The following is a 67,652-nucleotide window of genomic DNA, read 5'->3' on the forward strand; positions in this document are numbered from 1 at the left end:
CTTGCGCTCCTGAGTTCGGCTGGAATGATATCCTGTCGTAACCCGTGATTTCGCACAGGTCCTTTTCTAACTGTTCAAACATTTCCAAGTAACCTGCTGCTTGCTCTAATGGCACAAATGGGTGTATATGAGCGATCTCAGGCATCGAGCATGGCTGTGGAAAAAGGGCCAATTTGAGCCGTATGTCTCTACGTGTTCTTGTATTAGTTTCTCGATATTGTAGTAGGACACGAAACGTGACGTGTCGTTGAAAACATATGATAGCTTTTCTATGCTTAAATATAGTATCATCATAATGCACGTACACACAAAAATACGTCGTGTCAATATTAGCCGTTCCGAGAATGGAAATTTCCACAAATCCACAAAGTAACTTCTTCTCACGCAGGCAAAAGAACGGTGGACGGATTAATAGGTAATTGTTCACGTATGTATAAAGTTGCTTCAGCTAATACAACAATACCATCATTTCGGTAGTGGAGTTGAGTTTCATGGTGCACGATCCGAGCGGTATCATCGAATGTACCAGGGAAATATCTTTATTCTCCAGTTGTTTCATATACCGAACAATTTGGGTCTCCGAGTGATGGCTGCAAGGCAAAATAATAGAGTATAGAGCTTACCATACGTGTCCTCAGTAGTAAAAATAGCGCAGTATTAAGCTTATTTAAAAGGTAACATACCGATTAAATACAGGATGCGTAAGGTAGGTGCTTTCTCTCCTGTAGGTAGTAGCAATGGGATCAGTTTTTCCCTCGAGTTCGGCAGCAAGTTCATCCTAAAACGTAAGATAATGTATCATAAATTGTTCAAGTCACTTGCAGAACATACTATATTTAGTAACAATAACGTTTGCGTTAATGGAGGATAGGCTTCTAATCTTATTAGATGGTAGACAATGATTATCATAAAAAAGAAAAGAGCATAACATTTCGATTGTTCCATAATGGGCCAATCCTGTTTAGTTCGCTCTAGAAAATGTCCTTCGTTTGGAAGAAAACGTCTATATATTAGTCCTAGGCAAGTAAAGTTGTACTGAAATACAAATGAGAGAATATAAATTTAAAGCTAAATTAATATTAGTTAACTTACAACAGTAGTGGAACACGTGAAAATGTCAAGAAGGTCCTGAATGTCGTTCGTTTTTGTAGTTTCATCAATAGAGATGCCAACATCCCCGTCATCAAAATACCTCAGATTGATCAGCAGCTTCTCAGCTCTCTTTCGAATCTCACTCGACTCGCAGCTGGGTCCAATTTTGATCGTGTCGAAGAAACGTTCATGCCTGATCGTGTGTCCTGCCTTTCGTATTCCAGCTGCCAGAACGACGGTTAACAAATGAATTCTGCCAACACAAAATAAACGGCACAGAATGGTTTTTACTAACAAATCATAATGAGTTTGGCAATCGGCTGAATCAAATTCATATGGCAGAAAAAGTAGTGGGCGATCGCGTGTACGTCTGTAACTGTTTTTACATGTAAAAATCCTAACACCTGCTAGAAAGGTTCAATATACTAAACCTGTATACTGCGAGCCACAACACCTGCAGCTGCAACTGCTTGGCCTAACTTTATGGGACTGTTGTCGAACGCAAGTATATAGGGTCATATAATGCATGTCATCTTATATGCATTGTCTTAACATCCTTGAATAATAGGCAATAAATTTACCTTTTTTTTGAGTAGTATTTGCTTTAAGTGTCCTGATTCTTTGACTGATCCTGGGCTCATCTTTCTAATATATAAATATTACTATGACAATCGTCTATTTATAGCGGTAACGGTAAGTGATACATCGGTTTATCGGCTTCCAACAAATTCTAATTTAACCTTGCCAAAATTAGGTAGGTATATATACTTCATAAGCATTGGAAACTCAATTTTTAAGTAGACTTTTTATTCTAAGTAAACATTTATATATATATATATATATATATATATATATATATACATTTCATAGGGTAAAATGATACCTCTACTTCTCTGCGCACCTGATATTTAGTATTGGTATGTTATATGCTGTTGTCACTGCTACGGTAGGAACACAAATTTGCGACAGAAACAAACCTGCTAGCGATGTCCTTGAGCCCGTGTGGTCCATGGTAGACGGCGTACATGGCCGACATATTGGCGAGGAGTGCTTGTGCTGTGCAGATATTCGAGGTAGCTTTATCACGGCGAATGTGCTGTTCCCGTGTCTGTAGGGCCAAACGGTAAGCAGCATTGCCCGCTGCATCCCTGTGTACACATTTTCAATGCCCGATAGGTGTGCATGTAGCTACGACGTTGTATGCTTTCAATCTAATATCGTACGCTTGTATGCCGAGTATATTATTGGAAATTACAGTTATGATTGCATCATTTGATTGTGAATTACGTTGACTTTAAGCGAAACTATACAGCTCACCCACTTTGTAACTCCGACGACTCTGCCGGGCATCAGTCTCGTGAAGTTAGTCTTGGTAGCGAAATAGCCAGCATGAGGCCCTCCATAGTTAAGGGGGACACCGAAGCGTTGACTTGTTCCGACAGCAATGTCAACTCCTAATTCTCCTGGTGGGCGCAGAATCGTCAGAGCGAGAAGATCCGCTGCACACACGGCCAATGCCTGCAGTAGTACAATTAACAATCGGAAGTCAGCCATCATTCACGATTGTTAATAGACAGAAGGCGTTAGTGACTATGCAAAACACGAATATAACCATTTAAACATCAAGTTTATTGTTTATGTTTATAATGGAATATTCCAAATGTTAGTTAGTATACGTAAAGTGTTATCATTTAAGAGCCTGAATTTGTCCATTCGAAATTGACTGCATATCTTGCTAAAATCGACAACTTGTGTGGATATAACATCATCTCGATAAGGGAAAGCTTTAAAAGCTATAGGAAGTGACATAATGCCGTATTCAGATTTGACTAAACGTTTATCATGGAGTGACACCATAACATTAGGATTGTGGAATTCGTGTCATGAACGCGTAGCCTTCATTATCGAAAACGCTTACATCTAAGTACATGGGTCCTATATAAATTGAAGGCCATTTATAATAATATAAACGAAATCATAAATAAAATACCAACTTCCCTTTCATACTTTTTTAAATTCCTTTATAATAGCTCCTAAAACTCTTTAAATAAAGCTTTAGAAATGGATACAGTTGTATAGAAAACCTATCGAGCTTCTGTGTGTATGTTATTGCTGATTCTTCTATAAATTTTCATAGGAGAACCTAGTTAGAGATTCAGTTCCCTTGACCGAAAGAGGGAAGCCACCCTATTTTACTACAAGGAAACAAATCTCACAGACGCGCAGTTAGTTATACAGAGAACAATTAGCCAAATAGGGGCATTTATGGCAGTAGGGCCTCATTGTTTGGCCCTTCATTATATCCTTATCAGGCAGACGTTAGAAGGAAATTTCAAGGACACGAAAATCTGATCAAAGTTCAAATAGAAATACTAACCCCACCATTGTGACACTTTTCAATAAGATCGCGACAGTCATCAACGGCTCCTTCCGTGTCTGGATATTGGAATAGTGTTCCACAGCTATCCTTTTTCGAAAAATCAATGGTGTTTAGGTCGGTAACAACCACGTCAATGCCCAATGCACTGTAAATAAACATTTTGGATTTGTATTTGGTCAGATATGTGGTGTTTATACGATTCTGATTGCCCCAAATGTGGCAACATTTGAATTGAATTACAACGCACATCAGCAGATGTTTCCTCTTTTTTCCTTCTTTCAACAACTTATCTTATAGTTCGCATTGTTTTGCTAATTTCTGTTTTTAATATAATGTGTAAATGATATTTATTTCGTTCGTTCAGGTATAGCAAATACTTCTATCAAATATCACAACCTTAAAGGATATGTATCAAGTCATTTATGCGCTTACTCTATCAGTATCCTTATCTAGTCAAGGACATATGTTTAACATGTACGATCAATATGTTAAAAGGATTGTAGATGCTAAATGTCATATCTGCTAGAACCCGGCTAGTGACCGTACGACCTTAAAGGGTCTAAATATTTTGAGTTTTACGTATGGTAGCGCCGTTAGGTATTCTATCAGGCGGTTGTCTCCCAGCACGAAACAGACCGTGTTCAGGCTCACGATGCGTTCCTCAAATACAATAGGCAGCTCACTATGCCATCGTGGGGATCTAATTTCAGAGCTTAATTTCAGATTCACAATTTAAATCGAGATAATCACGTAGCACCAAAAAACTACCCTTATTCATACAGTTTCCCCGTGTATACAGCGCATATAGTTCCACGAAGACGGCTACTCGCGTCGCGGCTACCCACATTCTGTTTAATTATTATATTAATAGTAGTAACTTTAGCTGTCGTAGATTTTTGATAATAAGTAATACTTCTGAAGAGTTTCCTACAATTCAATAGGGTTTTTCTGAAGATAAAACCACAATCAGTTTAGCTAAACAAGAAATCCACAACAGACTCTAAAGTGCTAGATCTCAGCCTGTAGCACTGCGTTGTAAGAACATTACTTTTAGGTAAACGCACGCACCTGGCACGGGTCTTTACAACCCCAATAGTCTGTGGGTGAACTTTATGCGAAACATAAAATATTCTCTTCTTTCGGCTTCGAAACGCGAGGCTCATAGCTTCTGCTGCCGCAGTGCCCTCGTCGAGGAGGGATGCATTTGCGATGTCCATTGCAGTTAGGTCTTTAACCATTGTTTGGAAGTTGAGCAACGATTCTAAACGGCCTTGCGCAATTTCGGCCTGGTACGGCGTATACTGTGTGGTCCTATAATGAGCGTGTATCACACTTGCTTAGTATGAAATCAGCAGTCGCTTGCAGTCTAGCTTATACATGCGCCGTAGCAATTAACCATAGAACTCAATAAACGTTACAAATCACAGGCAAACAGATCGGTACCGTAATTAGAGGTGCCTACTTCTTTTCGACAGTATAATGCTTATATTCTGTATAAATAAATCTAGAAAAAAAAGACATGGTCAAGGATTTACAAGCACCTAAATGTTTTTAATTAAGCTAAATGTTGGGTCCGCCGTTTTGATGCTAGGTCTGTCTCAAATTGGCTAGCTACGTTTTGACTAGATGCACTCAATCGAATTTTGCGAAAAAAACAAAAACACTATAATTTTGTTTACCATCCCGGATTTTCGAAGATATTTCTCATGATTGTGTGCGGAACAATACAGTTGGAATAACCCATGCCAATGTACGATCTCCAAATTGAATTCTTCTTAGCGATCTCCGTCGCTCGTGCAATCAGTTCGTGCTCAGCTGCACAATCGTACATAAGGTAAATGCATCCATTAGCATAAATCGGTGCACAATAAACAACTACACTTACAAATTGAAGGCCGTTAGATTATTATTCAGATGGAGTGACACACAGATGCATTTATGAAGTGTTAGGTAACGCACCTCATGCTGTTCGTAGTATCGACTAGTGATGAGCTTGACTGATTAATTAGCTATCAAGTATATTCGATTCATTCTATTATATTTATGATCATAGTCGTAGTCGTTGGCTTTATTGATTAACTCACTGAGCGGAGCTTCCAGTCGAAGGTCGCGACCAAGACGGATGTTCCGTGGGACTGTTTTCGAGATCAACTCGTCGATAGTCTGTAAACATAGAGTATAAGTAGCTTTTACGAATACCGTAATGCCTGGAGCGCCTAAGAAGATATGATCGACAAGTAGAGTAACTATTCGAGTCAAAAATGTCGCTTTCGTTAAGGCGCCTAAAGTATTAACCTGCGTCGAAATAATTACAGGGGGAGTCGGTGGAGCATTGTTAGTAAATAGTCATTTGAAAAATGACGGTCAGAAGCTCCTTTTTGTCATCCGGTGACGCAACTTGAAGCCTCGCAAACAGCAAACGATAAGAACGGATAAGATACAGTCCGCTGAGGCTTGACCGTGGATAAGATACAGGACGATACTCACTGTTGAAGAATCATATCTAGACGCTAATAGAGGGTATAAAGTCGACTTTCACTTAACAAAGCCTAGCTACAATGTCAAGCTTTCTTCCGAAAATATAGGGAAACATTTAATGTGTATGATTCTTGTCTTCAGTGGCCCGGTATAAAGAAGGTATAAGGAAAGATGAATACATTTCTCATCGTACATAATAAAGGGCGCGTATATGTCGTACTGATGAAAATAGGGCTGGTTAAACACAATTATTTGTAACACTATAGTGAAGAAACGGAAATATTTCGTTTCTGTTAGCCCGGTCTTTCGCCTCAAATTGTATAATGATAAGTTTTGCGATCCGTGTTCGATAAGCGGCGAAAATTGTACATTTATATCGCGCGCAGTTAGAGGAACAATATATGGGCACATCTGTGAAGAAGTCTGGCAAAGCACATCTCTCGCCCCTGTACATATTTACCACGTTTCGGACGTGTGGAAATTCTACTTGGGGGTGCAGCAGGATAGAACAGGTATTCTACCGAGAATAAAAGCGTTGTATTAACTCGCACCTTCTATTTTCCTCTGAAATTTTCTTTTGCTCAATGGTGGCACTAAATGTCTTATGACATACATTACACCGCCACACAGCTTGTGCGAATGAAAAATAGGTTTTGTGCTTTGTGCTTGGCACTTATGCCCTTAGACGTTACGTCAGACGGTCGGCTTCTGGGATGAAACTGTGGTGGTCTTACTTGAACATATTAAATAATATAAGCGCTCTCTTGAGATGGGAAAAACACCTTGAGTCCAAGATAGTCGAGCATATCATTTTGGTCCTTCACTCGTGGGCCTACATGTCTCGAGCAGAAGTCTTCACGCTTTTCCAACATTGATTTAATACTTGCACTTCTGCTCTGTTGCCTGTGAAGCAAATCAGACAAATACTTAAACTACGTTAATAGGAAACGTAAATTTACATAATACAACGGCCGTACGTTGATGGCGAGCCTAGCTAGGCTGCATGGTTTAAGCACTATCGCAAAAAGACGCTGCAGCACTATCTGTTATGTTTAAGGTTTTACGGCAAATTTATATTGATTCAGTGTACAAAATTCTACAGTAATTCGAGCAAATACTACCAAACTAGCAAAGCCCTCCTTGTCTCACACTCATACATATCTGAACTTTGTCATTGCCTCGGTAATCTATATACTATCGGATCTAAAGACGGAATAATGATTTCGTTCACATAAATAGCAGTACATAACAAAAGTTTATATAAGTCTATCTATTATGTCTACTTTGCATAGCTGGAATAGAAGGTGCTACTTCTTTTCTTGGCTGCATTGCTGTGATTGCTACGGAACGAATGATCACACACCTACCTCTTAATGAGGGTCCGGCTTACAAGAGCACCTGATCGATAAATCCTCATGTTTGCAATTTCGTTGTCTTCGGGGGAATTAAAAAATTGGTCGAACCCACAACTTCCACAAGCATTGACTACAATACAGAGGCAACAGTGTCCTATAGCTTGGATAAATTGGTATTAGTAGTATCACAGTTGACACCCGTTGAGACTCTTGGCGTTATCTGTCTCTGCCTCGCTCGCTAACTCTCCGTATCCAGTGTGGGTTCGTGATAAGATGATTGCAAAGACCGTGCATCACCGTTCGCTGCAAGCAAGTTGACTAGCATCGCCGTCGTAGATTATTTTTAGATAAAATTCCTGATAGCATCTCATAGAGGAGGCCAATGGAGTAAGATCTCGACGATGACATCTGCTAGTCCCCCTCGACATGCGTTAGCGTCAAGGAAGGACATCTCGTAGGCGTTCTGTTGCCATCGGTGCCAACAGCAACAGCGCTCATCGTTCTCTACGTAACCTAGTCCGAAATGTAACCGTGTTTAGCATTCGATTTAATAAACGGATGTCACAAGCAATAACAACTATAGAGTTACGTTGAGCGTAATCTCACTGTGAATTTTTATACTACTTGCACGTCAAGTTCAGCTTAGAGGGATGGGCGTTCCCGATGAAAATAAAGGCATTTTTCAAAGAAACCTTACGTTGAACAATTGCTAAACAACCTAAACAATTGTCGAAACAGCTCAGGATATTTGTACCGGGTTTGGTGGGAAGCCGATCCTCGATAGCACTGCTCAAAGGTGATTTGTAAAGCTAAAACACATCATTATAACGATAATTGTTCAATGGCATTTTAAAAATGGTGAATTCGCCCCTGATCGGCCACGCGAGGTCGATGGGCGCCCCCTCAAGGCACTCTTCGAGGAAGACCGCTAATAAACAACTCGTGGATTGGGCGAGAATATGAATTGTAATCATGTGACTATAGCAAGCATACTGAACCTGTAAGATTCATAAAAAATTGAGAATTTGAGTATTTCATAACACTAAATGAAAGGCAAAGAAATCAGCATCTCATTGCTTTCCAACGTCTTGCCCAGCACCGAGCAAAACCCAGCCACATGATGGGTTTTCCACACAATTGTTGCGCGCGCTGGCAGACTAAGCGATGTATCTATACCAATATGAGGCAAAGGAAGGAATAGATGGTTCCGAGATAGCCTTAAGCCAAGGATTCAGTCGTATTCCCATCTGAAAAAGGTGGAGACTAGCTTTTTTACGGATCTTATACATCAGGAAATGCTGAAAAAGAACAACACGGCCAACAGGACGAATCTATATATGCCTGCTGTGTCAACTGAACGAGATTATTTGACCGAAAGGACCGGATAGACAAAACAAAGGCGTTTTTCTCCACAAAATGTTAGGCCGCACATGGCAAGAAGCTGAAAAACCGTCCCGTTGAACCTTAAATAGGATCACGTTTTACATTCGTAATATTATCTAGTCCCGCGCAGACATATTAGCACTTTTTTAAATAGAATTTGTCACTCTACATTTGACAATGCACAGGGTATTAATAACTAAGTGAACGAATTATTCAGCATCAGACACGAACTTTTGTGACGAAAACGAATTAATAAATCGGCCAAGATATGGAACAATGCTGCCTTTGCTGACCTACTACTACCGAAGCCTGGTTTTTGAGATACCTTAAATTTTTATAGTTTCAAAGTAATATCTATCATAATTAACGTACTCAAACCTGCCTACATTATGGCTGTAGCACCTTTGCAGCTTCAGTATATTAGAAATCAAACATTTATGTTCTGTCGCTGCTACATAGGTGTACTGTCCATATATAACAGTACAGATTACGTTGTTATTTAACAGATTCTCGTAGTTATCAACAGCCTTTCCAGTTCGGTGTTCGCTGGAAGCGTGGATCGTCAAAAACACAAATATTGTTTACATTTTCAGGCCTGTTTTTGGGGAGAGTGTTAGTAAATTGTATAAATGACTGCATAGTAGGTTCACTCAATAGTATGTGCACGTGTGTAATAATCTGTAGACAGTCTGTCTATCTGTTGTTACAATCACTCAACCGCTGGCCAGATCGTCACCGACATTTACTAGAGAACCCGATAATAATTCGTTAACAGGACGCCGACCAGGAGGGGTCTCGAAAACTTGCACATCTGCACGAAGATGCACTAGGTGATACGCAAACTTACGCGTATGATCGTCGTTGAGATCGAAGTCCGTACTCGCTACAAGCGGCCTATTGTAAAACAAAAAATTATCGTCATAAAACGTCGGAGCGTTGTCATCATCGTTTCTCTGGATGGCTCTGTCGTGGCCGATAAAGCCGGACGTGCCATGTCCTGCCCCACCAAAGATTTCCTCTCTATCCGCTCGTTTCTGTCCTAGGATTGCGTCTCACCACACGCCACGAAATCACATCACTACCTATTGCTTTCTACCTGTCAGGACAGCAAGGCAGCTAGCTGACCGCTACTATTGTCACGAAGTGGCCTTTCATACTAGCGGAGACAGGAGAGCCATTGTTGGATGCAGTAGGCTGTATCGAATAGAGCAGAATCTCTGATCAAAATCAGTCCTTGCGTCGTCTCGAATTAATTAGAAATTGTAGACGGCATGGCTCGCATAAGATGAATGGTTGCAAATCATCTCACCTATCTGGCGCGTGCTTTCCATATATAAGCTGTGCAGTTTCTGTTGGGGGCATCCGCTCTCCATATGTAAACAAGACGGCTTTTACATTCAAAGATTATTTGCCCATTAGCAAAATTAGCAGCAGTGAGTGACTGAATGTGTGTACATATTAATGAAAACGCATCGGGTCATGTAAAGATCCTCATGGAACAGTCACGAACAATTACACCAGTTGTAATGGGGCACTTTGGGATGTCGCCATTTAGTCATCCGCCATCGAGGCAAGAATAATCGCATTATTAATGACGCTAGCCCATGTAGATTATAGATGTATTTATCTCTAGGAAACTATCTTGAAAAATTAAGTCACGCATATATTATTAGGTACGTATGATTGATGGAGTCTCAATATGATTTAACAGGATTGTTTATAACCGGCGAAGATCAGTAAGAAAAAATAGCTTTAGCGATTCCTTTTAGGAGGATGAAAAAAAACTTAAAATATATAACGGTGTAGGCAAATAGGATTCGTCCGGTTCCTAAAAGTAATTGGCCTCGTCTGTTGGAGGCAGGTATGTACCAACGAATAATATTCCTTCTGGAATTACTTGTCCTTGGTTGCTAGTATCGAACAATGTGTTGATACTTTTCAGTAGTAACTTACATTTGATAGTTCACTGGCAGAAGCTTTCAAACGTTAGGCGAAACTCTATCGTATAATGCCTGCGGTATAGGGAAAATGCTAAACATGTTTGTTATAAGAATAGCTTACTTTTGATACAGCCAGAGCTTCTTAACTCGACTGCTTCGCAGCCTGTATGATGATCGGGCTAATTTCGAAAATGAGTAATATACATAAGGTCAAATTGATAATTGGAATGCTTCTAAATTCACGTTGTTTTATGCAGGTTCTGTCACACAGAGAACAGGATAAGCTATTCCGCATATTAAAACGTGCGTTTTCGTATGGCACACCCTAATGCCGACAGTATTTTTGCCCTAAAAAGTCATAGTGATTATAATATGTCATAACGTTGAGCTAAACTCTACGTAACACCCACTATTCCAGTTAGCGTGTACGCTGTACGTGCGTGACAGATATCAATTGGCTTTTGTTGATGTTGCTGGTCCGACTGACCGCCTGGACATCCACGGACATCTCAGAGTAGAACGGACTAGAACAATCCATGCTATAGAACTGCGCCTATTGCGGCTGATTGCCGCCAAAAAATACTAGGCTGTCCTTACTGATGGCGCGCTCTTCAATTTGTGCGATTGCTGATAGCGGGATAGGACAAGCAATGTCCTACCAGTTCCCCTAACAACCTGCATTCTCTGAACATAACCCAACATTCTGCAATTGCCCATTAAACGATGCTAGCGGAATTGCTCGAGTGGGGAGAGAGAAACCGGGATGCCTCCCCATGGGATGCGCAGCGGGTTGAGGCGGATAGCCGTTCAGGCCAAAGTGTCGGGAGTACGATAAACATCGGCGTGTTGCGAATTATCTGTTTTATTAATTACCTTTATCAAGGCTTATCGGGAATGGCTGCGAGAGACCAGCCATGATTGACCCAGCGGTTGCTGGGTCGGATGCCTAAGCAAGCGTGTGGCCATGATAAAGTATGTCGTCTTTTATAACACAGTGTACGTCGTAAAATCAGCAGCAGGACTAACACGAAAGGGCACCGCGCCACGAAGCTACACTATTATACCAGTTTGTGTGCCTTTTGTACTTATATGTATATTATATTATACAGATATGAACATATCGGCGGCTACCAACGAACAGATCGGGTCGCCGAGTCCAACTTTATCAACTGGACGATATTGTCGCTTGTTATATAAAAGTATGAGCGTGTACACGTGTATAGGTAATTAATTCGTGCCATTCTGTAGCAGTCTGGATATCCAAAGTAATTACGTAACGAAATCTTCGATTTTTAAAATGTTACCTTCGCTAACTGTCGCCATTTTTTATGGTGCATTTGGTAAGCATTTGAAAGTGATCGATACCAATAACTTATTTATGGCAATGCGTCATAGTCAAATGCTACTTTTAATGCTCAAATAGTTCGGATCACAAGCGTAAGATTATATGAGTTTCGAATAACTGATAAGTAATAACTTATGAATACCTATCCTGTATACAGCATCAAAAACGTTCGAAAGCTACGAAGAAAGAACTTAGTGTTATAGAATATCATAAAGAAAGTCTTACAGAACAACATTGTATTCCTAACTAGCTGTTTCGGGTGTTGCGTCTATTGCAAGCGCTCAGCGTTGAATCAAACAACATCGTATCCGTGTACTGCCCAGCCGACCTATAACGTTATTGATCGCACAGTGTTTCTTTGCTTTTAGCTAATCGCTATAGCATACGCCAACAAACGAAGGGATCGTTGTATCAAACAGATTTAATCTACATTACTATACATAACCTGTTGAGGCTAAACAGTTTCAACATGGCCTTGCGCGTTCGCGAACAATGCTGTCCGAAGTGGTCTGCTAAATGTATTGCACATGTAGTGGCGGTGACAAATTCAATCTGTTCGTCGCTCCTCTTTTACGCGTCCCGCCTGAACCCAGTTCCGGTACTAATATGCTCACTCAGCCTATAACATCTAGCCATTTCATCACCGCTCTTCGCTTGTTTTTGCTGGAGGAAACAAGGTCCAAGAGAATTAATGTCGAGTAGTTGAGCACTGTCGCCATCGACAGAAAAAGCAGCAATAGCAAATATTACTGAAGTCCATCTCAATTGTCATTCTCGTCATTATCCGAAATCTCCGTTTCTACATGGCAAGCAGTAGCGGCTTTGTAAATCAGCTCAGGGTACCGCCCACAATGGGCCTGACTGGGTGGCCTGAGTGCTCGTTCTGCGTGCCTCGACTCAGAGTGTGTTAGCGGCACCGTAGCTGGCAGCCTCCTCGGGCTCTGATGCGCGATTGGGCGACTCGCAGAGGGCCTACAGGGAGAGTAGTATATGTGGAGGAGCTAACGACGAAGCTCGCGCAAAGGGGTCCGAACCCAGCCGGTGAGGGTTAGCGGTAGAATCTAGAGACGAACAAACAGAGTGGGGATGAAGAGACGCAAGTGAACGAGACGGACTGAATGAGACTTTCGTTGTTTCCTGCGGGCGTCGTCACTGCGTGGGAATCTCAGGGGCCGTTTTGGCACCTTTGAGAGTGGGTGGTGGCGGGGAAAGGGGAAAGATGAAAGGGCACTAGAGAGGGGCGCTTAATTGACACGCGGTAATTTGGTTAGCAGCGTTCGCTTGCAAGTGGCTGGATAGGTAGCTGATGTGTTAGTTGGATGTTCGGGGAGTGTCCTAGTGTGCATGTAGGTCCTTACGCGTCCTTCTTTTTCGCCGAGTTAACAACCATCCGCGACGGGCTCGTACTGTGACATAGTCCCGTTGTTAACGGTTGCCTTTTACCTGCGTTTGCACATCGTTCGAGCAGTAACGCAATAATAACGCCAACAGAAGCAATGGCCTCGAAGCCCGTGCTTCTGTTGGCGCAGTGATGTTGTTAGCGAATTCTATTTATTGCGCTCCTTAATACGAAGGATGAAGCAACTAATTTAGCCATCATAAATTCACTTCCAGCTCTTGAGGGATTCTCTTCGTAACGTGCATATGTACGTTGCATGAATGAGTACGTCGGCTCACGTGATAACAAAAATTTAAAAGTCTCCGTCAATCCGCAGTGTGTAAATAATTTATTACCCCGATGGCCTCAGAACGACCTGTTCAGCTACTACGTGTTCAGGCAACACAGTCACAAAAGTGACCTCCTAATTCTACGGTATCGACCCTGTTCTCGGAACTACTTTTACCAAAAAAAACAAACGCCTTTCCTGGCACTGTGAAATTTGAAAAAAAAAAAAACGATGCTATACGTCATCCTTCGATTCATTTTAATTCATGAACTGCTAATGTATCGGTCTTTCTTGTAACCGCCAAATACTATATACTATATCAGGCCTATGGTTTCATTTATCTTATCGATCACAGCATGTATTTTAATTAGAATAATTTTTTCAACTTGACCGTCCCAGTCAGTGTTTTAGGTAACTTCATATTAGGTTGCACTTATTCGCCCACACGGGCCAAGGCAGTAACAACAGTAGTGGAAATAACAGCCCAGCTACCTATCCCACAGTATAATAGAATTACTTTGTACGTGAAACAATTTCCTCTTGATGGAACGTCACCTGCGCACGGTATTATAATTTAATAATAATAAACGCAATAATTACATTCTAGTAGCATTCGCGACTGCTGGCAAGCCAAGTCACGCCTTTCGCGCGACGCGTGTCTGAAGATACTTGTAGTACTGAGGTGTGTGTATATATATGGTAGAACGGCACAGACACACATGAGGGATGACTGATGGTGTGAACGCGCCGTAGGCGCTCTATGTCACGCTGAAAAATGGATTCAATTTTATTGTTTGACCTTCATGCTCTACAAGCGCTAAAAAATGTTTAATGGCAAACTTTCCTGTAGCATAGAGAACGAGCGAGAGTACTAAGGATTGGATAGAGTGCTTCTGTGGCCGCGCACACCTCCACGACTCCGTGAATCATCAGCACCTAGAATTAGCACCGAGTGTGGCTACTCAGAAGATTACAAGTTCTCTAACGCTTAATACTGATTGGTATTATTTTTTGGCACGAACAGCGATCTGTCAATTTAATTGAGCGTACATTCAGATTACACATAAATAACTTGGATAAAGTTGAACCATCGAAAATTATTTCTGAATCAATTTACGAGTCGGAAATTATTATCCATCTTCGAATCTGCTAATAAGGATTTGTCCTTTAAGGCACGCTGTATCTTTTTTTGTGCATGATGGTATAGCTTAAAACTGTAGATTACAAGAAGCTTTCTGGCCTCTAATAGAGCACCAGCGGACATGTACTTGCTTCTAAACTCCTACTAAATGGGCTAAGGATTATATGCTAATCAGGATCTTGCTTCCAAGCTAGTATATGTTAGGATAAAAACAAGGAGTCTTCATTCGCTGCGGTAGTTAGCGGAAAGACCAGTTTTATGCGTGTAAAAGTGATATATAAGCGTATATATAAAACTAGCGGTATCCCTATTTAATTTCACTAAGATTGTATAATGATCTGCGCAATATGATTCTGTTACGTGTGTACGAGCGTGCACAAAAGGAGGGAAAAGTGTTTTGGTTAGTCTGTTAGGAAGTCCTTGTTACGTATCTGTTAAAGTAAGAGAGGATATGTAACCATATGAAACGCATTTAACTGACGACCGTTCAAGTATTTGATCGAGCCAACACCTCGACTATATCCTGCGGAAAAGTATTTACCCAATGAAAAAAAATAACCCTTATATCGAAAATATAGCTTACATTTTATCAACTGTGAGCCGTTTCGGCAAAAGTCACTATTTTGCCCCTCAATAATAAAAATAAGGAGAATCCAATGAAAGCCAATCTTACGTTTATTTTGTACAGCTGAAAAACAAATAATTCTCTTCAATCTAAAACGTTATGAAAGCGCTCAACGATTGTCAAGTAAACAGTAACCAGCCATAAAAGGTCTGACAATTCGAGTAATTTTTAAATATAAATTCTATAATAGAACTGCCGAGATTGAAACAATTCGGCGTACAAACCTTATCTTTGGTAAAAGACTTACTATAAGAAGCATGAAAAATTTTTAACTCGAAAGTAAATCCCGTAACGAACTCTTCAGAGCTGAATAGAAGGTTACTAATTGAAGGTTTGTCGCCGTAACACCGTAACGGGTAAGGTGTTTGAGTATAGTAAACTTTGAATAACGCGGTAACAATAATAATTAGTAACAACTAAAGTATCGAAGATAAAACACTGCATCATTTTGGACAGGGATAAAAGCGAACACGTAGAGATACTGGCCTCTCTTCGTTCTGACGCCATAAAAATGTCCTGTTATAGAATTGAGTTATGATTTGTGTCTAAAATTGATTTATACGAGAACTGCAGGCGATCGCACTGATGGGTGGATGCAAGTAAACTGGCGAGATTTCTCCCTCCCCCGCCCCCCGCCCCCCGCCCCGCACAAAGAAAACGTACAGCTTCAATAGTTTATGGCGTAAATTTGGTTGATTCAATAAAGGTTTTATCCTCTACAACTTGATAAGTTCTGATTCATGAAATATGGATAAAGAAATTATGAATTATATGTTTTGACAGTCAAAGGAGAAGCTGTGGACTAAACGGCCAAGGATTGGGCTAAACCACTTTACCCCCCGGCTACGCTTGACCTCACATCACCAATATGACCATTGCAAACGCGCAGGAAGTACAGTTCGATGCTTTGTTATCCACCATAGTCACTGGACGTTCTTCTCAAAGTCAAGCATTTTTCACAATCTCGAAACGCTGTAAATTTTAACATGTCGAAGTTGCTTTTCAATATTATAGGCTATTGTACTTCTACAGCAATATAATTGTTACCTAAATGGCAAAGGGTCATAAATAGAAATAAAAATGGCGCATACTACAAATAAAAATAGTTTCTTTTAATAACGCATCGTAGTTAAATTCTGACTGAAAACAAATTATGCATGTAAAAACTACGAGTTGACCACCTCGCATTTCATACTAACCGACACCTAATATATATATATATATGACGTGTTTTTTATTATTACATTCTCTGTTAGCTTATTATACGTTTGTTTATCTGTAATCATCAAACTGTTATAATTACAACCGCTATGTACTGTAGTGACCGCCAGGTGGCGCCACCGTTAACCATTGTACACCCGTAACACTAGCGCACTCAACGATCTGAAAGGTCTGCAACCTATGTAAGCTTCTCCTTTCCGCTGCTTTCGCAACGGGAGTCCATCACCCCTCTCTGCCTACCCTATTACCGCCCAAAATGGTCGATACAAGCAATTTGCGCTCAGCAGGGAACCTGTACGCTGTATGTACGACATACTATACGGCAATGTCGGAGGCAATCGGCCCCGTTGCATAGTCGACTTTGTACGAGTTACAATGTTAATTTTGTGCGCAATACATCTTATCCTCTATCACGGGGAATGTATGGGGTAATCACTAAGGCCACGTTGGGTAACCGGATGGATGGCTGGCTGCCTGCCCGCCCGCCCGCCTGCCTGCCTGCCTGCCTGCCTGACTGACTGGTAACATTACTTAGGTCGGGTACGCTCCGAAGCGATGCCAATAGTGGTCCATAATGGGAGGAGTGTGAGTTAGAGAAGGTCGTGAGCTTCGTTTGTCGTCTCCCTTTCTTCAGTTTATCCACCCGCCGGTGAAAATTGCCGCTCTGAAGCCAATGCGCAACAATAGCTGCTTGTTGTTCGCTCCCTTCCCGCAGTGGTGGCGTTTACAAAAAAATGCGAGATGTCTGAACTATAAGAGAAAACGAAGTGAATGCACATTGTACCTAGTGATAATATTTGTCTTCAACAATGTTCGGTGTTGATCGTCTGAGATAAATTGATAGTCGTGAAGATAGTGCCGGTGATGGCGATCGCGATGACTACAAGCCAATCCCCGACTGGAGTAGAACGGAGAAAAAAGATTGTAGTAGCTTATGGACTAACAGTCTGAAAGTCAGCTAGGTCATTGAATTGAATAGAGGACATATGGGAACGGTCCTAGCCATTTCTTCGCTTCAGTAAATTATGCATAGGAATTATATTTATAGGTACAACACATCGAGCGTTTCATTTGATATATTTATTTCGAATACGAAAGTACGCACATACTCGGGCGGTTTCTTTCGAGAAAAAAAACACAGCACCCAAATATAGCTCTACGTATTGCCGGCAAGTTTATCTTTGGGATTTTTAAATGCGAAAACACTTGCGCGACATTGTCTTTTCGGTTGATTGCTTGATGATTTTGGTGACGTGGTTTGATAACTTTATTAGTAAATTTTAAAAATCTTTGGCCTGTTTGTCATCATAATTGGTCCATTTAGTCCATAAGATGATCCAGCGGGTCGCATAAGAGAAGAGTACCGAAATATATATGTGTGCATTTTTTTTTTTTAATTAAAAAGACCTGTTTATATTTTGTTACCAAATATAGTAGATGTCGTTTTATGTCCGATATTGCCGTTAGGCACTCTATCGGATTATCCTTTGATCACTAGGAGCGAAATTAGCTATGATTATGAGTAACTCAATGTTTGTGATGAAGACATCTTGCAGGCTATATTCCTAGATAGAATCAAACGTCGCCTATAGCTGCTTTTAATGGAACGGTTCCGAGCTACTAAAAACAAATGATCCTAGGTTGTTACCTAAGCTTGTTTTCGCCTCGTATATAAGTCATAAAATGTCACGATTGCCATATATGATGTCTCATTGATTTCATGGAACGTGTACACTAAATTTTCGTTCCTTTTTGTGGGTTTTTGCTTATACTTACTTGCTTGATTAAATTACTTGCTCTACAAAATGAGCTTAGTAGATGCCGCCGGTAGAACCCGTGTGTCTTTTTTGTTTTTTCAATAGTTTAATAATACTTAAGTATGATCATTGTGCAAAGCGAAAACAGGATACGTGAGAAATGCAAAAAAAAAAAAGACAAAACAAAAAAAAGTAAATAGGTGCAAGCGTGCAAGGAATACATACTGAGGACACGGTACAAATTATTGAGCTTCGAGCTTGCGGCATTAGAACATATGATCCGTGCGAATAAAAATAATCCAGCTTAGAAAAACTATGGAAAAAATCAGTAGTTTACCGCTTTATGGTTGCAATAAGTTTTTAAATTGGATTTTGTATTTCGAACAACGCCTGCAATTCGCACAAAGTCTGGGGTTAAGGGTAATGTAGACGAAAGTATCATGTGGTCTCATCGTAAAATACGAATCACTAAAATTGAATTTAATGTTTATTGCTTGATAATCTACCATAGCTATTTCTAGGGGTGGCAAGTAAGCGGATGTAGTATAGAGAATACAGAAGCCGTAGCTCACTGGCAGGGAGGCAACGACGTCGTATCGTGCTCTATTGACACTGCTTGGAATACGGCTGCTATTTTTCGTATATTACCAATATAAAATATGTGAAGTAGCTGTCTAGGACATATTTTTCAGACGTATTGTCCTATTGCCGACACGTCGGAGGTGTCCAAGCTGGGTGTTCGCTGTCCAACCAGGTTTTGGTACGAAGCAGACGGTGTTTGTGTAGACACCGTCTTTATAAGCACCGTCTATAAACACTGCCTTTACACATATCGTTAAACTACACGTATATTATAGTTCGATGTTGATGACCCAAATCCTTTTTTATCAACAGGGAGTGGGAGACGTGGTCGTATACTTAGTCAAAATTATTTCAACTTCAATGGTGGTGTTCGGTTCGATATCTATCTGAGGACTATCTCCGGCATTGATCAGAGTCAATGAACATTATCCACAATGCGAAACCACTGGAATACACAATTTATAGACATCACATAGAGTCTTATATCATAATATTATTCGGTTTGCTCTACCTATAAATTAAGCAAAAATAGCTTCGAAATATGAGGTGCTCTGGGTTTGAAGTCAGTCATCGATGCACTTCGTTATTGTGAAAGCCAGCAAAATCGTTTCATGCATTGAGTAACGTAGTTTCGGGCGTAAAATCAGATAATTTTTTTTTCGTTTTTTCGGATATCCAAAACGAGACTTCAAGCTGCTTTTTTTCGCCGTTCTGAGCTTTGCACTTTCAATCATCTATTCAAGCACGTATATTTCGTTCAGCGTTAACAAATGCGTTCTGAGGTAGTTGACACCCTAATAGTACAAAAGCGTAGCTACAGGCTAGAAGTTAGCCAAAATAGCGTCACGCTTCCCACATATCGTAATCTTTTAGTTGTTACATTACTCTACACATTTTTTAAAGGTAATAGGTTATCACTAGTAACTTCTGTCAAGATAAGTAACATCGTCCGCGATATTTTATGGTACCCAACCGAGGGGTTCCTGTCCAGCTGCCGCTGTAGCAGCTGTTACGTACGTTAACGAAACAGGGCGCCAACACCTGAACCGAATGATTAGTCCCTAATCAAGTAATTGTCCGTCCCCATAACGGAGGCGACACTCGCAGAAGCAGAACGCACATGTTTAAACAAAGTTACGTCTCGTGTCACATTCAACAATAAGTTTCACTCCCGCACCCGGCAACCTCTTCTCTAAATGCAGAGGCTCAACGGGGAGAAAGACAGGCAGATCACCACTATGCTCGGAATCGGAGCTAGTGTTCCTCGGCAGTTTCGTACATTTTCGGTGCCTCATGCAAGAGATAATTAGAATCGTGAGCAGGTTATGAATGAGCTGTAAGCGCATCGTTTAGATTAAACAAACAGATCGTTGTCTGCCAAGCAGAAAATGAACTCATATCTATTTGTCTGGCAACCCCTTTCTCCTTAGATCCTTCTGCCGACACTACTGTGTATGTGCTACGGTACCACGGTGTACTATACGTAGTCTGCGCAGGCTACTATTGCTGGCCATGGGAGTGGCTGGTTCACTGTTTTCCAAAAGTACACCCCATCTTACCCCCTTTCTCTCCCTATCTCGCACCTGGATCGAAATGCGAAAAATACACCGAACCGGCCTTCAGGTAACACCGTTTCGGCCGTGCTGATGTGAACTCATTTTTTGCCCTCTTTGTCGTTAACCTCGCTTTCTAGCCGTGCGTTTCTCACTCGAAGCAGCTATCCACGGGACCACTATCACGTAATTCCACTACAGCTACTTCGGTGTTTTATTTATCGTTTTTATGAGTGCTATTATAATTACTATTGCTATTGTTTCGTCGTTTCATAAAATGAATGGCATGAATTATTTATTCATGACACGTAGATTTTACGATTTCTCTATTAAAATCATCCTGCAGGCGGGAAGTACACGAGGTAAAGCCGTTAAGTCCAGTCTCCGGCCGGTGTGTCTGCCACTCAACAGAGATGCCGCACTGGCTGTGGCACGGGCTGTGGGCGCTTGCATAGACTACTTCGCCTCATATAAAACAGCGACTAGGTGGGCGTAATTGCGGCTACCTACAGAGTGCAGCGTGCCGGTGAGTACAGCGTTACAAAATACGGGTGAACAAAACGAAGAATGAAGAGGTAAGTGAGAACTGATAGAGAAGCTGCACACATGCCTAATAATAACCCAGTACGGGGTTGGCTATTCGCGTTGACCCGAGGACAACACACGATCAACCTTTTGCTTGTCATGATGACTCCGACGAAAACGGGCGTTTAGGTGCTGCTTCAATTATGTATTGGGTATTAATAACTGAGACGAACGAAACGAACTCGTCCTGTAATGGATGAAGGTCGAAGGAAAAAACGTCACACATGTATATGTTGTTTTGCTATGGAATTTGTCCGTGTGTCGCTGCCTGATTTTCTTTGCCAACATGCGTATATATACGTACCCATGCTGTGTTGTAAGGACTCGCTGTTGTATATATTATGTAGTCATTTATGAGGGTATATTAAAGATAACCTTTGAGTTGAATTACCTCTCTTCGACACTTTGAGCATTGTGGCTGATTACGCACGAAACTGCAAACATTCTCATTAGGAAAAGGCTATCAAGGGGAGCTACTAGACTTAACGCACCGAGAGCCAAATCGGTTTTTAATTTCTAGCGAAACATCTCGAAAGGTTGGCGGTGCGGTGATTAAAAATTGAGCATAGTAGATAGAAATCATAAAACAAAAAAAGCTGCTTGATTCATGTTTTCAGCGACAATTTTCTACCATCATCCGTCCATTTTAGCTCTGATAAATCAAGACGCAGAAGTGATCTTGTCGAAGCTCGTGACTGGAATAAAGTACGAGGACTTTTCGGGCAATTTGCTATTTTCTTAGGTCTTACAGCCTACATATTAGTTCCTTATTCTAAAAGTATAATCTGATAGTGCATGCTCTCCTAATAGACATTAGAGATAATGAAACTTTTTTGAAAAATCAATTTTGCCCTAGTCTGTTCACTTCAGCCGGTGTCAACATAATCGTCTGTCGTAAAAAAAAAAGCTTAAATTTGTCGGCATTTTGCATTAGTTTGAAAAGTTGTACTTATTCAAAGCCGTTCTTTAATTCTGTTAGAGATAAATTTCTCTTTCACAGCGGCGGTTTGTGTGCTCGAATGAAGTTCGCTTCGGGCTCAAAATTTATGGAAAGTCTAACTCTTCACAACACTCGGCCTTGAGGAGATACTAAGTAACGCGGATACCACTAAGGGCGGATTATATTAAGCACCTTCATAATATACATAAAGGAAAACGTTATCCGAAAAGGCTTCTTATGTGCTAGTTGCTTTAAGACAGTGAAAAACCTAGCGGTTGAATCTGTATCTAGGCCATTAAGTCTGCCTGAAGAGTTCTCTGATAGCCAGAGTAAGCGGCACATAGAAAATTTTATATGCAGTCATGTACGTCGACCCATACTAACTGCGATCGTACGTCGCCGTCGTCAAATAAGTTAGACGCTAACCCGACGAGCCATCTGAATTGCTTTGTAGATGGTAAAGTTTCATAAAATCAACGCCCGTTTCACTAAGGTCACCTGTCAGCCTATATCGGGTAACAAATATTTAGTTTATTGTTTTTACCCTGATATTACTGTATCAAGCTCTTTCAGTTATTGAACAGGTAGTTTGTTTAACACAAAACACGGCAGGTCATTAGACACGAGATATGTGTTGCAAAATCGATTATCTGGTACATGCTGTAGCTGAATTCAGGTAGCGTCAGGTCACTTGATATATTTCTACACTTGACGACGTTTAATGTGCCATCAGTTCAGCACAAGGGGCCTGCAGCTTTTAATTGAGGCATATATATGAGCCTATACGTGTATATATATATATATCCTATCCTGTTTTCTTGGCCTCAGATTGCCTTCCGAAAGGACGCACCCGGTTTCGGTTATTGTGTTCTATTAGGTGTTGGCTAGCTACAGGTAAGTAGTGTCATACACTTTGATAGTTAACAGGCTGGTATATAGTGCACCGCAATACGCGACTATGCTACAACTTATGAGAATAGAGTAAGAATGATACGCTCAATAAAATGATGATAGTGATTCGAGAAAGATCCTTGTTATGACCTTTTGCCCATCACGATATATATATATATACAGACAGGATAGGAGAACTGTTCATGTTCCAACAATTATTTACAAGTAACACGTTAGTAGAAAGACCACGGAAATGGTTTTTGTCTCAGAATGAATGAAATTGTTGATAATGATAGACAATTATAGAAACATTACTAGTATAAATTCAGTGTCCGTACGTCCTGTTTAGACTTTTAGTTTTATATTCGATGTTGTTTCCGATACAGATGCGCAACAGCAGTCTGTAAGGCTTACCGACCCAGGATTTTGAGAGCAACTGTTATCTGGCCAGCTAAGTTGCGATCTATAGGTTGGGTAGTTCATGACTACGTGAGTGACTATCATAGGGTCAAGGATGGGGATCAAATAATAAAATCAACATTAATCCGGTCGTTACATTTGTGATGTCTTTCTAGTAGGCACTGAATAGGCTTCCGGCACGCCCAGATATTATACTGCGCCTTTGTGTACATGGCCAGAAATGGTTATTTCTATGGCATCGCCAAAGGACCCACTGTTATAGACCACGGTCACGATAATAATACTGATAATGATTATTACCATTAGCATATATTTACTTGAATGAATGCGTGTCTATGTAACGCAATAGAACAATATAGTTGGTTTACAGGTTGAAAATTTACGGGCTCATACATAATCCAGTGCGTATTTTACGACGCAAGACGCGACCCCTTTATTTTCACACACAATGAGATAACAGATTCTGAATGTCAGCTTACGTTTACCTAGGGTTTCGTTAACAGTGTCATACATCAATAGGACGATCAGCGTTAAACAGCCATGAGTATATAGCCTGTTCAGTTCTTGCATGTAACTATTGTGCTATCAGTAACTTGCAAGAAGATTTCCGTATGGTAATTAGTGAATACAACGGCATGAATCTCACGAGTGCGTCTGCATTTGCTGAGAAGATTCTCCTCGTACGTGTCGCTTCGAACGTTATTTTCTAAATACTGTTTGCGTTAGCCGACCAACAGTAGCCAATTCAAATATGTCTGTTAATACAAGTAACAAGAGAGTCGAAGAATTATTTCGAATCGCAAACAGGCCGCGTTTCATTACAGATAGAGTCTACCCAATTTGTTTCCATTGAATGGTACGTAAGCTCTGAAATTCAAATTACCAGGTGAGCGGTTCCTTCTTCTATGACTTTCGCTATTCCTTCCCTCGTTTCGGCAATCGAATTTGAAAGCAGGCAGCGCTTTATAATAGACCAGGTACCTTGAACCTATCTGATAGTTTCCTCGAGGTATCGTGTACTTTCTACAGAATCTTATTTTCATGTACGCCGTTAGAAGCATACATCAGTGGACTTAAAGTGAAAGCTTCTGACAATTCATGTATCGTCGTTTGAACGTATTTACCTGACTGTAACATTCGTTGCGAGTTGTTATGCGACATTGTTATAACGGCAATCGTGCGGTTTGTCGGCCGTCGAAAACCAACGAGATGATAAAATATTGCACTACCACTCGACGGATAGGATGCCACCCGCCTATTTGTCCGCCATACTCTTCGCACAATCCAAGTTCTAGCTTCGTCTTGAAATAACGTTCCTCGTAATTGTTTTGTTTGCTTCCACGTATCCGTGACGCAACCTTGCCATATAAATATAGTTACCTTTCATGAGTTCTCTGCTCTATGATTGATATTGTAGTAAGGAAAAAAAAATGCATAGAATTGGACTTTGGCGAAGATCAAATCAAGCTGCTAAAAATATGTATTTTTAGCAATACAATTTGTGGAAGCTTTGCATAACAATTAGTTAATAGTTATTCATTCATCAACAATTACCGTTCCATTGACTTGTCCTCATCTGACAAATCGGCTTTTAGTCCACCTTCTAAGCGTGATGCTTTGCGATGTTCGAAATGCCAAGCTACTACTCGTCTGATAGGTCGAGTTTAAATCCGTAAATAATTGAAAATCTTTGAGGGTGGACTGTTCAGAGCCCAGAAAAATGAATCAACCGGGCTGTAATTGTGCGGTGCAGATCGTGCAATCTTCATCGCAGTTTCCTCCTATATACCTGCGGCCGTTTGGCGTAATAGATGTTTTACTTTCTATCGCCTGCATTTTCCCCATCTTTATACTAGCAATTGTTTCGTAAACTTCCTTCAGTGTACCAAATGTCTAGTTATATTGTGACATTACTAATACATTTTTATACGCGGCCAGTAAAAGGTAGGATACGGTAGTCTTAAAAAAACCAAACGAATATTAACGTAGCTTCGAATATGAAGCCATTTTTTCCTTAAAGCTTTTCTCCGTGCACCTTTACGTTTAGATGATCGTTATCTTCATGTTGAGGTCGGATCTTGTTTACATACATTGCTCTTAATTGCAATGACAAGTTAAAGCATTATAGACCGTAAGTGAACAGCCTGCTGAGTATTTGCTAGCGACAATCTTCTGAAAACACCTCCGTCACTTGAACTGTTTGCTTACTGCTGAAATATGTCCTAGATGATGATCGAAAATTTTATCTTCAACTTTCAGGAGGCTGAGTTTCTTTTCGATGCCGCCATATTTTCGAAAAATCCATAAAGTCGCAAATGGGGCCAACTGTTACCACACTAACACTAATGCTGGAAGCTTCATTATTGTAGCATAGGAAAAAGGCAATAGGGAGGCGGGAAGAATTTATGAGGTTGTCAAGCGCAGGCCTTTGCATCCTTGTCCGAGTTTTGTCAGGTCGCATTCGACGGGCCTTCACTTCCCATTCGCGCGAACTTGTTTCGTTCGGGGTTTTCATTTCCAAGTACAAAGCCACCGAAAACTCGCATGTTCTTTACTTGCTGCGCACGAAGGAATATACTTATTCTACAAGGATGCACAGGCGACGCGTACGTGTAGCGAGTCGTGCAGTTGTAGGTAAGGTTCAATTCATTTCCCAATGAGATGGACATCTTTCGGTCATTTAATCAGCCATTGTATAATACATGCCGAATGTGCTTCAGGTTTAAAAACTATGTCTGATGATGGAATTGAAGCCCTTGTATGTGACGATGATATGGTTTACCCCTAGGTTTAGCTAGGTTACTTTATGGGGCCTCTCTCTTTGCTTCGGCCTTTTGCTAAAAAACATGGGGGCACAATTTGATCGTAGACATGAAAGATTATAGGTTAAGAGTTGGTATACTTAATGCAACGTAACCTTCGTACAAAGTCCATATGAAATATCGTTCGTTTTAATTTAAGCTGCATATTTAGCTAACTTATAATTTATAAATTTTACAAAAAAATACATAGCGGACTTTCAAAGATCCTGGGGACAATTAGAAATAATGACATGGTATATTCAAGTCAACATTTTAACTTTCGCCATTGCAAAATGGGATATTACGAAATAGTTCCATGAAAATGGAAAATATACCGAGTAATAAAAACCAAATGGTTTGAGGAGATACGTTTGGACTGAAATACTGGCACAATTTCGAATCTCAACTGATTACGATAGGGACCCACTTTTTGATGGCACAAAGCTACGATTTATGGGAAAATGCTTCGATAGAACAATTTGTTGATAGCTTTTAACAAAGATAGATTGCCCGTAAGGTAACACTGCATCGTATTGCATCGAAAAACTCGAGTAGTTTGAATATATGTTCTCTCAAAAACACGATCAAAGTTGATTGTTTGAGTCAAAATAAACGATGATTACCAGTTATTGCCCAAATCACACTGTTATTAGTCTTGTTTGTTAAGGCTCACCTTCGGGGTTTTTACATGTTTACGATCTCAATTTCGGATCGTAAAGGCATTATCAAGCCTCGACGCGCTTGACACGAAGTCAATTTTAATTATCGCTAATATCATAAAGCCCGATATAACAAAGAAATCACAAACATTGCTTACTTTGTAAACTTTCGACCGAAAGTATTAGCTAAAGCTTTAGTGAAATGAAGATTTTTTGTTTGGCAAGAACGTAACCGTCGGAAATAAAAACGTCATGTAGAAATAATACATACATATTACCTCTGCTGAGCATGTTTCTCAGGTAGAACGAGTTAATTATGAATCGAAGTACTTGGGTATCATGCGCCTTGTAAATATACAGTTTTTTTTTACTTTGCGACAAACGGGAAACTTCCATGACACTAAAAGGGTTTTCCGGATTGTCAAGAATATAAAAGGGGAAATGGCAATCGAGAACAGTACGGCATGAAAAAGGCAAGCTGATTTTTTAGCAGAAAATCCACTCAGGCTAAGTTGGATTTATTCAGAAAGGGATTTTCTAAGGCATCGACCTTATACAGCTTCACGTCTCTCGAGTAAAAAACACTCGTTCATCAATTGGATGTTCCAGACAGGTTGTCGTTGGAGCGGCTCCAAAATTGGAGCTTAGATCCGGATCAGCCTTGCGCAATTGGCCTAGAGGAAATGCAGGAAATTCAAGACGTGTTCTCATATTGGTTTGGGAGTAGTCGAGATGGGGCGAATTTGATTTGCGAAGGATGCACGCAATTGTTATTGGTGATCAGTCGTTTACAGTTTACCGAAGGAAAAATGGCCACGCCAACGACGCTCAGTCGAACAGTGGCGCCAGGCCAAAGAACCAACAGCAGCGGAACAGAGATATGAAACAAGAAACGAGTGTTTACTCAGGATTCGTAATGTTACGTTTACCTGCTGCAGAGTGTCGAGCTCTACATGCACCCAATGACCTCTTGACCTAATATCAGTTAATTCAATGTACTATAATTTCGATTTACTACCGTGGTCATATAATCAAGTTTACCATCCGGCACAGAGGGAACATTACACAAGCAGAATATACGACACCTATAGGAGAGAAAATAATGTCTTAGCGATCCGATATATAAAATATTGTTCACCTGAAAGGACATATGTAAACATACCAGTTAAGCTATCTGGTGTTTTTTTTCATTATTATTAAAAATACAGCATCTTAAATTTCATATAGATACAATATATTGTAAATTTATTGTGTTGCTATTATAAACGATGGCACAACTTTAAGCAAGTATCCAGGCGTCCATCGATGTCCCAACAGAAGCAGCGTAGTGGTACCTCAACAATGATACTGTTACTATACGAGTGATAATACCGCGATACGACGTGCTGTTTGCCCAGTGGTGCACAACACCCTCGACGCTCGTCGTATCGCATGCAGATTGCGCGACCTCGCTCATCCCCATATCTCTGCGAGGGTCACAGATCCGAAGGACCGGCGTCCGTTCGTCCACGACAGACTTACATACAAATCACACATTATTGCTGTTATTATTACTGCTGTTAAAAAAAGCTCGACCTCGTTGTTTCTACACTCTCAAAGTTGGTCAGGCCCTCTGCGATGCAGTTGAACGGCATTATAGCTCGCGATCCAGGTGGACCGTATTTCAACTTGCTCGTGCAACTCTCAGTTGTCCTTATCATGTGGCTTATCAAAGATATCGTGTGGGCGAGTACGCGGCAATGGAGGCACGGAGTGAAACTCATCTAAACAGAGGTCGTGATAATAAAAACGAATTAAATTAATTGAAGCGGTGCAGATGGTGATAAGAAAAGCGAGATAGAGATGATTGGAGAAAGGAGTATAGTAGCAATATAAGATACACCCCAGAACCTTGTGGGTTATTACCGGACTGGCTTTTTATGTATGCTGGACTATGTTTTGATTGCTGGGAGTTCAAGGGCCATATATTGCTGTTCGTGTTATCAGTGGCTTCCCATATAGACGTACGTTTAATATGATTCTACCATGGTTTCCAACTTGATTTGCGGAACATCACCTTTCTGTCGCTCGAGCTGTCATCGTCCTCCAGATACCTAAGCTAAGCCAAGAATATCATCAATGGTTTCCTTTATCTTCTGCCCACCTAGCAATCGCTATTAGGCAAATTGAAACATAACAATACCAGCCGGTCGAGGTAAACCATGTGCGCTGACCAGTGTGTAATTGGCCAGGAAAGCCTAAGAGCCCTGATTGTGACTTTGTGCTGAACTCTTTAGGCGAGTAAGCTTTCCCTATAAGAAAATCTATGGATGGTCATAACGGTTGTGCTCGGTTTATCCGAAAATTATCGACATAGATTATCGCTGGACCATTGTTGATAGTAAGCCAGTAATTATTGATAGCCGATAGTAGTGACGTGTCGAGAGTCGCTAATCCGGCTACGTACATTTAAGGAATGTAAACACGGAACTCGTATTTAGCGAACACGCGATACGTTCGTGTACGGACAGCGTCAACGTACACACAGATATCGAATTCAGTGAGAAGAAATTCGTTCAAATGGCTATTTGGATACAGAGCTCACGCATCCTTTCTGTAGCAGTTCGAACAACACGATTAACCTTTTTGCATTTAACAATAAAACCCGGGCCAATACAAACGATGATTGTTTTGTATTACGTTTACGAACATAGAGATTAGGTTTTCTCTACTTTTTTTTTAGTTGTCTTCACAGATATTGTTTTACTTTTGTCGCTTATTTATATTAAGTCGCCAGTTTATATATATAAACGCATTTGACAAAGTAAGCAGCCAAATTTGTTAGAGAGATACTTCTCTAAATCTAGGGAAGATGGGGACACTAGAATACATATTAATGTCAAGTAGCATTTCAGATTTAGCAGGAAAGGGGGTCACGATGTCTAGCTGGTGAAGATCACTGTGGACATTTCCACTACCTCACCAGTCACAGTGCTCACAAGGGTCATCTTCACCGATCGATCTAGTAAGCGGGATGAAGTTAGGGTAGGCCTAATACTACTAGAAAAGCCGTTGGGCGAAACATTTAACTGCAAAAGTTCAACGACACAATGTTTGCTGCAATTGATAGGCCGTGTCGTGCCTTATTGAAGATCAGACAACCGGCAGCGTGATAATCTTCAATAGCTCCGGATTCGCCCTGGAAGCCTTATCTATAGTCAACCCTTATCAGCAGCAACGATTGTCTTGTTCAATCAATTCGAAGGTGCTCAAAACTTATAAACTTTAAAGTTAACTTTTATTCACTGTCCTCACATACCATTATTTGCAAAAATGTGATGACCGATAAAACGTGCGTGAGATAAATATAAACAATGCCAAGACGGCAGCTGGAAAACTTCAGCAATTTACATAGGATGGAAACTACGAGAAAAACTTCCATTAAAAACAAGCATGCATGGAGCTCGCAATCTGCTTTTACAGGCTTCCGCGCTTTAGAAAGAAAAAAGCTATAGATCTCCATCGTCTACGAAACGCCAAGGACATCACTGGAAACACGTCAGTAGCAATGTATTGTCATAATAGCATAAAACGTATATACAAATTAATATTTAACAGTGATATTTTTGCTGAGAATATTGTTAGTGGTGTAATGCTTTATGTAGTACTAACTTACTTTACAAAAACATAAGCACCACGAATTTTTACTCATTAAAGCCCCACTGCCGCCAAGTAAATAAACGTTTGGGTGGGAACTGAAAGACCCTTGATACACGTCAGTTTCATCATCCTTAGGCAAATAACGACACGAAAAGAAATTTCAGTAGTTCTTTAATAATATCTCGTCTTTTATAGCTCGTTTACTGTATTTATTTGTTGCGTATTTATCAGTATTTCATTAGAATTCAGGATACACATACTTTCATGGCTCGATCATCCTCATATATGTCCAGTGTCATATTTACCTACTGATTTGGTGCATTCCCAATATTACGGGTCAGCCGTTCTCGTATCCCCTTAATCTCTCGTATTTCCAGCCTTTATGGATGATTGTTGCAGGCCATTTTTTTCGCAGAAGGTGCGGATATCGTTTTTTGCCTTACAGATTTTCTGCTGCCAGCCACCCCCTTCCCCGAAACAATTGGCCCCACCTAGCATTTGGACCACGTAGAAATTATGACGATGTCTTCTACGACTGCCCCAGCTATTCGACCTGCGGTGTTGTATCAGCTGGCCCGGGCTCCTCGCCACTTATCGAGTGTAGTGTTGCGGACGGCAGCTTTTTTGGCCCCTTTTTTCTTGTATCTCGTCCCTCTCTCTTCTATCTCTGCACATTTGAAACTGCTCTAAGCGTTGGAGCAGCTTGTATCACTCTTCTCCACTGATATTTCCGGAGCTCATGCATATTGCTTTGACCTTGAGCGGCCGCTTTTCAGAGTAGTCGGTCATGTAGCACGATGGAATCAGCAGCTCTGCTTAGCGCTTCTCTTGCGCCTGCATCAGGATTATATGTTGTTGACCTGATCCTTGCTAAGTTATTAACTGCTTTTCGAATTTAGGTGAGCTGTTTTTGTGAATGAACCATCTATAATGACCTCCGAGTATTTTTAGTTCCTCTTGTGGGGGACTGTGTGACCATTAATGTGGCATTTTTCCTGCCGTTTGGCAACCTTAATTTTGTTTTCTCGAGAGTTAAGCGGAATCAACGTTCCGTTATTGAGGTTTTGATTATGTCTGTAATACTGTTTGGAGTTCGAACCTGTTTTCGAATGATGGTTGATTCCAGATCATCCGGCATGGTCGTTTCGTTGCAGCGCTTTTTATTTAATGTATGATCGTATTTTATGTTCCTAGGGAACACCGACAGAACCGCTACGGTCATTTGGCAAGTTAATTGCCTCGTGCATTACAAATTCTATTTTATATATACACATTTCTCTTCTTGAACTCCAAGGCTGATGAAATTTTTTTATAAAACTCTCCTGTTTATTTGTTTATTTTTCGTCTTTATTGTCATCTACTATGTTTTCTTGGGTATAGTTTTACCGTGGCTTTGTCTCTTGTATTCAATAGACAAACTGGCCTTTTTTTTTTGTGTTTAAGAAGACAAATTGGCAGTCTTCCACGACATTAGATAGATTTCCGGTTACCACATTTTGTCTATTATCCCTTAAAGTGAGTTAAAGTTATATCGTATCAGTCTTCTTTTGTCTGTTGTTCGTGTTATATGGTGTGCATAAGTTATGAATACGTTGTAGCGGCGGGTATATGATGTTCAACATAATGGTTATGGTAAGCGTGTAAAAATACGACGTGTGCTTTTGGCCTCCGACATGAAACCTACAATCTTTTTTTAAATAAATAAATCGTTTTTCAAAAATAACTTATGAATATGTATATTTTTAGGTTCGAACCCTAGAATAAACCCGTTTTTTTGGATGTTAGAGATCAAAAGTAACAACAGCACAGCTCCGGATGTGGAGCTCGAAATATATTAGCTACTCATTCTCTTATTGCATATATTCGACAAATTTTCTTCCAATACCTTCAATATTCACGTTCATCAGAGAAACAGTGTATGCATTTCTGGTACTTTGAAACATAGAAGATAATTACCCTATAATTTTCTATTGTCAGTTAATTTTTCGGCTTTATTCTAATTTCTAGAATAGCCCTGCAGGTTAATTTTACTTTTATACGGCACTTCGAATAAGCTTTTACCATTTATTAAAGCTACTGTCGGCCGATTGGGCATCAGTTTGAGACAACTGTTGATAATGACAACAACCACCTGGTTTTTCCCAAGTTCCATTACACAGCAAAAGTCAGTAGTACATTGGTAGAAGGAGTCGATGGAAGCGCTGCTACCGCCAGAGCCCTATTATAGCATTATCATCAACTCGAACCCCCTTCATACCCAAGCGCGCTACCTCCCTCCCTCGTTACCTCGCAGCCGCCGCGCCTCGAGCTGGTTTACTAGCAGCAGTTGCGGCGTCCACGACCGGCTTCAGTTCTGACTCAACTGGGTCTTCTCACTTCAACTAGCCCCGCCCAAGACGGACCCTTTCCCTCTTTCTCCCTTTTTAACCCATCACCCCTCTCTCTGTGTCGAATGTAAACGCTTTCTTTCCGTCTCTCTCCTCTTCTCTCATTCTATCCCAAAGGCGCGGCGGCGAATGCGCCCGTAAGGTAGGCCCGAAACGGGCCTTGAAGCAGTTTTGCCATGAACGGCCGCTTGCGTCCTGTTGGTGACTGAGCCTAAACCGCTACCACCGTCATTGGCACCCGTCGCTGCCACCGAGCTGGGTGCCCTATAGCGCTATGGCATGCGATATAAACGACAGCGACTAGCACTGGGAGGCTAAACGAATAGGCTCCGCCCCCTCCCCCCAAACACTCTCCCAACCCCCCTCCCGTTGGCGCGCAGCTAGCCCCACCGAAACCGCGAGAACGCTCATGCCGCCGGCGCGCGGGTTGTCGTGCGTGCGCGAACGAACGCAATTGAAAATAAAACCATGAACAAGTCAACGTGTCCTTCCTCACCGCGTTATTGTCTTGTCCATCCACTCAAACGGTGGCTAGTTCACGCTGCCACGATTAGTACCGTTTGTGATTAGAAAGAACAGCAAAGGTCCCGTCCTCAATCGTGTTGTGCCTCATAGACATTGCTGACGATGCACTCCTGATACATGAACAGCGTGACAGTGACAGCGTGGCGCAAGTGAGATTTCGTGGTGGTGCACTTGCTTCGTTACGTGCGTGCGTGCGTGCGTGCGTGTCTGCGATTGTGACCGTAAGTGAAAGCCGGTTTACGAGCAGAAAAATAGAACGACAACTGTGTTGCTTTTCTTCGTTGTCATCCCCTGCACAAGGGCGTCATCAGGTGGTCGTCCTCATGGTAGTAATGTGCTGCAGTTGGGCCTGAAGGAGTTCACAAACACCAACATGCGGTCCTTAACTCAACCCAGTTATTATTACAACTGATGGTGATAGAAATTGGTGCTTACTTTTATCGGGAGTCAGAAGGCGTTCGAGGAAGACGTGTTTGCATGTGGTAAAATCGATGGTCAAGAAGCAACTGAGGGAGTGCTGTTTCAAGAGCACACAATAGAAGTGGCCTTACCTTTTTTCCCAGTTTCAAACCATAACTAGAAAAAAGGAAAAGGAAAAACGTTTAGCATTTCCTTCTTTCTCGCTTCTGGTCCATTGAATCTCAACTATTGCGCTCACTATGTCCAAATATGAGCACTTTTAAAGAGCAACTACGGTCAGAAGAAATAGCTGTTCATCCTTTTCAATCCCTAAAAAATCGGTTGTTTATGTTTTTGTAGGTTCGACTAGAAAAGTTGTGTCTAGCTACGTTAAAAATCTGCGTCAAACGATTGTTCAGACAAAGTTACGACAGACAACGCATGCAACCGTGCAAAATGGCACTTAGTGAGGAGAAACACCAAAGTTTAACGTACTCAATTGACGCAATTCTCGGTCTCAGTAGACGACAACAGCAAACACTGCAGCAAAAGCATCAACAAAAGCTTCAACCGTACGAAAATCAAGACGGTACTGGTGATATGCAACATTCAAGCATGCATCTACGTGCCGCGGGTATCGATCAATGTTCGTATTATTTCTTCACACCATAAAGTTGTATTTAGATATATAGATTGATAGACAGAGATCTATTCTATATAAATCTTCACTTAGTTAAATGAAGCTAGTTTGTAATTAATTATGATCCCCCATTCCGCTTGTTTATAGCTACTAGAAGATGAGCATTCTATGACAGTGTGGACAGCTCTAGCAGGCTTCAGCAAAAAATACTTTAAGCACTTTTTCAGACACTATCACTGGAATATTAGAATCGCTTGCCTCAGTTATAACGTATACGATATTGTAGCTTATTGCATATACTGACGAAGACAATCTATTTGCGGTAGACCTCCTCAAATACTCTTTTGCGCAATACCTCCCTACCTTCTATAAACTGCCCTCAAAACGAAGATGGACTAATTACTTATTCTGCAGAATTGTACTGTCATGCCCATAGGGGATTTTCCCGCTGAGTACCGCGTACAGTTATAACGATTTATGGTGCTCGAGAATTTTCGAAATACTCTAGTGGCAACACGTTTGGTTACTGAACCAGAGGACAGACACATGCTGGCCTAACTTCGAAATCGGACGAAAATACTGGGAACTAGCTTCCTGAGATAATGTCTAACACAAAGAACTTTCGGAATGTATTCATTATGCTCGAAAAGTTTTAATTGGGCCATTTTTTAAACACCATTTTCGGACAATTATATTCTTACTGTTTTAGCAGTTCGATTGATGATTATAGTTGCACGTATACCATAGACCACGTGTACTGCGTGTATTGTAATTTTAAGCAAAATTTCTCCCAAACAGATACATTATTATGAATAAAACAATTCGAATTGATAAACTCAGATCGAGTAAATGCTTCGCTTATTTTGAAGTTTAAATTAAAAACTTCTCTTTTATCTTTAAGCAACACTGCGCAAATATAGCTAAAAATCAATTCATATATAAAATAAAAGTATTAAAGCCATTTATTTACAGGAAACGACGTTGTGTTATTGTCTGGCGTGCAATGGTCGATTAGCTATGCTCTAAGCTTATGATTTCCTTTACGGCTCAATAACATCATACTGATAAATGCCTGAGTCTTTTTGCTATTAGTGAGAGAAAAGCGAGCTTCGTTATTGGGAAAATGGAGGAAAGTGAGTCGACGTCAAACTGTATTCAATTATAGAAAAGTATGGGTTTATAACTGGATGATTGATTATAGATGTATGCAAGGAGCAGGCATAATTTGACAAGATTACTGAACCTGAAGATCATGTACGCGATATTAAACGTGGACTCGATGAGCCTTACGACAGTTATTGAATTTATTCGATAATTTAGCTCTACGAAGCTATTAATTAAGAATGTAGAAAAATAATGAGCGGGCAACCTTAAAAAAGCTAACGTAAATCAAGAGCAGATGAGTCACGGGACTGTTTCTCTGTTTGACTGCCTTACTAGTTCTAACTAATTATCAGCTAGCAGCTGTACAGTTTTGGATGTTAGACAAGCGTCGGTCTACCATTTTAATTCATTTATTGAATATTAGGCCCTTTCGTGTATTTTAATAGCTCGTTTACCACAACTGATGTCTCTTTTCGCTGTCAGCAGCAAGGCCCTAATGGCCTTTGTTCCGAGAAGTTGCAGCCTAATTTTTTTATGCTTAATTTGACGTAATAGCTAAAAGTATTTAGGCTGGTATATACAAAGTGCATCTTGTTAGGAAATGCTATCCATACACACCCTAACAAAAGGGTCTGGTGAGACCATCTGATATCGTGTATAGAATTAGCGGGAGCTTATGAGATAAGTCCAGTTTATCTACATACTTCGATTATGTACTCCTAGATCAGAAAAAAACTTATTCGTGTAAAAATTAAGAATTCACGTAATAAAGGAAGACAAATTGCTATTCATAATCTATAATATTCATTGATTACAAATTACACTCGTAGACTCTTCGTATTTTCTTAGCGTTTGCGGCTCGTGTTATCTAATTTGATGATCTTAATTTATTTTCGCCTTGTCCAAGGCTGGAGAGGGACTTTTGTCGGTAATCCTTGCTTGCCCTAGCCGAGTCTAGCTCGTTGCTGTAGTGACAATAATAATTTATAGAAACAAAGTAGTTCTCCACCTTGACAGACGAACGACCTCTTCGATTTCCCGAACCAGAATAAATCAGCAAAGGTAATACCAAAACTTAAAAAAATTAATACATTTAGCACTACGATGTAGGAGGCGAATTTAAATAGCGGTAGCTATAAACCCTCATCCCTTCATATACATCCCTTCATCTATATCACAGTCATACCAATACAATTATGCTGTGCTTACAACTGTGCTTATCATATCTGTTGCTTATAAACCCCATAGATACACGCTGATTCATAATTCGATTAGCTCAATTTATCTGTGCTACATTTACATCACCTAGGTTTTCACTGTTGATAACCTTCTAATCCACTTTAATTGGTTACCTGTCTATTTCGGAAATACTCGACCAGCGATAATGTTGTATTTGACATTATAGTCGCCAAATTTCCCGACAATCGTTAGGTAGGCTGATCGTGTTCATATTGCCATCCGGCATATCTCGGCCAGTGCCATACAGCGAGCGCGATACAAAGAATGATATCACTCGTCGTTATCTCCTCTTCGGGTAGTTATTTTTCTCGATCAAATGCCTAATGCCTCTCCTGCAAATATCGACAACTGATTAGCATCTTCACGACGATTTGGACAAGAACTCCGCAATCTAAGATACAGCCTGCCATCTATATAGTCTGCTCGGAACGCATAAGGATATATATCAGCGATGACGGGTGCCTGTACGCTGGCGCACGAAGAGCCCGAAAGAGAACCGCATGCCAGCTATGGCTCGACGCGGGGGAAGAGCAAATCGGCAAGCGAAATCGGTGGATTCATAGAGAGTGACGGGGGTAGAGCGGGGGTAGAGCAAAGAAACAGAGCAAGAGACTCTGCAACTTTGGCCGCGCCGGTCGTCGATGCATTGAACGCCTGCTCTAGATCGTTGGACGTTTAAAAGAAACAGCGCAAAGTACGCTCTGAAGCAGTAGCTAACACCAGTTGGTGAGAGTCTCACGTTCCCGTCGCCGCCAGCCGGAGGTCCGCAGAATTGGATGGACTTCGGTATCCTACAAGTAGCAGCAGTACGATTATACGACGCTGGATACACACAGCAACCCAATTACCCCGGTGTCAGATTGCTGTGTATATCGCTGGTCGTGTCGCCAGCTCCCGCCTTCGGGCTATTGTTAATCCAGTCGCACCATTACTAATAATGGTAATGGTAGTATTTAGTAGTTCGAGTTGGGGTAGATTGGGGGGAACAGGCGTATTTGAATGCATTCATCGTCGTGATGTAGGAAGAAATGAAGGACGATGTTTGTGGTTCGTCGCGACTCTGTCTCCCACTTCTAGTTCTGCCATCGTGTGCCGCAGGCCATCATGTGCCGGACAGTGAATTTTGCACACTGACAATCAACGAACGACGCAAACGGTAGCGGAGAGTTCAGCTAGAGGGACATTGCTCGAGTCATTCAGAAGAAGACGAAGAGAAGCGTTTTAGGCCACTGACTAGGCATCGCCTTGAAATTAGAGTTCGCTCGAGATTTTCTTTGTCGTTTTCTCGTGCTTTCCCTGATGCCCACCAACGCAGTGCCACTTTTATCAACGAGCGTAGAGACGCATTGTACCAACTATCGCTACCGTAATTGCAACTTCTGTTTACGGTCGGATTTAACAGTGAGCGTGAGTTCGTATCTCATTGGCTAACTGGATCCTCTGCTGGCATTTCTCGATGCTTTCAGCTACTACGAACACGCATTAGGGCCCATTGGCTGGTAAAGGTTCGACGGGACAGTGAGACGGCTGACAACTCAAAACACTGAATGGAAAATTGAATGTCAACATAGCATTTTAAACCTGAACGGTTAATGATTATTTGTTAAAATTCTAGCAAAATGATGCCATATTGTTTAGGGAAATGAAAAGCTGATAGTACGTTCGGTCTTTCAAGCTGGTAACGATTGATTCATGTTGGTCGGAAGGGTGGGAAAAATAAGGTACAATTTAGATTTACGGTTTACGCTGCGTCTAGCAAAGCACTTGGAAATAGCTGGTGCTGGAAAACGAAAAAAAATTCTCCTCACCGAGAGGCTAGACGCATCAGTGCTCCGTACGCAATAACAGAATCCTTTTTTTATTTTTTACTACCTAAACAAACATTCGAGATATTTGCTTTGGTAATTAATGTATTTGGACGAACTAACAAAAACATTATTCCAAATCGCTCTCTCTTCAGCCTTCTGTTTCGATGGAACTCGATCATCTCTTACATTTTTGGATTATGTTAAAGACATCATAGATTTTCGAAGAAAGCAACACGCGCGGTTTGTATGCAAGCGATAATTGCACAACATTACAGCTTAGGTTTAGATTTAACGTAATGCGTGAGATAACGAAGAAGTAGGTGTTACCGTTACGTTCCATTGCGACTACAAGGCATCAGTCCAAGGTGTGATCATGGTGTGTTTCGGACGTGTTATGGCCTTCGGGGCAACATTTTTAAATAGGCAATAGGTTAGAATGCTCTTGACAGGACCCCTAATAAGCTGAACGGGTTTTCAGTTGTATCTTCTCGGAGATACCTAGAGAACATGCTGTTCGTAGGTAATGTATGGAGGATGAAGTAGACGGCGATGGCAATTAGGTTACACCGAACAAATAAGAGCTCCGCGTAGAGGACACGTAAAATAAACGTGACAGAAGAGGATCAAAAGCGAGTTTATCACTGATATCTCACGATAGAATAAGGAGGAGTATTAAATAGATAGCAGAAGACATTCACCTAAAATTGCAACAAGGTTTATTGTATCTAGATATTATCCTATGGGGAAAAATGGTATCCCCATTGTGTTTAGCAGGTCATTATTTTCTCTCAAGTCGCCAACGGCCTGTATAACAACGAGATATCTACTTGAGCTCGGCAAAATTTAACTTCATCAGGCTAGTTAATTATGTAAAATATCTGTAAAAACTTAGCTATGTGTTGTTAACATTTAAACAGATATTTAGTAAGGTAATTTGGATCGTCTGAAACCGCTGATACGCTCTGATTATGGAATATACGCTGTCGAACGTTTGCCATTGGCGAACGTTACGAAGATGCAAGAGTGAGTTTCTGCATGCTGGCAATGCTACTGGACAGCGGTGTTCATCGAAGAGATACGTCATTTACGTTGTCTAGCTTATATATTGTTGAGGACGAAACACTTTTCAGAAGTGCTATTTTTTTTTCCGAGCTTCGATTGAGACATGTTGATCGCTTGTAGCAGACTAACATTGTTGTCCTGGTCGTCAGTAGAGACAAACTGATACAGCCAAAACATTCAAAGCCAACACAACTAGAAGATTAGACTGCTATAGTGGACAGGTCGACTCGTACCAGAAGGTAGTGTTCACTAAACCGTCCTTACCTGTTTAGGCCAAAGACAGGTACCCATTGAGCCGACGAGTGGTCGTTCCCTCAATCAACGTTTTCGTCAGGTAGCCTCTAAGGCCACGTGGACTGGTTCCAATTTACGTCAATGTCGTCACAGCCTAGCTGCGATCTCGAGCTAAAATTTTGTTGAACTAGCTAAAGCGGTAGAGCAGTAGACTCGTTCCAAACAACGCTTACTCACCATCAGGGCATTTGGAAAGTCTGTACCTTAATGATCTGCTATATGATCGGCACTTTTAATCTGATGCCGATTCATCTAATATGTATGGGTTTTTGTCACCTAATAAATTGCAATAAAATGCACTAATACACCATGTGTTGCTAACGATACGGATCATAAAGGAGTCCTGTCAAGTAAATCTAGATTAGATTTGTATAAATTTAGCTTTTACATATTTCAACATAGCCAATAGCCTTAATCAGTTTATTATAACCGAACGTTTTGGTAGAAAATTTCGGAGTTAGATACTAACTATATATGTATAATTAAGCTAATCACTCAGAGCTACGTACACAGTGTTATTTTAATAATATTTTACCTACATTCGCTGCTACATGAGGGCGTTTGATTCGCAAATCGTCATGGATGGCGGTCTTCCACCATGCCGACTATCTCACAATTTTCACTCGACGATCCGGTTGTCTACATCCCCCCATTTCATTCTCCGTTGATGGGGTCGTAGAAGAGTCGTGACGTTGATTTGTTGTCAACTTGCCGCTTGTCAACATGTCGTCGACATTTGGTAACGAGCAGTACATGAGCGTTCTCTGCCAGGCCATGACCCTTGCTGTCAGCATTTTCTAACATCTGTCTGTCTAGTCCCGCAGAGCCGCGGAGACCTGCTGACCACCCTATGAGTGTGGGGGAGCGGATTTGGTCTGCAGCAGCACAAGCACCGCTATGTCTGACGACTTTACCTATGAGAGAACGACCTGTAAAAGACAGCGCTGTGTTCGAAATTATATTAGAACACTGTATAATACATTTGGGGCATTGAGAAAGTAGCAATAACAAAAGTATCCTTTTGTACTTTAGAATAAAGTATGAGGTCATTGTTACCGCTCTGTTTTGCAAGACGAACCCTGTCAAGGCCAAAACTGAATTCGATGAAGATGATCAAATCACGTATAATGAAGCATTCTAAAAAAAAAACCTGAACCTACTTCAACAATCATCAATCATCAAGTAATGGATGTTAGTCGATGTGGCGTAACGACAGTGAGCAGCTAAGCGGCTGAAGTAATTAGTAATAGTGAATCGTCAAAGGGCGAGAACGAGAGCAAACGGTATAATATATTTGTTCAAACTGAGAACATTTTGAGGTTTTCGCTTATTTACTATGACACACTTCAATGTTACTTTATCCCCCAAAACAAAATGTCGGCGAAGAGGTTGTATGCCGAAAGCAACCGGCCACCAAACATTGACCTCAATACATATTTAAAAACAGGAAAACTATTCCAAGCTATTCAGAGTAAAAAAGAAAACATTTTTTAAGTAAAGTTTAAGCAGATGCTTTTAAAGCTAGAAATCTCGGCTGATATGAGCAACAATGGATCGGCGTTGATGTCATTTAAAAATTAAGACCGAAAGCTAGCAGTAGCAAATAAGCAAAAATTGGTAGACTGAGAATCTGCCAAATTCGCCAGATTTTACAATTCTGTCACGATTAAAGCACAGATATTGCTCAGGCTCATAAAAAAAAAAACGTGTTCTGTTTGTGGTTTGGAAGAAATGGCCTGAAGATGGTTCCGTTGTTTCCGTTCTAGAAATTTTGACGCGACAGATTCTCCTCGCAATGGTCGAGCAGTTACAGAAGAAGTTAACGAATTTCTTTCTAAAGTTGAACCAGACCAATAAGTAGTATCGTCAAAAAGCTAAGCGCTTACCAAACAATCTCAGACTACTTGACAAAATGCTCGATATTTAAGCGCTACATGAATTGCATAGTTTAAGCGTACTTTCGTGGGTCACATACGACGAGAATGTGCCAACGGGGAGAAAATTGAGCCATAATTTGTGCCAAAGTCCAGACTGACGCCGACTGGGGTGACGCTGTTTGTTTTTTTTTGCAATGAAAAAACGCAAAAATAATCCGCCGCATCTTTTCATCCAAAAACTACAGAAGTTTTACAGTGCTAGGGATAGGACGTTATCAGAAAAATTGCAGGAGGCTGTTTAGTAACATTGTTTCACACTATGTAAAAAAAATGTGCTGCCATTTCGAGCTGAAAACGATCGATACCGTTCCGACAACCCAATATTAGTAAAATACAATGAAATATTTGTACTAGTACCCTGCGTCTGTCTCTGCTTACGGTACCCCAGAGGGGCGACATGGGCTGGCAGGGTGTTTGGGCCCAAGGCGAATCAGTCGCGTAGTCAATACCTAGCTCTTACCAGTCACGTGTCCATCTCCTGGCTGCTGATTATTAAATAGAGTCTTTTTCCAGCTAGCAAATCTTGTTGGGGGTTCATTCATTGCTAATGTCGATCATCGTACCACAGGCTTCTTTGCCACAAACAGCAGAACACACTTTGAATTCTAGCGAAATTTCATTACTATATATGTACGCGTCTTCTGGCCACTCTGTGTTAATGCAACTAACAATAGCATACTGTATTAATTGTTGGTTTAATCTTCATTTAACGTAAGGGACTTTTGTTGCCAAACGCAACAAGAAAATGGGTCTGTCTATATTCGGCGGGGGGGGGGGGGGGCCGAAGAGGGAATAGATGATAATCAACGTAACAACTAAATAAAGTATCTATGTATATATAACCTACGATAGGCACATGCTTATCTGCTAGGTAAATATGGCAACTGCCAAGTATAATGGCAGCATTGCTAGTGGTACACGTGTCAATCGAATGGAGCAACTTATGTGTGTAGCATCGTTCAGTGGATTCGTGAGCGTACTATTGTCGAATCTCGAATTACACATGATATTGCCACTAAATTCCTACACGCGTAAAGGATAAGTGTTCGAGTGGCCTTCGTCGCTGCGAACGATAAAGCAGAGTTCAACGAAACAGCGATCGGGGAAGCAAGCGACTGATCAATCGAAAGTCCGAATCCTGCGCGCAATTTGCTGAATGGGGGGAGGGAGCATGGATAACCCGAAGGAACAATGCTACCCGGGTCAGGAGCGAAACGAGAACACCTATCTACATACGTCTGCAAGCTCAAGCAGACGAGAGAAGACGATGCGAATAAAGCGACAGTAAAGAGATCTGGCAAACGAAGCTATTTACTAGCATCGTACGATGCCACTGCTCCGAGAACCATTTGGGTAAGCTTTCCAATTCATACAGTCAGGCCATGCAGATGTACATACGATCTGGCAATTAAGCAAATGTACGATCAACCCGACTCGATGCTTATACGCCGTTCGGAGGAGCAACAGCAAACCAGGCCGTAAGATATAAACGGGGTTAATAGAGCTGCCAGCTGTTAGCATCCAGTGTTCGGCAGTTATCTATTTATGTGAGATTATGAGTTGTTTACATTATCTACTATTTGTGGAAGCATAGCTGGGATTGCACAGCTGGGCCTCTCTTGTAGATGTATTCGGCGTCGATAGCGTGTTACGTTAAAACATCAATTACATTATACATAAACTCACTTTTGCCTCTACATCATTTTCAACCAATGTGCATTTTATTTGAATAGTACGTCTGTTTACAAGCTTTAACAATGGTACAATATCAATTAGGACGGGGGGTGAGTTTGTCCTGATCATATTATGGAAACTGGGCAGCTTTACGGGCACAGTCCAAATATGCGACTAGCAGTGAGCTACTGAGAATTTTTTAAAGTGGCATGCAGCGTAACCTGTCCCCCACAGAGTGGGACTAGTGGGTCTATATCAATTAGTAACGCTTGTAGCCACAAATTCAGCGTTCGTCAGCAAGATGAGCCTTTTCAATTTCCTCGACTAGCCAGGGGCCTGTAGATCGCTGGCCAGCTTGGCACATCCTGCCTTGCACCCCAGCCACGAATATGAGTTTCCTTTTACTTCGTCGTCCCTCTTTAGTAGGGATACGCCTGCCTAGGCTTGGTCGTAAAAACGCACCTCTCGTTTCCTAGCCACTGGGACTTGCACGTGTCCCGGCTTAAAGAACCGTTAATCGTCGTCTGGCATTTGCTGTCCTGATGGTCGACGAACCGATCGTCCTGCTTGCCCTGGAAACTTGGCAGCCTGGTTTTCCGCAGATAGAGTGAAGCTGCAGATTTAGCCTTGTGTTTACTTACCAAGCATGGCTACTACTGATCGACAGGACGCCTGCGAAGAGAAGGCCGAAGAGGAAGAAGGCTCTACTACTGTCAAATGCCTATTGTGCTCTAGATATGTAGCCGAAGCCGCCACAATTTCGATCCTTTCTGTCGACTCCCCTTTGGTAGATGGCTAATTTTCTGAATCAGCGATTAGTAACGGTGACCACGAAGGCAACGTCTCCAGGCTTTGACAGTAGATCAATGATTTTGTTTGGTCCTTATCCTCTAGTGTAGCTACTTGCAATCGCGTCGTGTAACGCTTGAATTACACGTATGTGTGGACATTTATACTTAACAAGATGCTAATATGCCAAGTGTAGCACGTTTTGTTACAGTAACAATTTCTTTATTCGAAGCTATCAGGAAACCCAGTGATTACAATATAAAATACCTAAGCGCAACCCATTATAACTTATCTGTACTGGGTCTTATTGGACCCAGTTTAAAACTAACCCCTGACGTCACTATATTATGAATTTTTCGCTCATAAATATCTGCTAACATAAAAGCTATAGTGTATTTAATATCTACTTGAGTCAAATCTTAATAAAGACTGCAATTTGTGAGCTTTCAGCAGACACAAAGAAAGAGTAAAACATCTCTATTAGACATTTCATGATGCTTAACAACATTCAATAAACTGCAGTAAAAGGCTCGAATTCTGCAGGCTAACTGCCTAAAGCAAGCCTGGGGCCCGTTCATGTGCCCGTAACACCGTCCACGCTTATATCAACAGTACTGCATAATATTAATAAGTAAGAGTGTAATGTGGCAAGCTGTCCATGGTACAAGGCTGAGCGGGATGCGATTTAATCGGGGACTTGGCCGCGGCAACGGCGAAACAACCGGTCACGGGTCGCGCAAAGACTCTTGCACCGTCCTCCTCCTTGCCGACGGTTCGTCCTTTATATACAACGCTACCCAGGCCACCCTATACGCTACCTTTCTTAGCAGCTGTAACACTAGCAGCTAATCCCTTTGGCAAACACATTCTTAATATAGCTGCCACCAAACACTCCGGAAGCCTAGGGGTGGAATCAAATGGGGCAGCCTGAAGTATACGCTGGCCATTGCCGAAGCGGCCGGGTTGAAAGGATGGCCAAGTTTGCCCAAATAACCTGGCTTTACCCATTCAGTTTATGATCCTCAGGTGGTAACACTAGGTTTTTTTACGAATTACACGATCGACAACCAGTCAACATAGAGAAACACTTTGGTAGTCGTATAAAATCTTTATCGATGTAGTCCCTTTGAGTTTACTATAATCTTGTTACTATTATGAGTATGATTAATTGCACTATATAGGCGGCCGCGGAGCTATTCATGTGGATGTACCGATTCATTTTTGAGGCGCCAAGTGCTGCAGAATAAGTATAATTTAGCTTGCGTTTTTTACGGTTATTTCTAGTCGTTGGACTACATAGTTGTTTTCCTTACTATGACTGCTAGCAAGAGCAAAGGTAAATTTCAATGTGCTTTATGCTTTTCGCATTTTTTCGTACAGCTATAGCTGATTCACAGAACAAAAAATAGTTCATACATGTACACAGTAAAAAAAAAAAAAGGCCGTTTCTCAGGTGTAATTAAGCATTTCTTTCTCAACTCTCAGGAGAACAATAAATAAAAGTGCAGGTAACTATACCGCGAGCCTGAAATTGCAGATCTCTGAGAGGTATCGGGAGATCCGTTGTCGTTTCAGCCTAACTCTAATGCCGGTAGATGAATGATTCTGCAGAGATGACACCCAGGGCGGATGGCGGCCTGCATGTCGCAACATGAATCACCAGAAAGCCGCTGTACGCGCCAGTAGTGAGTGTGGCGAGCGGTACCACCGTCAGCAGCGGTAGGTCTGAAGACGAAATATTTACCTTAATGGTCTTTGATGGGTAAAAAGAGTCAGTTGTTAGCTATTGCAAGCATATTAATCACATGCCATAGTCAAAGGCCATCCCAACTAAGTCCCCCAGGCGATATGTTCATCCCAACGTAGCTGCATCGAATTTGCCGCCCGATTACTGGCGTCTTTGATTTGGCTGTGTTGGATAAAAAAAAAAAAAGAAAAGTGCAAAGGCAAAATGCCTAAGGTGTCCTGTGGTGCGTAAGCCAAGTAAAGCGTTCGAGTACATTGGCTCGATGTAAATTCTCAGGTCTTTTAGTGTCATCCCTGTCCATAACTGGGTTCGCTGCTTCGCGTGCTCTGCCGTATTGTAAAGCGATCCATCTTAAAGGTCCTCCTGTCACCACAACAGCGGGATACTCCATCCGCTTTTCTCATGCCGACTGCTAAGGTAGTAGCAATGGCCCATCAGAGTTTCACTACAAACAGTACTGATTTCAATGCTTAGTAATATGGTAGCTCTGAAACACGACCAATAAATTTGGTTGAAACTATGAACAGATTTGTAATACCCAACAGCCAGATGCATTAAAAGAAGCGGACAAAGTTATATATGCATGCATACATCGGAGCGAAGTGATTAATGAACGAGCTCAAATCTATTTATGGAAATACACGTATTTTTTTGTAGCCAGTAAGACATCATTTACGATCGAAGTTAAACGATTAAAAGGATTAGAAATGATCTAGGTTCGTACGAGACTTTTCGAAGCCCTCTAACCTGGTTGAAGTTCCATATGCTTCCACCGAGCTTGTGGCTTGTTGTTGATAAACTGCATATTTACATTTTGAAAAAACTGTTTGTTAAGATTTGAAAAGGCTCTTAGAAAGCACACTCCAGACGAAGGGAAACCACGATGCTATGTGCCCGCTGTCGGTGAGTGAATTTATCTATATAGTAGAGTAATACTGCGCATTTAGACATCAGCGACAGGTATGTGCATACAACGAGCACTAGATTTCTAACTATCTAGATACACAGACGGGAAAACATATACGCGTGTGCTGTAAATCCGCAAATTAGCACGGACGGGTACGCTCTGGAAGTTGTATGTTCTCTGTTTATCTGCCGCTGTTGTAGCTTGTTTAAACGATCCAGCGCGCGCTCACTGATGTTAATAATAACAACGATAATCGCTACGGCAGTAATTACATGCCGCCCGATCCTTGGCGCGTCCCGTGAAGTTACGATGCGACATTGTTCCACCACCGCTGCTGCTGCTGCTGCTGCTGTCCTGTACCTGAGATAATTCACGAGTTACTGGACGGCGAAGGCCAGCGAACGAGCTGAAGGAGGGTGTTTGGGTAACTTGGAACAACCTATCTGTCTTCATCGTTAACTAGACGCAGCGGTTTGTGATGGCGACGTATGGGAAGCTGCTTGAATCCGCGCCGGCTCTATAAGTCTGTCAGTATATATCTTTCTGTGAAAAGGTTGCTGTTTTGAATCTACACCCGTTATTAGTTGAATTGTTGCGCCGTACTGTTATGGATCGTGGAAGGCTGGTGGTGCAGGATATGACTTGTTGAGTGTTAACAACAAATTATAGCCAACAACAAACTTGTAAGCACGCCACAACATCCTCTGTTTGCGTCGTTCCAGAAGTTATTTCACTCGGCACCATCCTGTCACTCACATGGATGAACGCAACGATCGCGCATATATAGGTCACCCGAACAAGGAGCCTGCAGCGCAGAAATATGGAAAAAAGTCAACATCAGAAAAGCAAAGAGCCGAGTTAGGCGGCGTTTTTGCTGCTCCTACTGCTGCAAAGGGTACTAGATTGTTGATGGACCAGAAGAACTTGAGTTTGGGCCAACGGCAACCATCGTCCTCTTGACGTGCACCGCCGCCGCTACCACGCAGAGGCGCGCGCGTTTGCCTGTCGCTTATTACCGAAGCTAATTATGTTTGAATTATATTTCGTGAAATCCCTCCAATCTCTTTGCCGCGACCGAAGTCGGCACTCTGTTCCGTTGTTGTGTTGTAGTCGGAGTGGTGAGCCCGCTGTCGAGAGTTTGTTTCGACCTGTACTTTGGTTGCCCCCTACCCCCTTCCATTCTTCCCCACTGACTACCCCGGCCACCTCCAAGTCCCTCTCGTCTTGACTGCTTTCGAAAACCTCCGAACACCCCATCCCCTCAACTCTAGTGAACGAACAGGACGAGGCGCCAGCCAACGTGCTGGTGGTGAGCACAAGTGGAATTTGGGACACAGGGTAATGTTGAGTGTTGCAGTTTAAAAGAGCTATAGCTATAGCCAAAGAGAAAGAGAAGTGCCATCCCTTATTTCTATGATGACGGGCGAAGGGGCAGTGCAAAGCGTGAGACCGGTGACGGGAGCGTAAGAAAAGGGGGGTGAAAGGGAGGGACGAAAAATGAAGAGGAACGGGGGTGAGGACGACAATGATGACGACGACAAAATGAAGAGGGGAACACCAGTAGCAGTACCACCCGCCACAGAAAGCTGTGGAACGTTCCGGCTGCAATAGGCGGCACAATGATGAAGAGTCGAGAAAACAGGAGGAATAAGGGTACGCAGGGGTGGGATAACACAGAGACTCTTTCGTTCATTCTGTCGATTTGTGCAGCGCCAACAGCCGGCCCGCCACCGCCAACGCTTCCCGATTTGATTTCCCGATTTCCGAGCATTGGCAGCGATCGGTCGGTCCGGACCACCAACCCAACAGGATATGTAGACCATTTTGGAGAAACCTCTTCGTAGAAGAGAGAAGTGGCGATAGGGAGAGATACTCTCGTTGCCCTGAAAACGGGACAACACATACAGCAGACGAACGAACGGTAGCATTAGCTGGCAGCAGGATTCCCAGATGTCCCCCAAATATAGAGGCGTATGCGTTTTGGGGTCTTAGCGCCCGGGGGTATGGGTCACGCAAATGGGGTCGGGGCGAGGATTTTAAGTTGGAATAAATTGCTTTGCTTTGAGGCTGGGTAAAGCCTCTTAGCCTCGTCTGCTCCGTTCCTGCACAGACTGACGCTCAGACACACACACACATACACATCATCTTCTATGGCTGGAGCGACTTCTTTTTCGTCTTCTGCTCATTTTCGTCGTTGGCGGAGTGAGGGCTTGTAAGTGCTACTAGAGCACTAGAGTGAGAGGGAGGATTCATATCCTCTCGCCGTTCGCTTTCCAGTCATACAGCAAAGACGTCCCATTCTATGGCATAGACTAACATTGCGCCGATCAAAGCTGCTTCCAACCTCGTCCTCCAATGGATCTAGTAGCTCGCAACTCTCTTTTACCAAAGGTTCCTTGTCCCAAACTAAAGTTCCTTACCTCTGTCAAGTGGCCATCAACCTTCGAGTTTCCATTAACCAACTCTCACCTCAGAGCTCGTAAGAAACAACGGCAAAGATAAGTAGAAAAGGTAGACAAATAGTATCCGTAATCCATCTCCTTTTTTCGGCCTCTTAAATTGTTTAAGCACAGAACGGGAACGGAATCTGCTATTTCGAGGCCGACATGTCTCCCTGGTGCCCTGTACGTGTGATACGTCGCCTACGTCACCTTTCATATTTATAACTCAATATATGGAATCGAAGTATCTGCATCGGCTCAAAAACAACGTCGTTTTCTTTAAAAAAAAAAAAAGTCAACTTCTGCGACCTGCGCAGTTCCCATCGAAATGCGTTTGGCTGAAGTCGACCGAGGATCGTCCGCTTCTTTTCTACCGGAAACATACCTCACTATCACTCCCAGATGCTCCGCAGACGTTGTGGGACAGAACTGTAGAGGGCAATATACGCAGCCAGACAGCGGCATAGCAAACCAGAGGAGAAATCAAAACGTAGCTATGGGAAGTCGACTGTGCTCGAGCGGGCAAGCAGCCTATCCGTCACCAACCATAAGTGAACCATGAGCTTTGACTATGGCGACTGCGCGTACCAAGAGGAATGTTTATATTCCCAACTATGTGTATTTTGTAGACGCCTCGGGCCCTTTACGCGTTCGAAGCTCTGGCTGGCGACCAAGTCGGGTCTACGAGCGTTTAAACAGTGCAGCAAAGATACGATTGCAGCCAAGAGATGCTCGACAGAAGAAAGGGAAGAAACGCCTGAAAAACAAACGATGAGGTTGCTTTGGCTCATATTGGAATATGGTTCTATGCCTAGTCAGCCGTTGTAGCACTGAGTGGAATCGAACAGTTCTGAAGAATTTGTCTAGGCAGTTCCCACAATTTGGAGCAACGACCGGGACTTCAGGAGTTTCTCTACAACAGAAGAACTCTTTCCTGTAGCGAGCTCAAATACATACACTCACAAACAGCACACATATACACAAGTCCAAAGTTGTTGAAAATAGGACACTCCCTCTCGTGGGGTCTCCACGGGAGGAAAACGCTATTGCCATTGAAGTTATTGATTTTATTTCCATCACGAAACAAAGCCAACAACAGACCACTGAATGAGACTAGCATAGGTAGATCAATCTCTATTTTGAGTCAGCAACTGCCCAGAGGTCTTCCAATGTACTCTTCTAAGACCTGCCTGTCTCTTTGACTTCTAGGGGTCTACAATGTTTCATCTTGCAGCTTGACACATACTCCAGTTCAGCAGAGGCTTTATCTATATATCGATAGATGAAACATTGCTCCATATAGCCATAGTGTCGTGTATGTCGTAGACGGCATACAGCTCACATTCATTAATGAGGCACATAGATGAAATCGTCTTTCCTTAAATTATATGCGCTGAAATAGTCGTACTAAAATCACAAGACATCAAGAACGACTTCTGATTTCGTATACCGTAAACTACTCATAATCTTCATCTCACCTACGGTGCGTCCCATCTGAATATCGCAGTTATCTTGCTAGCCATATTGTACTCGTACATTTATTTCACTGCAGCCGTATTTGCGACACCAGCTTATACAGGTAAAGACTGTCTCATAATGCATACTGCAGTTGAACCGAAAAGCTGCGGTTATTGTAAATTTACATACTTCACTTTATTGCATGGTCATTTTAGTGCGTAAATCACCCCTGTCTTCACCGCGGACATCCGTATCGGAAGAGGACGACGACCCGCTACGACCCCCATCGAAAAAACACCGCCGAAACAGAACTACATTTACTACATATCAACTGCACGAGCTCGAACGTGCCTTCGAGAAATCGCATTATCCCGATGTGTACTCAAGGGAAGAACTTGCACTCAAGGTTAATCTGCCAGAGGTCCGCGTTCAGGTTTGTAACACATAAACCCAATTTTTTGTTTAAATTTCAAATTAAAACATTATCTACTTACCAATAGTCCCGATAAAAAACGTGTTAAATGGACATAGAAGAAGTAACAGGTAACTTGAACGTTCAGACGTTATATAAACTGACTTTTGATACGTTTCGTCGCTGACTATTTATACGATTGTCATTAATCTTGTTTGATCATGTTCACGAGGTGTTATTACTTAACCTCATGTGTCCTCTAGTCCTAGATAGGTAATGTAGGCAATAAGTCTGGCGAGCAAGCGGCCGCGTACAAAAGAGCGTTGCATCGAGATGATACATCAGCGGGTAAATTGAAATCCCCCTTTGAGGTCATGTTTTCGATGGCGTCGTTAATTGCGCTCGTAGCGGTGACTACCCACCGAGTGTTCATACTGCCTCCAACTACTGCCACCAAAGCGGTGTCGGGATGAGCATGAGCACTGGTAACCTTGGCATATTAGATAGGTCTATCGGGCTAATGACATAGCATGCCACCTCATTACAGCAGTCTATAGGTTAGCTGTTAGGATATGGTAACAATAACGACAGCCACAGAGCATATTAGAAACAACAGTTACTGTCTTCATTCTTGCACGACTGTCTACGGATGAGCGGGTCAGTAAAACTGAAGGAAAGCATTGTTACCTGCCTTTGGTAGCGCAGGCAGGTCGGTGCGAGTGTGGTCCATAGCTGGCCTATTGACCAGTGTAAAAATCCGTTGATACTATATCTGAAGTTGTTACTTCCCATGGGTGTAAGCTGTGGAGAGGGCATGCTACGTGCCGTAAGTTCGCTCTTCTTGAGTTTGATGCTTGCGAGGGTAAGAGTACTCAGGGGCAGCTCTGCAGGACTAATGGCAGAGTTATACCTAGGATGGATGCCCGAACTAAGCGACCGACAGCGACGTTCGAGTAGACCCAATGACCACACAAACGTGTACAACAACAGCAGTTGCACGGCTGCCCTAGGATAGCTCAGGTTGACCCAGTTCGAGTGAGTCAGGTGCAGCCGCGTTCTTCTATTAAGTCACAAGCCACTTCGCATCGCCAATAGTCCCCGCCAACCCAAAAACACGGAGACCGAAACAGTGGTTTGTTAGTTGCATAGGCTGATTTGATTATTTTATATTTTTTGACTCCAATAAAAAACTACAATTAAACACGTGGCATAACATTTAATTCCGAACGCCTAGTGGCGTTAGGAAGTGAGAACATGGTAAATGAGCGTGGACTACGAACGTTGAAGGCGAAGATAGAAATGATGACTATCGGAAATGACCTAGCGATTTTCGCTATCATGGACCTTTTGCATAGTTGCAACGATATTTAGTGACGCAGGCTTTCGTTTATGACAGCTTACTTATTCGTATTGGCATTATTTACGCAGTAGGTGCCCAGAAACGCACGCTTTTTATAATTAGCAGCACAAGGCAGCAGCGTGCACGTGGTGCACGTAACTAGACGCAAGCAATTACGAAGGATGAATTGGAATCTAAGCGATTACGATCTGGTATAATACGTACTCCGAACGCTTTCAGCGAACAGCTTCATTGTCTGAAGAGTGGGGGGTGGTTTCGCTGGTTCGTTGGCCACTCGTGAGAGAGTCCATCAGCAAATACCAATTAGCCTATTTGAGTTCGCGTCGTGTTTGCCAGGCCGAGACGGCCGCTTGGTGGGGGCAGAGCTCGAGCATCTACTACGGCTGGCCGGTGCCACGTGCTAGCATCTAACACCCGCCCCAGGGCAGATTCAGGACCCGTATTCCCCGTTTCTTCAGACCTCTTTCCTGCATTCACCCTTCCGGACGATGCTTCCTTCTATCAGCGTTCTAACGTGCTCCAGCAGTACAAATAACCGCTACGCCATTCCTTCTACTGCAGCAGCAGCGGTCTTCCCGACTCCTCGATGTATCGGCAATCCATCCACACTTATTTATTTCCCACCACCACCCTGGCTGGCATCGTTCCCATCTCAATTGAAATTAGCTCGGCTACTGCCACATATTAGTTTTACTAGCGATTAGTTTTACTCAGCCTTGGCGACAGCGTTAAACGCTCGAGTTGCTGTGCTACATTAGCAGCGGTAGGCTCCTCTGTCTAGGTAATGGGTGTTCCTGGACAGCAGGGGCAAGTATCTATCTATGGAAGGCCCGCGTATCCTCCAGCCAACGACAAGGAAAAGAATTGGTTACATACACACACCTATACTGTAAAGACGTTTGTGGCTGAGAACGGTACACAACACGACATCGCACAGGCAGGCGGACGGGCGGGCGGTTTTAGGCTGAAAGATCAAGAAAAATAAGCCTGCTGCTTTTTGCTGCGTTCGTGCTGCATCGCGTCGTAAGCACGCAATGATGTATCGCATAGTATTTGTTTATGCTCGTACATTAACAGTAGTATATATGAATCCATTGACACGCAATATCGGCGTGTATATATACTGGGTCAGTCTAGCAGTGCAGTCACATTACATTAATTATTATTCTCTTTGTCCATTACCCTAGCGACTTTTCGGGATTACTACCCACTCCTGCCTTTCTATCTACTCTTTGTTTTAGATGATGTAGGTACATATCTCTCGTACATGTACATTGCTACGCGTATAAAAGCTATCGGTCCCTGTTTGGGTTTGGGTCCTATCGTGTTCGGCTATCGTCGCATCCGGTAGGGTATATGTAACCCTCCATGGACGCAGGACATACACTACTGAACTTTTCTCGCCTGTTGTTGCCTTATTCTATTAGAAAATATCAAAAGGCTCACATTATCTGCCCATATCGTGATTACTCCTAATACTGATCAGTGCTAGCGTCACTGCTGTGGTGGAGCGTTTCCCCCTTCACCCCCGTCCGCCGGTCGAAACCCTTAACTTAGCTGCGCAGGGACAAAAAAGCTGCATTCTAATAAATTGTTAGTAGAGTCGGCGGAAACGGTAGACAAACGATGGAGACATACAGGAGCGACATGTGGTCGCAATAATATCTTTTCCGGTGTCGTTCGTTTTCTGTCTGTCTAACGACTAGCCAAACAGTCTCTCGACTGCTCATCGTATGGTAACCGCTAGCGTGCGCGCCTAATGCATAGACTCCCTCCGTGATGAGGTAGCCCAGCACATTAGACGGCTCATCACATTGTCACCCCATTATTATCACGATCGCTACCAGCGTATGCGCACGCTATGAGTGCTGTCTTAGCAGATTAAATTGGCTTCTATACTTCTCACAACCACGGCTACCTGGAATTAACTAGAGTTTTAATTCTAATGTACTATATAGCATATCTACATTACATATAAATGTTACCGTTTTCTCTGCCCAAATATATGAATATTGCCTGTTCCTTACCTTACACACGAAGACATGCTTTGTGTAGACTTCAACCGTAAAGACAGCTGGACAGATTGGCAATCACCTGTAGATTACGGGCTCTTAGCTTACATCTTGTGCCTTTAAAACATTTTATGTTAGCCGTTGACTATTCAAATCGGGAAGCACAGGCCACCCTCGCTTTGTTGATATCGTCCGGGTGACTGTTCGGAGATCTGATCTTAGGCCCACGCACTATAGGCCTATAGTGGAATAGGGACTACCTCGCTTGCGAGCATTATTCGTGTTATAGCACCTTTTTTTCCCTAAAACTATACGCGATTTCTCGACGTTGTCAAACACCCAACTGCTTTGCCATTCGAACACTACTAACTTGCAGTTCTCGTGGCGAAAGCAGAAAGGTGTTAATGAAATAATTTTTATTAAAGAGCCAGCGTTGGTCGCATAGTGATCTATCTACATTTTTTTTTAACCTAAAGGAATCACTAAAAGTGACTTTCATTAACTCTACTTTTACACGTTACGACGGTCAGGACTATCAAGCACCGGTGAATGGAAAGGAGCGATTTTATTTGGTCCATTTTGCACTTATCAGAGTCGGCTCTTTTCGGTACCGGTATAATTATCGCCGTATCATAAAATTTAATTAAATCTGTGCCAGAAACCATCATACATCAAACGGAGCTTTGTAGGTCAGCAAAAAGAATTTTGAAACAAATGAATTAGGTATCATTAAAAATAGCGCCGAGAGGAACAGAGGGTTTAGGTTGGGATAGCATGCTTAGGCAGACCATTTAAGCTGAAAGATGGTAGTGGCATCGGAGTATGCTGTCTCTTTGTCCGGCATTATCACCGGACGTGGCAGCTAACACAAGCAGTACGCTGAATAAAACTGGATGTTTACATAACCCTTACTTCAATTCTCGTTGTCGCAATGTCGCGGGCTTACTTAGTCTGTATCTGTTGTGGTTCCACCGGACAGATTCCTGCAGCCTGACGCCTCAAACAACAACCGCTATCCTTTCGCCAATATAACTTCGCTGCGGCCCTTTTAGCTATAGCGTTCGGACAAGAATCGCTATAGCCTACCAAACTTCAGATTGTCGGATTGCAGTGCATGCATGCATGCATGCATGAATATTGTGTCGGAGAGACTTTTCGAAAAAGAATATCGTTAAAAAAACACAGGCTTGAGGCGGACCTAAAGCAGCGTGCAGACTTTATTAACGTCCTATACAGGATTTGGATGCGCAGAGATATCGTGCAGACCTATGCGGTAGGTGGTAAATAATTTGACAAAAAAACAGCGACATATAATGAAGACTCGGAGTGGTCAATTGATTTCGGTAGTGTATATGATAGGTAATATATGGTATGACTTGTAAGGGGTCATACTATAAAAAACAATTAGCTTCTAACTGAAATCTTGTCCGATAGAATTAAATCCTATATAATCAGAGTAATATAATCATTGTCTAGTAGAGCATTTCAAACGCAGAGTCGAACACAGCTATCGCCAGCGAAGCGCGCCATTGTTGTCTTCAATTCATTTATAAGCCGTTAAATCATTCTACGATAATTAATGCCTGTTGCCATTATTCTATTACATCACTGACAGAAGTGGGTTACATTTCGAAGGCATGCTTTCTGCTGATGTATAACTTAAGGCCTACCTGCGTAATTTGATTATATGCTCCTTAATTTTGTCATTATATTGTGAGCAGAGGCGAGCTGATGGCGTAAACAATTGTTTAGAATGAACCAGCTGGCCCATGTGAACAAGCGCCGCTTCGGTCGAAGTTGAAGGAAATCTATTATATTTCGAGTCTTTAATTGGGCTGCTATTTGTAACTTGCAGCAAATTGGGCCTTGGGTTTCTCCATTCCTCTGATGGCATAAATACTTTCTACTATATAGTTCATTTGGCTGCTTTCAGAATCAAAGCTTGCTGCGTAACTAAGGCTACAATGATCTCTAAATTGAGATTTGAAAAGCTTTTTAATGTCAATAGGGCCTTGCCTAGTCTTGCAGCAAACGCAAAGACTAGTATAGCTGTTTGGCTAAAGAGGGTTTAGTGAAAGTCGGACCCAGCTTCGAATTGTATGGGGCGGGAAATTGCTTGCTTTCAGTAGGAAGGGTATATTTCCATATGTCCATGTGTATTTGACTGGATGCATACGCTTTTTTTGTGGTATCCAGGCTTTTTGAAAACGCAACACGCAAGATTGTCGATAAAAAGGCGAAGACTTGCTGGAAAATGCTAAGAGAAGTTCACATCAATCAGCAATCTCTTATGGATTCTGTTGTTTTACTAGCTTCTTCGAATGTCTGAACTGAAGCCGGTATGGTACGTTAGCTTCTACCATATTGGTGCACTATCAATTTGCTGTGGCCTTTATATAGCGACTATATAGTAATGCAGGCTAAATTACGTCTAAACTTTATCTGATTGAAGTAGGGATTTTGTTTAATTAGACAGACACAAACGAAGCACCAGCCGCACGCCAGATAAAATAGCGAGAACACTTTCGAGCACCGGCCCCGCGTAAATAGCGTTTATATTAATTAAGACCAATTTAATTAGGGTCTTAAGACTTTACGCTTCACGAATATAACTCATTGCTTTCTGCTAACTTACGTAATGTCTGCTTTGAACTATATAGCATAAATACAACGCACTAGTTAGAAAATTTGCTCCATTCAGCGCACTGAACTATGATCGTTTTACTAAGACTTTCCATACATCTGTTTTCTCATATTATATCGTTCATTGACCCCCAGCTTATAGAAACGCCACTCTACTTAGCATCAAGCCACAGATATATAACGTTTTGGCCTAATAATTCACTGAGAAAAATTTGCATATTGAAAAACACGGCGTACCCCCACTTATCAGAAAGGACTTAAATAGATACAATGCGACACAACATTGTTTACTAGAACATGTATGTATGCTAGTGACATATTAAGACTGTTTCGACGGAAACAAGAATCAGTGCAGAATAGTAAAAGAATTATTCTAGCCCGAGCCAAAGCAGGAATAATAAGCTAAAGTGGCTGACCACCTAGTCCTTACCACTTCAGTTTAGCTTAAGAGTAGCAACGAGCTGCCTTAGAAGGGAAAAACATAGCTTGAAGTGTCTTCTTTAGTAGGTAGATTGTCGTCGTAGAGGGAGTAATCGAAGCGATCCTGACATAGGGGGTAGAATTCTCAGCTCAGTCATCCTTGCCCAGTCATCGCTAGTTACCTCTCACCAGCCACTGGCAAAGACCTTTATTGCTGCCTCGGGCTAGAGCAAACATCTCCTTGATCATGCACAACGCTCTCTGGTTTCAACCACTGCCATCACTTCTAAAGCCGCCATTGCTACCATTGCCGCCCCGTCTGAACATTGCACAGAAGAAGCAATGGCGTCCATTACGCACGCCGCAGAGTTAGAAAGACAGACCGATCGAGAAGGGCGTAACATTTCTGGCGGACACATACAGAAATTTACACATACTCGACTGATCCATACACGCTGTTACACACATTAGATTAGATTATTACAGCATTAGAATAAGGTGGGGCAATAATACACCCCATAGAGGTCGCCGATAGCGTTCTGTCTTTTGATAGTTGTAGTGTGACACTTTACTCAGCTGCCACAGAGCTGGCAATCTGTACTTAGTAATCAATAATTTTTATTCAGCTACATAAATAATATATCTTGTGATCAAGTGTGTCGCATAGAAAAGAGCAGCTGTTTTTGATAGCGGCCTACCTCATGGCGTACCTCTTGCTAAACACAGGTATGGTTTCAAAACCGCCGGGCTAAATGGCGTCGCCAAGAAAAAATGGAGTCGTCCTGTGGAGGATCCGACGGTAAATGTGGCTTCCTTCGTATACTGCCGACCCAAAGTTACCCGACGCTCGGTTCGCCTGAATGGGCTGCCGCGACAGCCAGGCATCGTGCAGGACTTTCTGCACAACCACATTTATCAGCAGCAGGTGTCGTTTCAGGAATTGTACCAGCTATAAGGGCTGACACGTCTCATCCATTGCTTGCGCCCGTTACCCCGGCCACACCAGTCTTTCATAGAACGTGTGTACTATTTACCTTGTCGTTACTGCAAGTTTTTTTTCCATTCGACTTGAATTTTTTCATTAATAATAATACGCTAAAAAAATTAACTTTACGTTAAACTAAAATGCTTTTGAATAAGCCGTGCCTTATTAGCGTGAGTCTAACACAAAGGGTCCTGAAAAGGCAAAGTTGTTCTCACAGAAACTTATATAAATGAATGACACGTCCGATATCAATACGTTTTATGTGACCGTTAACTATTTTTCTTGCATTATCGGTTGCAGGTACTTGAATCAACATCAATTTACATCGCTTTTGTTGACTCCTCAGACTTCGAATCCTTCTGCTGTTCCACTGAATCTTAGTAAAGAACTAGCAATATCTCCAAACTCAAGCTCGAAGCTAGGAAAATCGCCAAATCCGGCCCTGGACATTAAAATTGAAGTCGAAGATCCGGTCGATGTTGAGGGCGACGGTGGGCCATCGGTCGAGTTGAGCCTAGGCCAGCCAGAGAAGAGTTGTCATACAAGTTCATAGGGGAATGACAATTTTGCCCGAAACATTCATAGTTTGTGCTGACGCTAAAAGCGGCGATCTTATCTCGTAGCACAGAAATTAGTAAAGTGACACCAAAAGTGCTTCGCCTGTAGATAAACAAAAAATCATCCCTAAACAAAGAACACGATCATCGGCGCAACCTGATTGCTGCTTTCCAAAAAAAGAAATCAGCTTTCCGTTTATATAGATGCTCGCATGTTGTTCTAAACACGATATGGCGAACTGTGCCGAAATAACTCACAACCAATTTGTGTGAATATAAGTGCAATATCATTGCCATGAACAAAAACTGTGTTTTCCTTCGAGACAGTAAGTAACTTAAAGCTAATATTAACTTATAGAACCCTCGAAGTTCAAGGAATTCTTATATGACTAATGGCTTTAATTTATTTATGAATAGCTTTAGTCGCCTGGTTCCATAGGATAACAAGAGGTATCCTTCAGATGACGTGGCTTCGTTGTTCTATTCATTCACAATCATTCGAAACTCGCGTATTGCTGGGACCGGAAGTGGGTGGTGAAGGACTTCCGGTACGAAATGCGATTGAGGGAGAAATCGTTTCTTGTGGAGACCGGTTTCTTATGCAGGAGAGCCGCGTGGCCCTCTGTTCGTATGGTCATACTTAGCAACTTATGCAATAGCAGCAGTAATAATAGGGACGATCAGAATGGTGAGCTGACGAGGCCTGTTAGAAACTCTTGAAAACTTTAGCAATTCAGGATGTCCTGCTTTTCAATGATGTCTAAATAGAGAGCCTTTGACACCTAATGGGAAATGTGCATTACAAGCAAATGATTTGACAGTTAGTAAATTTTGTCTGCTGCTTTTTTTCTTTCGACTAAGATATTTTTATAATATACTGAGCAGGTGTATGGGTAACAACTATAATCACTTAATCTGCTAAACTTCCAAACATTTTATATGAATACATTTGATGAAACGATTAGGATCACTTATAGATTGAAGGATACGCATACGTTACCCTCAAACATTATTTTCCGCTCAACACTTATATAGCTATTGGCAGATTTACGATATCTCTATATGTTTTAGCTGCTATAAAAAATATACTCCTCCAGTTTCAACCGGTCAGTATTTTTTGATCTGGGGAGGCTTCTAAATACAATAGCACGGATCGTTATGCGACTCATCGTGTTAACTTCCTAAAGAAAAGGATTAGAATTAAAAGTTTTGGCATTTGTTTTGGTATACACATGGTACCACCGTGAAATTTTGGTCTAATCGATTGATTTCGATTGTAAGTGTATACGGTTACTGATTTTAGGTCTTTCGCAAATAAAATAGTCTCATAAACAGTTATGCAAAATTTCTAGGTAAGTCATTAAATGTTTAGACTGAATTTGTTTGTAGACACTTTTGACATTTTGAATACGGGTACCTACAGTTTCACGGTAAATGTTGGAAGTTAAGTGTCACCACGTTGGGCCTCTATGTTGACGAAATACCAGTAAATATCGAGACATTTATTTAATAATGATAAATTTAAGTGATAATTAAATATTTTTAGGACTTTGCTGGCTGGCGAGTATCTGTAGCTCAAACTGATATACTAGGATCGCAATAAATGGTATATTTTTGAAATGGTACCTACAGATCTAGAGTTAGTTTCAGACATTTTCTTTACTAGAAATGGAATCTGACATTCATCAATTGTCATTACAAGCCCAGTCGAGATGTAAAGGCATTGTACTTAGTATATTGGGCATCTCAGGAAAAATAGGAGGACTCTTATCTGTAGCATGTATAAATCCTAATTGGCGTCTTTTACTTAGATGGGTAAAAGCGTTTACTCCATGCCATTTTGTTGAAATGCGTATTTTCACTCGTAACTGGAATATATGGAACTGACTGATGCATACCACATTCGTCTAAATATAGGAGGAATATGTGACCTCACCAAAAATATATGGCCCTAGGAGCGATATCTATTTTTGAAAATTCCTGATTATCCCGTCCCTAATTATTGAGCTAAGTGTCTGAGAGAAACTGACCTTAGATATTCTAAAAAGCGACAGTCTTTTAGGCAGCCGAATGGGTCTCATCTCGAAGGGCAACATACTGCCGTACAGATCTCTAGTTCGATTCGGATACAACAAGCGGTATAGGCACAGAAGCAGTATTTGCGCTTGTATAGAGCGCGCAAAGCGCTGATGGGCGTTCTAAGTGGTCCCAGGGTGAAAAAATAAAAAGTAATTTTTATGCTTGTTAGCCCAGACGGTTTAATTTACATGAATAACAGTGTTAATCAAGTGTTGTTTCTCGGACCGCCCACGTAATTTGATGGGTCTCACGTATTTTTGAATTACAGCCTCGAATCCTTCAGCGTCAATTTCTCTAATCACTTTACCAATACACTAGTTCAACTTGCAGATTGTTTTTTAGCGTTTGTTCTATAAACAGCGTCCTGCAAGGAAGAAAACCGAGAGAGATCGAATTGCGTCACCTTGACGCTCACCCAGTGTCATCAGGTGCGTCGTGTACGGCCAGCCCAGGAAAATAGTTTTAAGCTGATCGATTCTCCCCCGCTATGTCTTTTAACCAGAGGTTATTGTTTCCATTCAATACCCTCACTCCGCTCTACAGTCATAGGGCCGGTGAGACGTTCGCTCCAAAATGCGCATCACACGGTGATTTTTGACGATGAAGAAGTTTCACAGCACTTATCCTTGGGCTCTATATGTTTCAAGTGCGACAAATTTGTTTATTCGTACCTCCATCCAGCTACAAATGAACTTCGCTAGATAAGACGATGTGACTGGTTCGTGCAATGCGCTTCAGCATCTAATCAACATGCATATGACAGCTTCGGATCCTATAACTAAGTCTACTCTGTTTTGTAAATATGAACATGCTCATCGATAGGCGTCGCGTTGAGGTCGCTGGATTGGTGTACATAATGCTTTTTACAGCGGCGATGTTGTGTTTCGTTAACTCGGTTGTCACTCTGGCTTCGAACTACATGCGGATGAGCTCACCTCTTTAAATTGTCGCAGCGTTTCCTGCGTCGTGTCGTCCCTATTCTGTGAGATAATTAGTGAGTTAGTCATATAGTAAGTTTTTACAAAAGGCAAACGCTATCTCAGATTGTTGCGTTCGATGATCACCTTTATTTTTGTCATACAGTCTGCTAGCGTCTACTTGTTTACAAACACAGCAAAAAAAGGGACGAAATAGGCTTATATAATACGTTTGAAAAAAAATCACTATGCCAGCGTTGTCTTCTATTCTGTAGTAGTTCCATGCTTTATTAAACCGAGTTAAAAAAATTAATTAAAAATATCCTTTGATAATAATTCAAATGCACGCCTTAAATGCCGCAGTACCAAGGTACGTAAAACCAATTAGAAGATGTATGTGTATGCAGCCGATCGCTCTCTATCTCAGTAAATTCGCTGACGATGCTTTGAAAATGCAGCTCCCCGTGCGTCCGCTTTCTTTCTTTCCAGATAGGTTTACATAACCACCCACCTACCCAAGCAGCAAGATGGATCAGATGTCAGCGTGACGACCCGAGTCAATGGGCATCTCAGAAACAGATCCGTAGTCTGACTATGCTTTAACCGATGTTCATCGTAGGTCTTCCGAAAGTACAAAAGCGAGTCGGTCTTGTCCAACACGATCGGAAGCTATATTGAGACTGTATATGTGGTTATTCGTATATAGGAGCCTACTGTTGGAAGTGCTGTTGAGAAAATACTCAACTCCTTCATGTTCCTGTCATCTTCAGATCTCGCCTTTCCTGCTCCAGGCGGTCTCATGCTGAGAACGATAAAGAGGAAAAGTTCCATATGTATATATATATGTATGTATCGAATAGTACTTACACATCTTAATCGCTCAGAATGGAACGTAACAAAGATTACTCCCTTTTTCAAGATTAGTCTGCTTCATAATGGTGCGACGTTTTTTTTCCACTCGGAATGCACTTATACTTCTTAAAATCTAAAGGCGCTTACTCAAACAGCATCATCCGAGGTTTTAGTGGGCAAATCAGAAAAGTACGGATGTTTACACTCAGATTTAGTGTAAGAAAGTAGTTATTTACGTTAATAAAATGGATAGGTAGCTATTGCATGATCTAAGCGATAATCGAGAATCGATCTGATTCATTCATCGATAAGCAGAGACGCCTACACAAGCGAGCTGTTTGATGATCTCGACCCTCACACCGTAAGCGTTACGGCGATAAAAATGCAACACTTGCAGTTAAAGCTTCTTTATTACCGACCGTACTAGCTAGACATTGGTCCAGTATAGTGCCTATTTTTTCTTCGAAAAAATTGCTACAATTTTTCAGTAGGAAAATCAGCAAACGTTGTAATTGGAGGCTTCATAAACACACGTAACCCGAACTTTACAAAATATATAAGTTATAATTCAGACAGCAGGTTAGAGGTAGTAATGGTTGATACTTGCTTTCGAAATAGAAGAGGCACGTTTTTGAAGAAAATGAGCCGAATAATTTACTATATGCTTGTTTATTCACGGTAAAATGTGACAGTTGATACCGTTTTGATACCCCTCCTTTGCCGTTGCGTATCGCACTCAGTGAACGCACTCAGAAAACTGATTTCAGTATATGACAGAGGTGTAGTACAATCGTCGTATTCGTAGTGACAATAGCAAGAAGAGACTCTATCTCTATGCTAACAACTTGATCTTTACGGTACTTATTTTCGATAGGCCGATCTTTGACCATATCGAGCATCGAATATGGATAACGTCTTGTTCGAACAAATCGACTAAAATGCAGCCAATCTTTGCTTGTGGATGAGTAAATCCATAGAAGGTGGCTACACGACGCTTGATCCCATCCCATCTGACTGTGTTATTGATGGGCTAAAGTTTTACTTACGCATTTCAGCATTTATTATGCTACTAAAACAATATTTTGGTTTGGTAATAAAGAGGTAAGTTGACATGTTGAATAGAAAAAGCTGGCATAACGACAAATGTATAGTTCATAAAGTGGTTATTTCGTTTGGCCCTGATTGCGTCCTAAATTTTACTGCCAACGTAAGATGTTTCAGTCTTAAGGTTAAGAGAAAATTTGTTATGACAAAATGTATTTTTGGTCAGACCCATAATAAAAATAGGTCGGCTTTTTTCACGTAGTAACCTTTGTGACTTCGTCACGTACGCTTAATAGGCACATGTGCACTGTACCAATATGCAATTGACTCAATTTTCTAATCTGTATGCTCCCAAATAGGTCATTAATGTAGTTGTGACAGCAACCACGCTACCTGGCCTAGGTACAAGCCTGTCAATCGACTCAAATTGAATAGAAAGCCGAACTCAATCTGGTTCCTGGTACGTGGACATGCGGGAATCGATGATCTATCCTGATCAGTTCAGTAGCACCTTAAACGGTGTGCACACAAGTGAATCTATGGGCTATACCATTCGTATGGTGTGGGAAAGGAAGAGTTTGGGGCTAGAGGTTCCCAAGAAGGAATGAGTTCCAAGCTGTTCGGGAAGGCGGAGAAAACGAACGCTGCTGCAATGATGAAGCAGCGACGAGCGGATTAAGTCAATTAGTGGAGATTAGTAGCAACCCTTTACTTATTTGGCGGACGTGCCAAGGCTGATGCCGGGCCGCCTGCTTCGCTGCTGGCCTGCGTTGCTTCTCGCTCGCCCTCTAGCTGCTTCTGTCTCTGATGCCTGCCAGCCAGCCAGCCAGCCAGCTCCTGCCCGCCGCTTAGAACCCCCCGCACCCCTGTTAAGCGGACAGCAGTTTTCCCTGCCAGCAGCAACCGACCCACTTTCCTTCATGTTGAGGGCGGGATTGTCGAAAACCCTCCAAACTCCCATCATGATGCGCATACCTACGTATAGCATTATTACTACCGCTACCTTTTTTTGCCATACACATATGTACATGCATGTTCGTGTAGTATAATGCGAAAGGGAGACATCAGCCATTGAAGGAGCGGCTTGGCAAGATGTTGAATGCCACTGTAGTAATGGCCACGCCTCCTTTAGCAACAGGAAGCCCGTGCAATTGTAGTTCCTAGTTGTTGGACAATTACTCCTAGCCGCTGGCTAGATCCACCCACAGAAATCCACTAGTTTCTACAATCCACTATTAATTACCCAGTCTAATTATACGGCATTTTATCCCTATCCTATCGTACGAACATCTACGGTCGAACGACTCGATCGAGTAAGACGATCTACCGGACCACGTTTTAATGGTGTTCTTAGTAAAATTCATTTAAACGCTAAGTGAAAGGATATCTAGCATATAAATAAACAGTGCCCTTTTTTATTGTTCGCGAAAATCGTACAATATAGATTACTTAAAGTCTTTGAAAGATCCCTTTGTTAAATCGGTGGCTTAGTCACCCCAGTCAGCATATTGTGGATGGATGCTTTTCGTCTGTCGTTAGATAGGACTGATAGAGTGAAAGCTATACGCATGGGCAAAATACCCGTATTGGATGGACTTCGAATAGCGGAGTTTACCTATTTGTTTTTGTTAAATGTTTATACCTCTGATTTGCCTATAGCGGCCTATAGCTGAACGTCATTGTCCTAGCCAACCGAATACAGTTGAACGAACATGCTTCGTCTGCAATTAGGGCTTCCCCTACAATTAGAGGATGATTTGAGTATTCTTAATGTTTGCGTTTGCGACTTTAAACGGTAGCAAGCAATTGCTCTGTCATCTCTATAATATGTGCTTTATTAGTCGAATAGGGAACGCAAAACGACCATGCGGTTGGGAGATTGACGCTCGATTTAGATAAACGAATAGAGAAAGGGAAGCATATCAATAATAGGTTGGATTAAATACAATATATATGTGTATGCATACGAGGTGTGTTTTATGACCCAGTTAGGTGCTTGGCCAAATAAGGGCTATCATCGTTTGCACTAATTGCATAGAGCATCCCTGATAGAAGTCAGCGAGGTTAACAGTATTCTCCTGAATATATTAGACGAATGAGAGCCCTTATGCGTGTTGAAGGCCAAATCCAGCTTTAAGTACGCGCGTCTGCATTTAGAAGTGAATGGAAAACATTTAGGCTAAAATTTTTTCCACTGCATGGCAATATGTTGCACTCGCTGCCTGTACGGCCCACTATCTATTATCAGTTGAATAAACTTGTCTGCGACACAAGGTACAATGGGCCTAGCAGCGTTTAGCCGGCTTTTCCTGATCGAAAGGCCTAGCTAAAAGGATAGAAGCAATGCAAAGATTCGAAGCCTCACTACCAGACTAATCATAGTATTACATTTAATCATATGAAAATTCTAATCTGTTACAGTTAGAAAATTATATGGATCGGCAGGAGGATCGTACGTTCGTTATCGGCGACCTGGTATCACCTGCATCTAAATTCAACGAAGTTGTGTTCAATTGAAATGTCGTCGTTTGTTCAGAGCAGCCGTGACTCGTAGACATTCCCTAAGCCTTAGACTTGGAAATGACATTCGCCTCTACCTGTTGACCGGCTGAAACAGAACAGAGACAAACAAATATCAAGATCGGTCAGCTTTTCACACGGCCGACGTTGAAACAAATCCACGAACCGCAGATCACCATACACAATCAGTAAGTAACTAAAGCCAACCCCTTGCTGCTCACGAAAAAGTAAATACTCTAGCCGTTATACAATTCAGTAAGTTATAATTACTTCAATAACTACGTGTTTAATAGAACGATCAGAGGTTATCCATGTTAAACAAATTCAAAGTCCTCTCCTACAGAAATACTGGTAGCTTGATCTTTATTGCTTTTTTTTTTACAAAGGCAACTAGTCGATGAGAACAATGTCTCTTCTAAATAAAATCTAGCCAAAAATGTAAACATTTAAGCGGTTGAATTTATTTAGAGACGTCTACTTTTTTCCTTTATCAAGATAATTACTTTACTAAATTGTATTACTTTATGTTATAGTCTATTATAAGCGCTCGCTTTCAGTATCGCTTCAGAATGAGAAGAACGTTTAGTGCAGGATGAGCTTAGTCTCAAGCATCGTTCGTACGAGCCAGAAAAGCATCTAAATCATTGTACTGAAACGTGGGACAAATGTCCCGTTACGTGTTAGAAACTCTTCATTGCTTATAGCTCTATGCGATCTTTCTTCCAATCAATCACACGACCCCTTTGAAAAGGAAAACATTTTCAATCGATCGCCGTTAGGGTTCCTAAAAGCTGGTAGAATCTCGTGTTATAGCTTTTAAATAATTGAGCATTGTCCTGTTTTAGCACATTTGAAGCTAGTCAAATAAAACATGCTTTATATTTCAAAGAAATTCAGTTGATTATATGCCGAACTCTTCAGTCAGCACATCATAATATTCACTCCTTACATTGACTTTATCTACTTTAAAAATAGGGCCTTCTATA

General features: G+C 41.7%; 3 protein-coding genes and 1 long non-coding RNA gene across 7 annotated transcripts in view; 2 read left to right on the top strand and 2 right to left on the bottom strand.

The window, feature by feature from the left end:
- Positions 1-7,559, bottom strand: part of LOC111264364 (glycine dehydrogenase (decarboxylating), mitochondrial) — an 11,986-nt gene extending 4,427 nt beyond the window's left edge. Inside the window, exons 1-12 of the mRNA XM_022840205.2 lie at positions 7,318-7,559; positions 6,733-6,853; positions 5,557-5,635; positions 5,152-5,287; positions 4,541-4,783; positions 3,470-3,617; positions 2,414-2,610; positions 2,070-2,240; positions 1,093-1,345; positions 684-778; positions 464-590; positions 1-154 (exon numbers count right to left, since the gene is read on the bottom strand). The exon at positions 1-154 is cut by the window's left edge and continues 48 nt beyond it. Coding sequence (XP_022695940.1) covers positions 1-154; positions 464-590; positions 684-778; positions 1,093-1,345; positions 2,070-2,240; positions 2,414-2,610; positions 3,470-3,617; positions 4,541-4,783; positions 5,152-5,287; positions 5,557-5,635; positions 6,733-6,853; positions 7,318-7,367 — 1,774 coding nt within the window. The 5' untranslated portion in view covers positions 7,368-7,559. The remainder of the gene's footprint in view (positions 155-463; positions 591-683; positions 779-1,092; positions 1,346-2,069; positions 2,241-2,413; positions 2,611-3,469; positions 3,618-4,540; positions 4,784-5,151; positions 5,288-5,556; positions 5,636-6,732; positions 6,854-7,317) is intronic.
- Positions 7,560-20,608: 13,049 nt separating this feature from the next.
- Positions 20,609-22,212, top strand: LOC147752962 (uncharacterized). Its single transcript, XR_015312661.1, has 3 exons — positions 20,609-20,705; positions 20,866-21,045; positions 22,105-22,212. It is a non-coding gene; the product is annotated as an uncharacterized LOC147752962 (long non-coding RNA).
- An 11,035-nt stretch (positions 22,213-33,247) lies between these two features.
- LOC111264361 (retinal homeobox protein Rax) lies at positions 33,248-59,558 on the top strand. Of its 4 annotated transcripts, none has more exons than XM_086970052.1 (5): positions 33,248-33,587; positions 34,126-34,411; positions 51,081-51,298; positions 58,439-58,731; positions 58,998-59,558. In XM_086970052.1, exons 2-5 carry the CDS (start codon positions 34,207-34,209, stop codon positions 59,248-59,250), a joined length of 969 nt encoding a protein of 322 aa, XP_086826178.1. In that variant the 5' UTR covers positions 33,248-33,587; positions 34,126-34,206; the 3' UTR covers positions 59,251-59,558. The 4 variants fall into 4 exon arrangements, with proteins under 4 accessions (XP_086826178.1, XP_022695936.1, XP_022695937.1 ...); XM_022840201.2 differs by lacking the exon at positions 33,248-33,587 and adding an exon at positions 33,594-33,848; XM_022840202.2 differs by lacking the exon at positions 33,248-33,587 and adding an exon at positions 33,594-33,793.
- Positions 59,559-65,541: 5,983 nt separating this feature from the next.
- LOC111264363 (uncharacterized) overlaps positions 65,542-67,652 on the bottom strand; it is a 9,088-nt gene continuing 6,977 nt past the window's right edge. Inside the window, exon 4 of the mRNA XM_022840203.2 lies at positions 65,542-66,754. Within this exon, the coding sequence (XP_022695938.1) occupies positions 66,708-66,754 (47 nt within the window). The 3' untranslated portion in view covers positions 65,542-66,707. The remainder of the gene's footprint in view (positions 66,755-67,652) is intronic.

Source organism: Varroa jacobsoni, unplaced genomic scaffold, assembly GCF_002532875.2.
Source record: "Varroa jacobsoni isolate VJ856 unplaced genomic scaffold, vjacob_1.0 scaffold_850, whole genome shotgun sequence".
NCBI classification, from domain to species: Eukaryota; Metazoa; Arthropoda; class Arachnida; order Mesostigmata; family Varroidae; genus Varroa; species Varroa jacobsoni.

What these genes read in the sequence shown, in the direction of transcription:
- LOC111264361 (XM_022840200.2), top strand. An exon ending in TGCCGCGGGTATCGATCAAT is followed by an intron (nt 34,412 to 51,080) that starts GTTCGTATTATT and finishes TGGTCATTTTAG; the next exon opens with TGCGTAAATCACCCCTGTCT. An exon ending in ACACCAGTCTTTCATAGAAC is followed by an intron (nt 58,732 to 58,997) that starts GTGTGTACTATT and finishes TATCGGTTGCAG; the next exon opens with GTACTTGAATCAACATCAAT.